The sequence below is a fragment of the Muntiacus reevesi genome, chromosome 4, assembly GCF_963930625.1.
Source record: "Muntiacus reevesi chromosome 4, mMunRee1.1, whole genome shotgun sequence".
In the NCBI taxonomy this organism is placed as follows: domain Eukaryota; kingdom Metazoa; phylum Chordata; class Mammalia; order Artiodactyla; family Cervidae; genus Muntiacus; species Muntiacus reevesi.
This window is the reverse complement of record NC_089252.1, coordinates 41,881,218-41,953,306: the sequence shown is the minus strand read 5'-3', so window position 1 is coordinate 41,953,306 and position 72,089 is coordinate 41,881,218. Positions and strand designations below refer to the sequence as shown.

The 72,089-nt window shown below is 37.6% G+C and overlaps 1 non-coding gene across 1 annotated transcript; it reads left to right on the top strand.

Annotated features, from left to right (window-relative positions):
- Positions 1-46,862: 46,862 nt before the first annotated feature.
- LOC136168020 (U6 spliceosomal RNA) lies at positions 46,863-46,968 on the top strand. Its single transcript, XR_010663186.1, has one exon. It is a non-coding gene; the product is annotated as a U6 spliceosomal RNA (small nuclear RNA).
- The last annotated feature ends 25,121 nt before the right edge of the window (positions 46,969-72,089 follow it).

The following is a 72,089-nucleotide window of genomic DNA, read 5'->3' as shown; positions in this document are numbered from 1 at the left end:
AAAAATCCTTTCATTTTTAACTGACTTGATAAGTTCTATCTTTTCCATGAAGCCTGAGTTTGTCATTCCAACTCACAGAGATGTTTTTCTTTTCTAAATTCTTTCTCACTTGTCATTTTTCTTATTCTGCCTTGAACTTCAGTTTGAATGGTATACATTAAGCTTCTGAGTGGAGGAACACATTGTTGTTGATGTTCAGTCACTCAGTCATTTCCAGCTCTTTGTGACCCTATGGATTGCAGCACGCCCAAACTCACGTCCATTGAGTTTGCCCAAACTCACATCCATTGAGTCGACCATCCAACCATCTCATCTTCTGTCATCCTCTTCTCCTCCTGCCCCCAATCTTTTCCAGCATCAAGGTCTTTTCCAATGAGTCAGCTCTTTGTATTAGTGGCTAAAGTATTGGAGCTTCAGCTTCAGCATCAGTCCTTCCAATGAATATGCAGGGTTGATTTCCTTTAGAATTGATTGGTTTGATCTCCTTGTTGTTCAAGGGACTCTGAAGAGTTTTCTCCAACACCACAGTTCAAAGAACATGGAAGGATGTCTAAGATTGAGTGTGTGTGTGTGTGCGCTCAGTCACTTCAATTGTGTCTGACTCTTTGGACCCCATGAACTGTAGCCCAGTAGGCTCTTCTGTCCATGAGATCTCCAAGCAAGAATAGTGGAGTGGGTTGCCATGCTCTCCTCCAGGAGATCTTTCCTACCCAGGGGTTGAACCCTTTTTCCTGCATTGCAGGAGATTCTTTATTACTGAGCCACCAGAGAAGCCTGTCCAAGATGAGAGAGAAGTTCAAAGTCATGAGCCATTAATGAAGCAATTGGGGTTTGAGATTTTTGTGAAGACAAAACTAAGAGGGAATGTAATCATTTATTCAAAGCATTGGTAGGTTTTCATTTAGAAGTTTTCTCAGAGCACTAGAAACTAGGACTAATAAAGAAAAAATACTAGGAAAAGATTTCTGTTTGACAGAAGAAGGGAAAAAAATTACTGGCTAGAAGATTCCAGAATAGAACAGGGTAGTGGCCTTCTCCTTTGTGGTACTCAGGGCAAACTATGTTATCCCCTATTAGGGATATTTTGTTCAGGGGATTCTTAAACTGCTCTGTTGCATGGACAAGATTAGACTATATTAATGATTCCTTCTAAATATAAGGCTCATAATGTTAAACATATAGTGTATATAAATATAAAAAACATAAAAGTAATCCATATTTATGCTAAAATTAAAATACTGATAAAAATTAAGAAAACAAAATTATCATTTGTATGAATTATTAAGACTTAAATCCACTTGTACTCTGTATAAATCATTCCAGAATTTCATTTATAAATAAATTAAATTATTTTCATTCATTTTCAAAGAGTAGATTCATATTACATATACTATTCTCCAGTCTGCTCTTGCATCTCATCAGTATCATGAGCATTTTCCTATTTCAAAAGATTATATATGCAACTTTCATAGTTTTATTGTATATTAATCAATTTCTTTTAATTAAACATTAAGGTTAACTCCTGCTTTTCACTAGGTAAATAATGGCACAATGAACGTTCTTACACATATGTGTTTTAAAATTTGTCTAATTATTTCTTTAGAATATGTTTAAGATATTAGAAAAACTTTAAGTGCACTCTTTTTTTTCATTTATTTTTATTAGTTGGAAGCTAATTACTTTACAATATTGTAGTGGTTTTTGTCATACATTGACATGAATCAGCCATGGATTTACATGTATTCCCCATCCCGATCCCCCCTCCTACCTCCCTCTCTACCCGATCCCTCTGGGTCTTCCCAGTGCACCAGGCCCGAGCACTTGTCTCATGCATATGTGCACTCTTAATATATAAGATAAAAAAGTTTAAAAAGTTATTGTCCTTCAAAGAAGTGACACAAATTCTAACATTCCATGGCTGTATATGAGAGTCCACTTATCAAAAACCTTGCAAAAAGTAAATATTATCCTTATTTCTGAACTCTGCCAATTTGACAGGTGAAAAATTATATCTTGTTTTATTTTCTAATTATTACTTTAAAAATTAGCATTTTTTCATGTACTTACAAGTTGCTTATAATTACTCCTCTACGAATCATCTATTTATACCCTTTACTCATTTCTTCTGGGGCATTCATACTGATTTATGACAACTGTATATTAATAATATTACTCATTTTTATTTTTGTTCTAACATTATTTTTAATTTGTTTTTTGCCTTTTAAATATATTTTTTCCTAGATAAATATTTCATTTTTTTCCATTTATTTTTATTAGTTGGAGGCTAATTACTTTACAATATTGTAGTGGGTTTTGCCATACATTGACATGAATCAGCCATGGATTTACATGTATTCCCCATCCCGATCCCCCTCCCGCCTCCCTCTCCACCCAATCCCTCCGGGTCTTCCCAGTGCACCAGGCCTGAGCACTTGTCTCATGCATCCAAACTGGGTTGGTGATCTGTTTCACCCTTGATAATATACATGTTTCAATGCTGTCTTTTATTGAATAATTTCTGGTTTCACACCATGTTTGGAGAGTTCTTTTCACCTAAGTTCTGTTCAGTTCAGTCACTCAGTCATGTCCAACTCTTTGTGACTCCATGGACTGCAGCACACCAGGCCTCCCTGTCCATCACCAACTCTCGGAGTTAACTCAAACTCGTTTCTGTTGAGTCGGTGATGGCCATCCAACCGTCTCATCCTCTGTCATCCCCTTCTCCTCCCATCTTCAATCTTTCCCAGCATCAGAGTCTTTACAAATGAGTAAGTTCTTCACACCAGGTGGCCAAAGTATTGGAGTTTCAGCCTCAACATCAGTCCTTCCAATGAACACCCAGGACTCCTTTAGGATAGACTGATTGGATTTCCTTGCAATCCAAGAGACTCTCAAGAGTCTTCTCCAATACCACAGTTCAAAAGCATCAATTCTTCAGTGCTCAGCTTTCTTTATAGTCCAACTCTTATATCCATACATGACTACTGGAAAAAACCATAGCTTAGACTAGATGGACCACCCCACTCCAGTACTCTTGCCTGGAAAATCCCAAGGACAGAGGATCCTGGTGGGCCCCAGTCCTTGGGGTCGCTTGGAGTCAGACACGACTGGGCAACTTCACTTTCATTTTCATGCATTGGAGAAGAAAATGGCAACCCACTCCAGTGTTCTTGCCTGGAGAATTCCAGGGATGGGGGAGTCTGATGGGCTGCTGTCTATGGGGTCGCACAGAGTCGGACATGACTGAAGTGACTTAGCAGTAGCAGCAGGAAACTAAATGGACATTTATTGACAAAGTAAGGTCTCTGCTTTTTAATATGCTGTCTAGGTTGGTCATAACTTTTCTGCCAAGGAGCAAGTGTCTTTTAATTTCATGGCTGAAATCACCATCTGCAGTGATCTTGGAGCCCCCCAAAATAAAATCTGTCACTGTATCAATTGTTTCCCCATGTATTTGCCATGAAGGGATGGGACCAAATGCCAGGATCTTAGTTTTCTGAATGTTGAGTTTTAAGCCAACTTTTTCACTCTCCTTTTTCATTTTCATCAAGAGGCTCTTTAGTTCTTCTTTGCTTTCTACCATAAGGATGGTGTTATCTGGATATCTGAGGTTATTGATATTTCTTCCAGCAATCTTGATTCCAGCTTGTGCTTCATCCAGCCCAGCATTTTGCATGATGTACTCTGCATATAAGTTAAATAAGCAGGGTGACAATATACAGCCTTGACATACTCCTTTTTCTATTTAGAACCAGTCTGTTGTTCCATGTCCAGTTCTATCTGTTGCTTCTAGGCCTGCATACAAATTTCTCAGGAGGCAGGTCAGGTTGTCTGATATTCCCATCTCTTTAAGAATTTCCCACAGTTTGTTTTGATCCACAGAGTCAAAGGCTTTGGCCTAGTCTATAAAGAAGAGTAGATGTTTTTCTGCAACTCTCTTGCTTTTCTGATGATCCAACAGATGTTGGTGATTTGATCTCTGGTTCCTCTGCCTTTTCTAAATCCAGCTTGAACATCTGGAAGTTCATGGTTCACATACTGCTGAAACCTGGCTTGGAGAATTTTGACCATTATTTTGTTAGCATGTAAGATGGGTGCAATTGTGTGGTAGTTTGAGCATTCTTTAGCATTGCCTTTCTTGGGGATTGGAATGAAAAGTGACCTTATCCAGTCCTGTGGCCACTGCTGAGTTTTCCAAAATTGCTGACATATTGAGTGTAGCACTTTCACATCATCATCTTTTAAGATTTGAAATAGCTCAACTGGAATTCCATCACCTCCACTAGCTTTGTCTATAGTGATGCTTCCTAACGCCCACTTGACTTCGAATTCCAGGATGTCTGACTCTAGGTGAGTGGTCATACCAGTGTGATTATCTGAGTCATGAAGATCTTTTTTGTATAGCTCTTCTGTGTATTCTTGCCATCTCTTCTTAATGTTTCTTTATCCCATTTATGTTCTCTATTGAGCCTATCTTTGCATGAAATGTTCCCTTGGTATCTCTAACTTTCTTGAAGAGATCTCTAGTCTTTCCCATTCTATTGTTTTCCTCTATTTCTTTGCTTTGATCACTGAAGAATTCTTTCTTATCTTTCCTTACTATTCTTTGGAACTCTGCATTCAAATGGGTATATCTCTCCCTTTCTCCTTTGCCTTTCATTTCTCTTCTTTTCACAGCTATTTGTAAGACCTCTTCAGACAACCATTTTGCCTTTCTGTATTTCTTTTTGTTGAGGATGGTCTTGATTCCTGCCTCCTGTACAGTGTCATGAACCTCTGTCCATAGTTCTTCAAGTACTCAATCAGATCTAATCCCTTGAATCTATTTGTCACTTCCACTGTATAATCATAAGGGATTTGATTTAGGTCATACCTGAATGGACTAATGGTTTTCCCTACTTTCTTCTATTTAAATCGGAATTGAGCAATAAAGAGTTCATGATCTGAGCCACAGACAGCTCCCAGTCTTGTTTTTGCTGACTATATAGAGCTTCTTCATCTCTGGCTGCAAAGAATATAATCAGTCTGATTTCAATATTGACCATCTAGAGATGTCCATGTGTAGAGTCTTCTCTTGTGTTGTTAGAAGAGTGTGTTTGCTTTGACCAGTGCATTCTCTTGGCAAACCTCTATTAGCCTTTGCCCTGTTTCATTCTGTACTCCTGTACTCCAAGGCCAAATTTGCCTGTTACTCCAGGTGTTTCTTGAATTCCTGCTTTTGCATTCCAGTCCCATATAATGAAAAGGACATTTTTGGGGGGTGTTAGTTCTAAAAGGTCTTGTAGGTCTTCATAAAACCGTTCAAATTCAGCTTCTTCAGCATTACTGGTTAGGACATAGACTTGGATTACTGTCATAATGAATGGTTTGCCTTGGAAACAAACAGAGATCATTCTGTCATTTTTGAGATTGCATTCCAGTACTGCACTTTGGACTCTTTTGTTGACTATGATGGCTACACCATTTCTTCTGGGGGATTCTTGCCCACAGTGGTAGATATGATGGTCATCTGAGTTGCATTCTCCCATTCTAGTCCATTTTAGTTTGCTGATTCCTAAAATGTCAATATTCAGTCTTACCATCTCCTGTTTGACCACTTCCAATTTGCCTTGATTCATGGACCTAACATTCCAGGTTTCTATGCAATATTGCTCTTTACAGCATCAGACTTTACTTCCATCACCAATCATATCCACAACTGGGTGTTGTTTTTGCTTTGGCTCCTTGTCTTCATTCTTTCTGGAGTTAGTTCTCCACTGATCTCCAGTAGCATACTGAGCACCTACCAACCTGGGGAGCTCATCTTTCAGTGCCCTATCTTGTTGCCTTTTCATACAGTCATGGGGTTCTCAAGGCAAGAATACTGAAGTGGTTTGCCTTTCCCTTCTCCAATGGACCATGCTTTGTCAACTCTCCGCCATGACCCATCCATTTTTGGTGGCCCTACATAGCATGGCTCATAGTTTCATTGAGTTAGACAAGGCTGTGGTCCATATGATCAGATTGGTTAGTTTTCTTTGATTGTGACTTTCAGTCTGTCTGCCTTCTGATGGAGAAGGAAAAGAGGCTTATGGAAGCTTTCTGATGGGAAAGATTGACTAAGGGAGGAAACTGGGTCTTGTTCTGATGGGCAGGGCCATGCTCAGTAAATCTTTAATTCAATTTTCTATTAAGGGCAGGGCTGTGTTCCCTCTCTGTTATTAGACCTGAGGCCAAACTATGGTAGAGGCAATGAAGATAATGGCGACCTCCTTCAAAACGTCCCATGCACACACTGCTATATTCAATGCCCCCAACCCTGCTGCAGGCCACTGCTGACCCATGCCTCTGCCAGAGACTCCTGGACACTCAAAGGCAAGTCTGGGTCAGTCTCTAGTGGGGTCCCTGCTGCTTTCTTCTGTGTCCTGGTGCACACAAGGTTCTGTTTGTGCCCTCCAAGAGTCTGTTTCCCCAGTTCTGTGTACATTCTGGCAGCTCTATGGTGGGGTTAATGGTGACTTCCTCCAAGAAGGCTTATGCTATACCCAGATCTACTGCGCCTAGAGCCCCTGCTCCTGCAGCAGTCCACTGCTGACCTGTACCTTCTCAGGAGATACCCAAACACAGCTTTCTCAGTCTCTGTGGCGTCTCTGGGTCCTGGTGAATACAAGGTATGTTTGAGCCCTCTGAGCATCTCTGGTGAGTATGGGGTTTGATTCTAAACACAACCTCACCCCTCCTACCATCTTGCTGGGTCTTCTCCTTTGCCCTTGGATGTGGTGTATCAAAGTCACTCCAGCGCCACACAACCGCTACTCCACCACCATGAATACTAATTTCTAAAGACAAGATCTGTGTGATTTACTTGTTTGTATGCCTTGAAGTGCTGCATGCAGTTCTAAACTATATTAATTGATTGAGGAGAAGATTATTGATCAAACATACATATAGGCACATAAATAGATCTTTCCCATTTGTACTTTCTAATCAGAGCAGATTTTATTATATACACATATATTATATTTGGGCTTCCCAAGTAGCTCAAGTAGTAAAGAATCCACCTGCCAATCCTGACGATGTAGGCAGGAGACGTAGATTCAACTTTTGGGTTAGGAAAATTCCCCAGAGGAGGAAACGGCAACCCACTTCAGTATTCTTGCCTGGAAATCCCAAGGACAGAGGAGCCTGTTAGGCTACAGTGCATGAGGCCACAAAGAGCTGGACGTGACTGAACATACACATACCCGTCTTTTATATTTACCTTCTAAGGTAGAGGTTTAGGTAGGTTTATGAAATAAATTTCCCTAAGAAATTTTGCATCGTTTGAAGAAAAGGGTTTTGTCCAGACTGTGCTTAGTTGTTCAGTTGAGTATGACTCTTTGATACCCCATGGACTATTGTCTGCCAGGCTTTTCTGTCCATGGGATTCTCCAGGCAAGAATACTGGAGAGGGTTGCCATTCTCTCCTCCAGGGGATCTTCCCAACCCAAGAATCCATTGAAGGTGGATTATTTACTATCTGAGTCACCAGGAAAATCCTTGTCCAGACTAGTTTTATTATTATAGGATGAATTGTTCATATTTGTGTGTGTGTATTGGTATTCCTACATAAGCATATGCACATAGATACAGCTATACAACTTAAACTTATAATTATTTCTCAATGGTACCTCTAAGATCTTTGAACGCCTATGAACATTGCAAGTTCATTTGTGGTAATCACTTTCATTGATTCCCCTGTAATATGTAGGCTTTATTAGTATATATAGATAGTCACTTGCATTATTTAATAACTATCATTGAAACTGTTAATAACAAAGTAATTTATTAAGTACCTTTTCCCTATAAGTTACTATGTAGGCCATCATGAAGACAAAAAGAGAAAAATATAACTTTCTGGAAGCAGAGATGAAATATATTGAAGAGGGAATGGCTAAAGGGTATGAAGACACTGGAGTGCTCAGGATAGGAGTGATGACAATCGGAATCCTACCACTTCCATGGACATGGGAAAAGGGAGAGGAAACACTCCTGAGCTGTGCTGCCAAAAGAGTAGTGTCACACCAGATAATAAGGGTCTTGAAAGGTATAATGAAATGTTCAATTTAATTTTTAATATATTTAATTGAATGAGAAAAATGCTCATTTCTTCTCATTATATTGAATATATTAAAACTAAGATTATGGCATCCGGTCCCATCACTTCACAACAAATAAATGGGTAAACAATGAAAACAGTGATAGATTCTATTTTCTTGGGCTCCAAAATCACTGCAGATGGTGACTGCAGCCAAGAAATGAAAAGACGCTAGCTCCTTGAAAGAAGTGATGACAAACCAGACAGCATATTGGGCTTCCCAGGTGGTGCTAGTGGTAAAGAGCCTGTCTGCCAATTCAGGAGACCTAAGAGATGTGGATTCCATCCCTGGGTCAAGAAGATTCCCTGGAGAAGGAAATGGCAACCTGCTCCAGAATTCTTGCCTGGGAAATCCCATGGACAGAGGAGTCTGGCAGGCTTCAGTCTATGGGGTCTCACAGAGTCAGACATGACTGAAGCAATTTAGCATGGAGACAGTGTATTAAAAAGCAGAGACAAAAAAAAAAAAAAAAAAAAGCAGAGACATTATTTTGCCAACAAAGGCCCATAAAGTCAAAGCTATGGCTTTTCCAGTAGTCATATATGGATGTGAGAACTGGACCATAAAGAAGGCTGAGTGCTGAAGAATTGTGTGTTGGACTACAAGATCAAACCAGTCCATCATAAAGGAAATCAACCCTGAATATTCATTGGAAGGACTGATGCTGAAGCTGAAACTCCAATACTTTGGCCACCTGATACAAAGAGCCAACTCATTAGAAAAGACCCTGATGCTGGGAAAGATTGAAGGCAGGAGGAGAAAGGAACAACAGAGGATGAGATGGTTGGATGGCATCACCAACTCAATGGACATGAGTTCATTTATTTTTGAACTTAAACTTTCATATATTATTTTTAATTTTTTAAAAAATAATATGCATACATGTATATAGCTTTTTTAATTATAAACTGCTAATGTGAGTATATAATAGCTATGATTCTTTATGTATTCTTTATGTATGTATTTATGTATGTATTGAGATATAGTTGATTTATAATATTATATTAGTTTTAAGCATACAACATACTGATTCAGTATTTTTATAGATTATATTCCATTTAAATCATTACAAAAATTGTAGCATATATCCTTGGTACTTATCTGGTTGCCATTAGTTTGTTCTTTGTATCGGTGATTCTGTTTCTATTTTGTTATATTCATTCATTTGCTTTACTTTTTAGATTCCACATATAAGTGATAACATATTATCTTTTTCTGTCTGATTAATTTCACTAAACAAATACTTCCTAGGTCCATCCATATTGTTGCAAACAGCAGAATTTCATTCTTTTTTTGGCTGAGTCATATTCAATTACATGTGTCACATCATCTTGTCAATGAATTATAGTTGTTGTGGTTTATTCAGGCAATATTCAACTTCATTCTGGCTCCCCAGCAAGGAAGACACAGAAGTAGTGGCTAGATTTACCTTTCTCCATACCAGCTCAATGATTCTTTTTACCTTCTCTGCTTTGGCTAGCCTCTGTGCCCCTTCCCCTGGTATAAGATCTAGGCTGGTATTCTTTAAAATTCCCTGAGATCTGTGGGAAATCGGTATTGGGATATACAACCCTCCCTGTCTCCTCCATTCCCATCCATATTGAGTCAGGAGGTAGACATTCCCCAGACTGAGCACCTGGAGTCCATCCTCTCTGGACAGATACTCTAAGGTAAAGATAATAGCAGTAGCAAGGAGGAGGTGGGAATTGACCAGATAAAAGATAAAGAGGCCACATATTTTTCATTCTTGAGGTCAAGAAGACCTTCATGACTACATGTGCTCCATGGAGGTCAAAAGAAAGGAAGCATCACCCCATAGTAGGTGATGTCAATCTACCCATAAGTCTCTTTGCTAGAAGCCATCTTGGCTAAGAGATGAGCATGCATACAGGGGAGGACCTTGAGTTAAACCAAACATGGACTCAGAACCAGGCAAAGTAAGATGATTGGCCAGAGGAAACCTGGAAGAAATGCTCTATATAAGCGATTCAAACTACCACAAAGGGGCAACTCTTTCTCTGAGCCCACCAATGTATGTCTATTCATGTGTACTTTTTTCCTCCCAATGAGTGCTTTACTTATTTCACCACTATCTATCTCTTTGTAGAAACTCATTTCTACAAAGCTGATGGGTCAGGGCCTTGTCACTGGCCACTGGCCTTCATGGTTCAGTACCTAGGATTCGGTGCTCTCACTCCAATGTTCTGACTTCAGTCTCTGGGAACTGAGATCCCGCTTCAAGCTCCTGCAGATTGAGGCCACCCAAGATCAATTGTAGCAACTACAACATGTTTCCTTTATGCTCTACTGACACAAGATGCCTCCATGAACTTCATACTTAAGGAACCTCCAGAGGAAAGAAAATGATAGTTCTTGTGCTTGCTAACACATTCTGACTTCAATGAATATGCTCATTATAGTGACCCACATATCTTGTGCTTTGTCCTTGGATGTGGCTAAAGGGTGCTGGGGAATAAGGAAGAGGGGCACTGGTTAATATTTTAAATTGTTACATGAATTTCTAAGTATCCATAATACAGAGAACAGAATATTTATCTTTAGATATCGCTCTATCTTGACCAGAATGCCTGGCCAACATTTGGAATATAATAATTGTTTGTGGAATAAAGGAATGTACTGAACCCCTGTAAGTGATTTCCTAAGAGTATATATACATACATACATACATATATATATACATATATATATATATCCAGACTTTAAGTGATCTCAGTTAGTGTTAGAAAATTTGCCATCAGTGATTGAAGTCAGCTGCTGCTGCTGCTAAGTCGCTTCAGTCATGTTCGACTCTGTGTGACCCCATAGACGGCAGCCCACCAGGCTCCCCCGTCCCTGGGATTCTCCAGGCAAGAACACTGGAGTAGGCTGCCATTTCCTTCTCCAATGCATGAAAGTGAAAATTGAAAGTGAAGTCCCTCAGTCGTGTCTGACTCTTAGCGACCCCATGGACTGAAGCCCATCAGGCTCCTCCGTCCATAGGATTTTCCAGACGAGAGTACTGGAGTGGGGTGCCATTGCCTTCTCCGATTGAAGTCAGAGATTCATGTAAAAGAACAGATCTCAAACTTGGTAGTTTTGAAACAATAATGCCAGACTAGAAGTTGGAAGTCTGTGGCTGCTGATTAATTAGGGAATCTATGAAAAAGATTTCCAGCATTTCTTGTTCTCAGTTTCTTTGTTTTAATGAATGATGATGTAGGATAATTCTAAGTATCTTTTCAATTTTAACTATGAGTATATGGCACCTTGTTTATAAGTTCTTTTGGCTTTAATGAGTTACTAGTGACTCACAATCTCAGGTACTCAATAAAATAATAAACGAGTTGAAGCATGTCTTTACATATCCATCCTTCAATTCATTTATTCCACAACAATATTTTATGTGCCCAGTAGAACGTTGCTTTATAATCTTGACCAAAAGGGAAAAAAGTCTTTGTAGGTGTGTCCAACTGGGACTTCTAACGAAGGCAACGCATCCTACTCCTCACTTGTTCCAGAGACTTAGTGACAAGTGGGATTGTTTCAGAAGTAGAACTTTTATAAGATGAAAGACTAGGCATAGACTCTAGATTCTATGTCGCAATTCAAAGTTGCTCCACTTTCTTTTCGCAGACCCTTGTGCTTATTGTCATCCCAGAAGTAATATCATTAGCAAGTTAGAGAGGGGCTCTCAGCAATATAGACTTTAGCTCAAGGTTTTCTTAATATAGGTCCCCTAAGTTAACAAGTTTCTCCTACGACAGGCACTGAGGGTCTATGAGAGCTATCTTTCTTGAACTTGTCATGGAGAAGTAAAGACACTCTCCTTCATATACCACCTTTCTCACAGGACTTTGTTATCAGCTCTTTCTGAGTCAGGTTCATTGTGACCTGCCTTGACCAAATATTTTTTGAGCCTTATTATGTACCAGGTATGGTATACTATAGTGACAATGGTAGAAGTAAGATTTTTAAAGTCCTAATTTTACTTCTTCAAGAAGCCCACAGTCAGAAATAGAGAAAAATATAAACAAACAACTATATTAAAATAGAAGAAATGATGTAGTAGAGGTCTTATCAGAGGGTTATAATGATGCAGAGGGCAAGCTTGACTGAAAAAGTGCTAACTTAGCACTAGGTTTTGTATAGTAGGAGCTTTCTAGGAAGATTTTTAAGGCCCATTCTGAAACTGGTGTAAATGTGGGGGCTGAGCTCTTATACCAGGTGACCCCAGCACAAGGTGGTCAATGTTAGGACCTGAACCCAAGTCTGCAGAACCCAGTCCATTAGTCTTGTAAGTAATAATGCTGCTGCTGCTGCTGCTGCTGCTGCTGCTAAGTCGCTTCAGTTGTGTCCGACTCTGTGCGACCCCATAGGCGGCAGCCCACCAGGCTCCCCTGTCCCTGGGATTCTCCAGCAAGAACACTGGAGTGGGTTGCCATTTCCTTCTCCAATGCATGAAAATGAAAAGTGAAAGTGAAGTCGCTCAGTCGTGTCTGACTCTTAGCGACCCCCATGGAGTGGGGTGCCATTACCATCTCCGAGTAATAATGATGACACATTAATTTTCCTAGTGAGTTAGCTATAGTTCTACCTGCATCATTTTAATAGCATCTGTTGATAATTGGGATAGATAACAATAGCCATATTTTATTTTTGTATATAATAAGACATGGAAAAATATTTCAAATTCCAAGTAATAAAAATGTTACTGCTAAAAGGGGCTTCTTAAAGACTGTCTTCACTAACTCCTTGGTTTTATTGGTAAGAGCCCTATATAAGCCAAGAAACTTTTTTTTTTTTTTAATCCAAGAAACTTTTAAGAAACAGGAATCATGTAAAATGCTCAAGGTCACACGTTTGACCTAGTGTGCAGGATTCAGGTCATATGATTCTAAGGTCTGAGATATTTCCACTAAACAATCTGCTTCTCTAGGCAGAGGGCTAAACTGCTTCTATTCTAAAGAAGACATTCTTCAAGGACATATGATAGCAGGAGAACAAATTAAGTGCTGCAAAATGCCTCAGCATTGGTTCTGATTTGGAGAAAGACAAGTGCAGAGCTCAGGGGAGAAGTGAGTACCCAGGAAGCCAGCTCAGGCAGCACCTCAGTGGAGCAATGATGGCTGATATCCCAGTTTTCAAAATCAGCTCTCCTTATCTCCCATCCTGGCCAATAGAGTAGCCAGACAGTAAAGCACTTAATTTAAATTATGTTCTCATCTCAAGGAATAAGGGACACAATTCTCTTATATTTTCTGATAAGGTTGATGATGAAGCGATCAGTCTGTAGGATTCCCGAGTGGCAGTGAACCTGCATTTGCATAATGATATTATAGCATCTGTCAAATCTGCTAGTGATGATCCATCCATATTGGAGAAATATAGAATAGCAAAGATGCAGCAGCAATGAGAGAGGCAGGGTTATTCACTTATTAGAGTAAGAAAAGTCTTCTCTATCCTTTAGCACAGCATGGCAGAAATAAATGGAATGGAATAATAGATCAGAGGGTTCTATTGGCTATTGAACAAACTGATGCATCAGTTCTTTCTCATGGATTAAATTCAATTCAAACTCTACTTAAGCTTTTTGTTTCCATCGGTATCCCTTCTATACTTCTCTAGCTCTGAAAAGGTAGTGTGCTATAATAGTATTATGAGAGATTAGTATTCTTAAAGGCCCACATTTGATGGAGGAGAGGATGGAAGATAAGGAAATTAGTTATGTTTCTCTCTTGTGTTCCTTGATCTCTAAGACCTGTGATATCTCCATCCCACACATGTCATTCAGTTTTGGACTTCTTATTATTCTATGTATTGTCTTTATTGTCATTTTAGCACCTCATTTATTTACCATACTCTCCCTGTGCTTTTCTTTGCACTGTGTCTCTAAATCTTGTGTGTAAGATAATAAATCTTCCTTCTCTTATTAGAATTGTACATTCACCAGTGGCAAATATCTTGCCTCATCTTTTCCCCTGGAAAGCATTTTCACAGCACCTACTAAGGCTGCACATATGGAAGGCCTTCTAAGAGTCCATTGAATTGAAGTGACATTATGATCTCATCATAGAATTAACTACAAGGAGGCAAAGGGATCTTCAGAAATCACTTAGAGAATCTTAGACTCAGGCAGTAGTGCAATGACAGCATTTGGGGGAAATGATAAGATACTTTATCCTTAAAATTCTAATATGATACGCACATTATTTCAACTAAAAGTAACTCTTCTAACAGTTATTTTAACCCATCTTAGCATTTCAAAATGTGTGCTCCGTCAGTAACAAACTATATAAATGATCTCTGAAAGTATAGTCTTTGTGCTCCATTAGTTATGTCAAGAAATTGTGATTATCCTCTAATGACTTAATGGTTATCAACAAATGGAAATTTATTTTTATCACTGTGTGAATATAGATGAAGTGAGAGAAAGGATAGTGTGTATAAGAAAAGATATATCAAATCAAAACCACAATGAGGTACCATTACACGCCAGTCAGGATGGCTGCTATCCAAAAGTCTACAAGCAATAAATGCTGGAGAGGGTGTGGAGAAAAGGGAAACCTCTTACACTGTTGGTGGGAATGCAAACTAGTACAGCCACTATGGAGAACAGTGTGAAGATTTCTTAAAAAACTGGAAATAGAACTGCCATATGACCCAGCAATACCACTTCTGGGCATACACACTGAGGAAACCAGATCTGAAAGAGACACATGTACCCCAATGTTCATCCAGCACTGTTTATAATAGCCAGGACATGGAAGCAACCTAGATGCCCATCAGCAGATGAATGGATAAGGAAGCTGTGGTACATATACACCATGGAATATTACTCAGCCGTTAAAAAGAATTCATTTGAATCAGTTCTAATGAGATGGATGAAACTAGAGCCCATTATACAGAGTGAAGTAAGCCAGAAACATAAAGAACATTACAGCATACTAACACATATATATGGAATTTAGAAAGATGGCAATGATAACCCTATATGCAAAACAAAAAAAGAGACACAGAAGTACAGAACAGACTTTTGAACTCTGTGGGAGAAGGTGAGGGTGGGATGTTTCGAAAGAACAGCATGCATATTATTTATAGTGAAACAGATCACCAGCCCAGGTGGGATGCATGAGACAAGTGCTCGGGCCTGGTGCACTGGGGAGACCTAGAGGAATCGGGTGGAGAGGGAGGTGGGAGGGGGGATCGGGAGGGGAATATGTGTAACTCTATGGCTGATTCATATCAATGTATGACAAAACCCACTGAAATGTTGTGAAGTAATTAGCCTCCAACTAATTTAAAAAAATAATAATAATAATTTAAAAGATATATCTATTGGCATATTCTCTATGTGACTATTGTATTAAATTGACATCCTAAATTACTCTGATGGAAAATACACATGCAATATATACATGTAGTATACATCCACATGCACTTACATACATACTTATACAGTGCTCTCAAGTCACTTCAATTGCGAGGGCAATATTTTATAGAATAACTGGAACGGAAAACTTCTTGCTGAGAGTAACTCTGAGGTGATGATTTTGTGGACAATGATTTGGGGTATAGTGATGAGCACAAGGTTGATTTCCAAGGTAAAAATGCTAACCTAAAAAATAAAAAGCAAAGCCCAAACAACTCTAATTTTTGGCTCAAACTAGCAGGGCTGTTTAGCTTCAGTTAGCTTGAGGCAAAGGAAAGAACTTGAGGTTTGACCAGTTCCCAGGAACTCTGCAAGCTGGATTACCCCAAATGAAAGAGTTGAACTAGAATAGAATATAAAAGTTTATTTCTCTTTTGGTTTGGATCTCAGTCTTTGTTCTTGATCTCTGATCTTTGGGCTGCCTTCCATCATCTCCAGGCTCTATAGCTCTTGCCAGTCTGGATGTTGGCCACAGACTGGAGTCAGTAAAGAAAATGTCTGAACATGTCTGAACCTGGGAACATCCAAAGCCAAAATGTAATAAATCACTGCCACTGAGGAAGAAAGAAATTATATTTTCCAGTTCTTAACTATGACTGAAAACTTTATGTTGTCTGCCTATCACTCTAAACTATGAGATCATACTTTGGAATTAGACATGTTGGCCTATCCTGTAGCCATTGTTTCCAAGGGGGTGGTCAAAGTATTTCAGCTGCTTTTAGTTCAATTTGCTGACCCAGGGTCTGGGGCCTATATCTGATGATAGTGAGCATTTTGTGTGGAATTTGGACAATACCATTATAAATGTGATGTTTTTGTTTGGAATCAAAAACATGCCACCCCTTCCTCTCTTTCCTACCATTTTTTCAAGAGAACAATATACATCCGATCATCATGCATACTACAACTGTGTGAAACTGTAATGACTATTTCCTTAGTCTGATTGCCCTGTTATAGAGCAAATGGAGGGAAAAAAATGAAAGTCGAATGCTAGTGAAACCATCTGTTTATTGATTGTTTAAAACACTTAAGTACTTGCCTCAGAATTTTAGATAGAAAAGAAACTTGGAACTTTCTTGTTATTATCTATTGTGTGTCAGAATTTTTGTAGTGACTGAAATGTCATGATTTTTCTTGGAACAAAATTCTTCTGGCATCATTTGGTTTCTTCATTTTAACTTATGATTTTCATTTCTCATTTTGTATCCAACTACCTCTGATAATGTATCTTATCTAGCAGATAAGACCTTCGTGGGAAATTATTTAGTTTATGGGTCTTTTTCTTATATGATATATTTGGTTTATTTTGAAGTAGAGGGATGTGAGAGAAGAGGATGGGAGTTTGGCTTATTTTCACCATCATTGCCTTGGTATTTTGTAAGATTGCTGGCTTCCTTTCTTCAAAGGCATTGGTGGCCTATTTTCACAAAGGCAGTCAAATCTGACTCAAGACTTGAAGAAATCTCAGCAACCGCGTGACTCATTCCACTTCTTGATCATTTTGCTGTTATGTTGATATGAATATCACAAAAAAAATAGGACAAGAATTTTATTACTGTTGTTATAAGCTTAACCCATGCTAACTTCATAGTTTATTCCCTCATGATGCAATATTGCTCCACTTCAGATATTTTCATTCTCATCTTCATTTTGATTTGGTATTAGGTAAAAAATTTAAAACATTTTTCAAAATCAACTTCTAGAACAGAAAACATACATTTTATATTTGATCCTAAAACATATTCTTGCTTTATGTAATTTTGTTTGGATTTTTTTAAAGTGGGTGGGTTGAGAGGAACTTTTTGTTTTGCATTGTTTTATATTTTTAATTATTTTTAATTGGAGGATAATTTCTTTACAATATTTTTTAGCTTCTGCCAAATATCAACATGAATAAGCCATAGATATACATGTCTCTGCTCCCTATTCAACTTCGTGGGCTTGAATACAACTAGTTATATTACTTATTACAGCATTCAATAGAGTAGTTTATTGCATTGTATTGTTCAATAGCTAACTCATGTCCGACTATTTGTGACCCATGAACTACAGCCCGCCAGGATTCCATGGTCTTCATTATCTCCCACAGCTTGCTCAAACTCTTGTCCATTGAGTCGGTGATGCCATCCAAACATCTCATTCTCTGTTGTCCCCTTGCCCTCTTGCCCTTAGTCTTTCCCAGCATCAAGGTCTTTTCCAATGAGTTGGCACTTCACATCAGGTGGCCAAAATACTGGAGCTTCAGCTTCAGCATTGGTCCTTACAATGAATATTCAGGTTGATCTGTTTAGGATTTATTTCTTTGATCTCCTTGCTGTCCAAGGGACATTGAAGAGTCTCCTAGAGCACCACAATTTGAAGCATCAATTCTTCAGTGCTCAACTTTCTTTATGGTTCAACTCTTACATCCATACATGACTAATGGAAAAACCATGGCTTTGATTATATAGACCTTTGTAGGCAAAGCAATGTCTCTGCTTTTTAATACACTGTCTAGGTTTGTCATAGCTTTACTTCCAAGAAGCAAGCATTGTTTAATTTAATGGCTGCAGTCATCATCTGAGGTGACTTTGGAGCCCCAGAAAATAAAGTCTATCACTGTTTCCATTGTTGCCCCATCTATTTGCCATGAAGTGATGGGATTGGATGCCATGATCTTATCTTTCTAAACGTTGAGTTTTAAGCCAGATTTTTCACTCTCCTCTTTCACTTTCATCAAGAGGCTCTTTAGGTGACCCTTTAAGTGCCTGATGTGGAGATATACAGAATAGGACTCCAGCCAGGGGGGGCCTCTCTATGTGCCTGATGCCCCAAACAACAGAGGAGGAACCTAGGCAAGGGAGCCCTCTAACTGCCTGAAGGAGCAGAGCTACGTAGAAACACTGGCCAAACAGGTCTTCTGATAGCCAGCTATAAGAGGCTCAAAAGAAGACTGTAATAGGGCCATAACTCTTGTGGCGGAGGCCATCCATGTCCCTGCACACTTGGTGCCACAAGGGTCCCCCCATGCCAAGCAACTGTGCCACTGCTACGCTCAACTCTCACTGGGGCAGAGCTGTCACAGGCAAAAAAAAGTCTTATGTGTATGCCCACAGGGTCACTTCAGCAGTGTCTGACTCTTTGTGACCCTGCAGACTGTGACTGGCCAGGCTTCTCTGTCAGGGAGCAGGTTTCTTCAGGCAAGAACCGGAACGTGTTGACCAATACGTGTTACCATGCCCTTCTAGAGCACTATATTTCCTGCTGCCCTAGCTGCCAACTCCCCTGAGTACCTGGTGCTGCCAGAACTCCTGTGACCCAAGCAGCTGCCCCACCTCCTGGCCCTCACAGGGGCAAACCCAAGTCCTCCAGGGCAGCCTCAGAAGCAAACCCCAGTAGACGACCCACATGCAGAGGTGAAAATAAAACCACAATTGATGCCCAGGGGCAGTGTGGCTAAGAAAGAAGACCCAAAACCTTCCCACCAGCTGTACAAGCTGCAGATTAAATCCGCAGGATCAACTAGGCAGACTCTGTGTCTATGGAATATATTAAAGGACATTGAGAGCTCCCACAAAAGAAAACACACTAGTTCTGATAGCTGTGGACATTGAATGCAAGAACACATAGGACTAGGACAATATTAGAAGCTGAGCTGCCCCCACAGCAGGTCCAGAAATCAGCATAATGTTGGAGGGCATCTTAGGTAGGTGAGGTGAACTGTGACTCCCAGGGAGGGAAAGGACTCTGATAGTAGTGACATTATTCTTATGTTTTGACTTGCTCTGTAGATTCTCCTGGATTTCCCCCTTTTTTTCCCCTCTGTTTTCCCCCCTCTGTTGTAGTTGTCAATATTATTGGCACTATGAAATCTAGTTAAACTTTTGAACTTATTTTTTTCAGTCACATTTTTTATTGTTTTTATCAACCTTTCCATTGGGATTTTGCAGTTCTGTAAAGTTTTCCTTTTTCTTTTCTCCCCCTTTTTCTTTCTTCCTCCATTTAAAAAAATTTTTTTCTTTTCTTTTTTATAATTTTAATTTTTTAAAACCTATTTTTTTCTACATGTATTCCTTTGTCTTTCCTACTCTTCTTTTCTCCTTGCTATTATTCTTTAATGTATATAAATATTCTTCATCTACCTCTATTTTACTTTGCATACCTATTGTTTCTTTATTTTCTTTCTCTCCTTTCCTCTCAACATATTTGTTAGTTTTGTTTTTATTGCTTTATTCCCCAATTGGCACCTTGCTTTAGTTCTGTTAGTTTTGTTCTTAATTGGTAAATACAATTTTTTATTTACTTTGTTCATCAGGTCAATCAACTGTACTTTATGTTTGTTGGATTGTTTTCACTTTGCTAATGGCTATATATGTTTACGTGTATATTCCATTATTTTAATTATCATTTGCTTGATTTTTAACTGCCATTTGTCTGGGGTTCATCTTTCATTTCTCATTTTTGCATATTTGTTTTAATCTCATTTAATGTCATAACAAACTACTTGTGGAATCTTCCTTCCTGAGCAGAGATCAAGCCCTGAGCCTTTGGAGTGGGAGCACTGACTCAAAGACTGTAGACTACCAGGGAACTAACCCCAGGGAGTATCAAATAGTGAGAAGTCACACAAAAAAAATGATTTGAATTCAATACCCCAAATCACCGAACCACCAGTAGCACTCTGGGCAGGTGCTACTGCACAACAAACAGACAAAACAAAAATACAAACCCAATCACCAGCAGATTACCACCTCACTCAGCCTTGCCCATCAGAGGAAAAACAAACAACCAAACAAAACCTCGGCACAAATACCACCCTATACTAAACTTGCACAAACCACGGGACCAACCTTAGGAGGGCAGAAACCAAACAAACAACAAAAAAAGAATTAAACCTTGAAGCCTGGGAAAAGGAGACCTCAACACAATATGTTAAAAATAATAATAATAATGAAAAGGCAGAGAAATACTACACTAACGAAGGAACAAACTAGAAACAAAGAAGTCCAAATAAATGAAGAGGAAATAGGCAAACTACTTGAAAAAGAATTCAGAATAATGATAAAGATGACCCAAAACTTTGAAAACAGAATGGAGAAAATGCAAGAATTAATTAACAAAGACCTAGAAGAATTAAAGAACAAACATACAAACAACACATATACTGAAATTGAAAATACTCTAGAAGGAATCAATAGCAGAATCTCTGAAGTAAAAGAACGAATCAGTGAGCTGGAAGATAAAATGGTGGAAATAACTTCTGAAGAGCAGAATAAAGTAAAAAGAATGAAAAGAACTGAGGATAGTCTCAGAGACCACTGGGACAATGTCAAACACACCAACATTCAAATTAAAGAGGTCCCATAAGAAAAGGAGAAAAAGAAAAGGTATGAGAAAATGTTTTTAGACATTATAGTTGAAAATTTCGCCAATATGGAAAAGGCAATAGTCAATCAAGTCCAAGAGGTGCAAAGAGTCCCATATAGGATAAACCCATAGAGAAACATGCCAAGACACATACTAATCAAACTAACAAAGACTAAACACAAAGAAAGAATGTTAAAGGCAGCAAGGGAGAAACAACAAGTAATATACAAGGGAAACCTCATACGTTTAACAGCTGATCTTTCAGAAGAAACTCTGCAGGTCAGAAGGGAATGGCAGGATATATTTAAACTGCTGAAAGGGAAAAATCTACAATCAACATGAGAATACCTAGCAAGGATCTCATGCAAAATTGATGGAGAAATAAAATGCTATTCAGACAAGTAAAAGTTAAGAGAATTCAATACCACCAAGTCAGCTTTACAACAAATGTTAAATGAACTTATAAAGTCAAGAAATAAAAAGAAGAAAAAAGATCTACAAAATCAACCCCAAACAAATAAGAAAATGGCAATAGGAACATATATACCAATAATTAATTTAAATGCAAATGGATTAAATGCTCCAACAGAAAGATAGAGAGTGACTGAATGGATAAAAATCAAGACCCATATACATGCTGTCTACAGGAAATCCACTTCAGACCTAAAGACACATATAGACTGAAAGTGAGAGGATGGAAAAAATGTATTCCATGCAAATGGGAAGCAAAAGAAAGCTGAAGTAGCAATCCTCATATCAGACAAAATAGACCATAAAATAAAGATTACAAGAGATAAGGAAGGACACTACCTAATGATCAAGGGATCAATCCAAGAGGAAGACATAACCATTGTAAATATCTATGCATCCAACATAGGAGCACCTCAATACATAAGACAAACACTAACAGACATAAAAGGAGAAATTGATAATAACTCAATAATAGTAGGAGACTTTAACACCCCACTCACACCAATAGACAGTCATCAAACAGAAAATTAATAAGGAAACACAAGTCTTAAATGATACATTACATGATATGGGTCTCATTTGTATCTCTAGGACAATCCATCCAAATGCAGAAGAATACTCCTTCTTCTCAAGTACACAAGGAACATTCTCCAGGATAAACCGCCTCTTGGGTCAGAAATCAAACCACAGTAAATTTAAGAAAATTGAATTTGTATCAGGAATCTTCTCTGACCTCAATGTTATGAGACTAGATATCAACTACAAGAATAAAACTGTAAGAAACACAAACACATGGAGATTAAGGAATATATTTCTAAATAACCAACAGATTACTGAAGAAATCAAAATGAAATCAAAAAATTTCTAGAAACAAATGACAATGAAAACAGGATGACTCAAAACCTATGGGATGCAGCAAAAGCAGTTCTAAGAAGGAAGTTTATAGCAATGCAATTCTACTTCAAGAAACATGAAAAACATCAAATAGACAACCTAACTTTATACCTAAAACAACTGGAAAAAGAAGAAGAAGAACAACAACAACAACAACAAAAATAGGTAAAAGGAAAGAAATCATGAAGATCCAAGTAGAAATAAATGAAAAAGAAATAAAAGAAGCAATAGCAAAGATGAATAAAACTAAAAGTTGATTCTTTGAGAAGATAAAGAAAATTGTTAAGCCTTTAGCCAGACACATCAAGAAAAAAAAGAGAGAAGTCAAATCAACAAAATTAGAAATGAAAAATGAGAGGTTACAACAGACAATGCAGAAATTAAAAGGATTATAAGAGACTATTTTGAAAAACTATATGACAATAAAATGGATATTTTGGAAGAAATGGACTGAGCCTCAGAAAAATTCAATCTACCAAGACTGAACCAGGAAGAAATAGAAATTATGAACAACCCAATTACAAGCACTGAAATGGAAGCTGAGATGAAAATCTCCCAAAAAACAAAAGCCCAGGACCAGATGACTTCACAGGAGAATTCTAGCAAACATTTAGAGAAGAGCTAATGCCTATCCTTCTAAAATTCTCAGAAGATTTCAGAGGAAGGAACCCTTCCAATCTCATTCTACAAAGCCACCATCACCCTGATACCAAAGCCAGACAAAGACAACACAAAAAAAGAAAACTACAGGCCAATAACACTGATGAACATCGATGCAAAAATCCTCAACAAAATTTTAGCAAACAGAATTCAACAACATGTCAAAAAACTCATACACCATAATCAAGTTGGGTTTATTCCAGGGATGCAAAGATTCTTCAATACATGCAAATCAATCAATGTGATACACCATATTAACAAACTGAAAGATAAAAACCATATGATCATCTCAGTAGAAGCAGAAAAGCTTTTGACAAAATTCAGCACCCATTTATGATTAAAACTCTTCAAAAAATGGGCATAGAAGGAAACTACCTCAACATAGTAAAGGCCATATAAAATAAAACCTACAACAAACATTATTTTCAATGGTGAAAAACTGAAAGTGTTCTCCCTAAGATCAGGAACAAGACAAGGGTATCCACTGTCACCACTATTATTCAACATAGTTCTGGAAGTCCTAGCTACAGCCATCAGAGAAGAAAAAGAAATGAAAGGAATCCAGACTGGAAAGTAAGAAGCAAAGCTCTCACTGTTCACAGATGACATGATACTGTACATAGAAAACCCTCATGATAGTATCAGATGATTACTAGAACTAATCAGTGAATTTAGCAAAGTTGGAGCATATAAAATCAATACACAGAAATCACTTGCATTTCTATATACTAACAATGAAAACTCAGAAAGAGCAATTAAGGAATCAATCCCATTCACCATTGCAATGAAAGCAATTAAGTATCTAGGATTAAACTTACGAGATGAAAGAACTGTACACAGAAAATTATAAGACACTAATGAAAGAAATCAAAGATGCTATAAGCAGATGGAGAGACACTCCACGTTCCTGGGTAGGAAGAATCAATACTGTGAAAATGACTATACTATCAAATACAATCTACAGATTCAATGCAATCCTTATCAAATGACTAATGGCATTTTTCACAGAACTAGAACAACATATTTCACAATTCAAATGGAAACAAAAAAGACCCCAAATAGCCAGTGTAGTCTTGAGAAAGAAAAATGGAGCTGGAGGAATCAACCTTCCTGACTTCAGATTATACTACAAAGCAACAGTCATCAAGACAGTATGGTACTGGCACAAAAATAGAAATATAAACCAATTGGGGGGGGGGGGATATAAACCAATGGGACAAGATAGAAAGCCCAGAAATAAACCCATGCACCGGTGGGTATCTTATTTTTGACAAAGGAGGCAAGAATATACAATGGAGCAAAGACAGCCTCTTCAATAAATGGTGCTGGGAAAACTAGATAGCTACATGTAAAAGAATGAAATCAGAACACTTCCTAACACCATACACAAAGATAAACTCATAATGGAATAAAGACCTATATGTAAGACCAGAAACTATAAAGCTATTAGAGGAAAACATAGGCAGAATACTTGATGACACAAGTCAAAGCAAGATCCTCTATGACCCACCTCCTAGAGTAACGGAAACAAAAACAAAAGTAGACAAATGGAACCTGATTAAACTTAAAAGCTTTTGCACAGCAAAGGAAACTCTAAGCAAAGTGAAAACACAACCCTCAGAATGGGAGAAAATAATAGCAAATGAAACAACTGACAAAGGATTAATTTCCAAAATATACAAGCAGCTCATAGAACTCAATACCAGAAGAACAAACAACCCAATCAAAAAGTGAAAAAAAGACACAGATGGACATTTCTCCAAAGACATACAAATGGCTAACAAAAACAGGAAAAAATGCTCAAGATCGCTCATTATTGGAGAGACAGAAATCAAAATTACAAGATATCACCTCACACCGATCAGGATGGCCATCAAAAAGTCTAAAAGCAGTGAATGCTGGAGAAGATGTGGAGAGAGGGGAATGCTCTTGAACTCTTGGTGGGAATGTGGGTTGATATCAGCTGCTATGGAGGATGGTATGGAGATTTCTTGGAAGACTGGGAATGGAGCCACCATATGACCCAGTAGTCCCATTTCTAGGCATATACCCTGATGAAATAAAAATTGAAAAAGACTCATGTATGCCATTGTTCATTGCAGCACTATTTACAATAGCTAGAAAATAGAAGCAACCTAAAGGTCCATTGACAGATGAATAGATAAAGAAGTCGTGGTACATATACACAATGGACTATTACTCAGACATAAAAAGGAATGTATTTGGGTCAGTTCTGATGAGGTGATGAACCTAGAACCTATTATACAGAATGAAGTGAGTCAGAAAGAGAAAGATAAATATTGTATTCTAATGCATATATACAGAATCTAGAAAAGTGGTACTGAAAATTTTTTTACAGAACAGTGATGGAGAAACAGATATAAAGAATAGACTTATGGACATGGGGAGAAGGGAGGAGAAGGGGAGATGTATGGAAACAGTAACATTGAAGCCTACATTACCATATGTAAAATAGATAGCCAACTGGAATTTTTTTTATGTCTCAGGAAACACAAATAGGGGCTCTGTATCCACCTAGAGAGGTGGGATGGGGAGGAGATGGGAGGGAGTTTCAAAAAGAAGAGGACATATGTATACCTCTGGCTGCTGATTCATGTTGAATTTTGACAGAAAACAAGAAAATTCTATAAAGTAATTATCCTTCAACAAAAAAATTAATTAGGAAAAAAAAGGCACTTTATTTCCTCTTCACTTCCTACCATAAGGGTGGTATCATCTGCAAATCTGAGGTTATTGGTATTTCTCCCTGAAATCTTGATTCCAGTTTGTGCTTTATCCAGCCCAGTATTCCACATGATGTACTCTGCATATAAGTTAAATAAGCAAGGTGACAAGATATGGCCTTGATGTACTCCATTCCCAATTTATATCAAAAACAAAGTTGGTGAAGTTTACCAATCACCTGAAAACTATCCCCTTGTGCTACTGAGAAAACAATTTAACATCTGTTTCAGAGTAATCTGAGGATAAAGGCAATAGAGCTAAGTTCAGGACAGGACAATCTCAGCAATGGAAATAGGCACCAGCTCCTCACTGCAAAATTCAGGCTTAAATAGAAGAAATAGGGAAAACCACTAGGCCATTCAGGCCATTCATGAACCTAAATCAAATTCCTTATGATTATACAGTGGAGGTGACAAATAGAGTCAAGGGATTAGATCTTGCAGACAGACTGCTTGAAGAACTAAGGACGGAGGTTCATAACATTGTATAGGAGGCAATGAACAAAACCCTTATCAAGAAAAAGTAATGCAAGAAGGCAAAGTGATTGTCTGAAGAGGGCTTACAAATATCTGAGAAAAAAAAAGAGAGAAGCAAAAGGCAAAGGAGAAAGGAAAAGATTTACCCAACTGAATGCAGAATTCAGAGAATAGCAAGGAGAGATAAGAAAGCCTTCTTAAGATAACAATGCTGAGGAGCCAAGATGGCGGAGGAATAGGATGGAGAGACCACTTACTTTCTCTCCTATAAATTCATCAAAAGAATAACTGAACGCAGGGCAAACTTCACAAAACAACTTCTGATCACTAGCTGAGGTCATCAGGCGCCCAGAAAAGCAACCCATTGTCTTTGCAAGGAGGTAGGACAAAATATAAAAGATAAGAAGAGAGACAAAAGAGCTAAGGATGGAGATCGTCCTGGGAAGGGAATCTAGTTTCCAAACACCAGGAAACCCTCGCACTGGCGGGTCTGGGGGAAGTTTTTGAATCTCCAAGGGCAACCTGACTGGGAGGAAAAATAAATAAAACTCACAAATTACGGGCTTAAAAGCAACTCCCAGCAGAAAAGTACCCCAGACGCCTGCATCCGCCACCAGCAAGTGGGGGCAGAACGGAGAGGAGCAGGCGGCATTGCTTAGGATAAGGACCGGGCCTGAGTGCCCTAAGGACAATCGGAGGGAGCTTTTGTGAGTTACCAACTTAAACTGTGGGTCAGCAAAAGAGAGAGAGAAAATTAACCGTCCTGAACACACTGCCAGCCGTTCGCAGAACAAAGGGACCAAGCAAGTCCAGAGAAGAGCTCGCAGGCTTCGGAAAGGCCCAGCCCCGCCGGAGGCAGGAGGCAAGAGGGAGGGGAAGGGGCAGGCTCAGCCCCAAGGACCGCATCCCCTACCGCACTGCAAACAGGCCTCCAGTTTCTAACCCAAGACTTCCTGAGATTCTGGATGGTCAACATCTGCCGGGAGGGTTGAGGCGAGACACAGGGCGCAGGCACCCGACCGGTGCGGGCGGGGACTGGGGCTGGGGCCGCAGAGAGCAGAAGGCGCACGCACCTGACTGGCACGGGCGGAAACTGAGACTGGGATGGCGGAGGGGAGAAGGCGTGCCGCACCCGGGTAGAGTGCGCCTGTCAAGCCCCTGGCTGCCTGAGCTGCTTGGAAGGGGTAGGTGCATAAAGTAGGCGCAGCTTTTTGTTCCGTGCTTTGGTGGAACACCCGAGGACTGGAACCGCGCGCAGCGCAGGGCACGCTCAATATAGAGCAGCCGGGAGACTAAGCAGTGTAGACCCGGAAAGCAGCACCAGCCCCTCCCCCCAGCGCGACAGAACTAGCAACCTGAGTAAGAGGCCACCTCCGCCCGCCTGTGTCAGGGCGGAACTTAGACACTGAAGAGACCGGCAAACAGAAGCCAAATAAACAAAGGGAACCGCTTCAGAAGGGACTGGTACAACAGATTAAAATCCCTGTAGGTAACACCGACTACACCGGAAGGGGCCTGTAGATATCGAGAAGTGTAAGCTGGAACGAGGAGCTATCTGAAACTGAGCCGAACCCACACTGACTGCAACAGCTCCAGACAAATTCCTAGATATATTTTTACTTTTTTTTTTTAACTAATTAAAAAAATTTTTTTTTCTTTTTTATTTTTTCTCTTTTATTTTCCTTTAAAATCCCCTATTACTCCACCATTACTCCTTAACTTCATTTTCATAGATTATTATGATTTTTTTTAATTAGGGAAAAAAATTTTTTTTCCTTGTGTTTTTTTCTTCTCTATTTTTTCCTTTTTCTCTTCTATTTTCTATATTTCTTTTTCTCTTATTTCCTTTTAAAGTCCTCTATTACTCCTCTACTACTCCTTAATTTTGATTTTCATTACTATATAACCTTACAAATAAAAGAGAGAGAAGCCCTATTTTTAAACTGAAATTCATATTTATTTCTAAAAATTTGTGTGTGTGTGTTTTGGTTTTTGTTTTTAATATAGTATTTTTAAGAGTCTAACCTATCCTCTAGATTTTTAATCTTTGTTTTTCAGTATATGATATAAATTGTGGACATTTAAGAATCCAATATTCAGTTTCCATTTTTATTCAGGAGTGTGTCAATTACTCTCTCCCAATCTTGACTCTCCATTTTCTACCTCAGAACACCTCTATTTCCTTCTTTCCCCTTCTCTGCCCAATCCAATTCTGTGAATCTTTGTGGGTATCTGGCTATGGAGAACACTCTGGGAACAGACAACTGTATAGATCTGTCTCTCTCCTCTTGAGTCCCCCTTTTTCTCCTCCTGCTCATCTCTATCTCCCTCCTCCCTCTTCTCTTCTTCATGTAACTCTGTGAACCTCTCCGGGTGTCCCTCACGGGGGAGAATCTTTTCCCATTAACCTAGAAGTTTTATTATCAGTGCTGTATAGTAGGAGAAGTCTTGAGACTACTGGAAGAAAAAAAACTGAAATCCAGAGGCAGGAGATTTAAGGCCAAAACCTGAGAACACCAGAAAACTCCTAACTACATGGGATATTAAGTAATAAGAGACTGTCCAATAGCCTCCATACCTACACTGAAACCAACCACCACCCAAGAGCCAATAAGTTTTAGAGCAAGACATACCATGCAAATTCTCCAGCAACACAGGAACATAGCCCTGAACACCAACATATAGGCTGCCCAAGGTCACACCTAACACACAGACAGATCTCAAAACTCATTACTGGGCACTCCATTGCACTCCAGAGAGAAGAAATCAAGTTCCATGCACCAAAACACCGACACAACCTTCCCTAACAGGAAACCTTGACAAGCCAATCGTCCAACCCCACCCACTGGGTAAAACCTCCACAATAAAAAGGAACCACAGACCTCCAGAATACAGAGAGCCCACTGCAGACACAGCAATCTAAACAAGATGAAAAGGCAGAGACATACACAACAGGTAAAGGAAAATGAAAAATGCACACCAAGTCAAACAAAAGAGGAGGAGATAGGGAATCTACCTGAAAAAGAATTTAGAATAATGATAATAAAAATGATTCAAAATCTTGAAAACAAAATGGAGTTACAGATAAATAGCCTGGAGACAAAGATTGAAAAGATGCAAGAAATGTTTAATAAAGACATAGAAGAAATAAAAAACAGTCAATTAAAAATGAATAATGCAAAAAATGAGATCAAAAACACTCTGGAGGGAACCAAGAGTAGAATAATGGAGACAGAAGATAGGATAAGTGAGGTAGAAGATAAAATGGTGGAAATAAATGAAGAAGAGAGGAAAAAAGAAAAAAGAATCAAAAGAAATGAGGACAACCTCAGGGACCTCTGGAACAATGTGAAACGCCCCAACATTCGAATCATAGGAGTTCCAGAAGAAGAAGACAAAAAGAAAGGCCATGAGAAAATACTCAGGGAGATAATAGCTGAAAACTTCCCTAAAATGGGGAAGGAAATATCCACCCAAGTCCAAGAAACCCAGAGAGTCAGAAACAGGATAAACCCAAGGCGAAACACCCCAAGACACATATTAATCAAATTAACAAAGATCAAACAAAAAGAACAAATATTAGAAGCAGCAAGAGAGAAACAACAAATAACACACAAAGGGATTCCCATAAAGATAACAGCTGATCTATCAATAGAAACCCTCCAGGCCGGAAGGGAATGGCAGGACATACTAAAGATAATTAAAGAGAATAACCTACAACCTAGATTACTGTACCCAGCAAGGATCTCATTCAGATAGGAAGAAGAATTCAAAAGCTTTACAGACAAGCAAAAGCTGAGAGGATTCAGCACCACCAAGCCAGCTCTTCAACAAATGCTAAAGGATCTTCGCTAGACAGGAAATGTATAAACGTGAATCCAAAACAACAAAGTAAATGGCAACGGGACCACACCTATCAATAATGACCTTAAATGTAAATGGGTTGAATGCCCCAACCAAAAGACAAAGATTGGCTAAATGGATACAAAAACAAGACTCCTGTATATGCTATCTACAAGAGACCCACCTCAAAACAAGAGACATATACAGACTAAAAGAAAACGGCCAGAAAAAAATAGTTCACGCAAACGGAGAACAAAAGAAAGCAGGAGTCGCAATACTCATATCAGATAAAATAGACTTTCAAATAAAGGATGTGAACAGAGACAAAGAAGGACACTACATAATGATCAAAGGATCAATCCAAGAAGAGGATATAACAATTATAAACATATATGCACCCAACATAGGACCACTGCAATATGTCCGTCAAACGCTAACAAGTATGAAAGAGGAAATTAATAGTAACACAATAATAGTGGGAGACTTTAATACCCCACTCACAGCTACGGATAGATCAACTAAACAGAAAATTAACAAGGAAACACAAACCTTAATTAACACAATGGACCAGCTAGACCTAATTGATATCTATAGGACATTTCACCCCAAAAAAATCAACTTCACCTTTTTCTCAAGTGCACACGGAACCTTCTCCAGAATAGATCACATCCTGGGCCATAAATCTGGTTTTGGAAAATTCAAAAAAATTGAAATCATTCCAGTCATCTTTTCTGACCACAGTGCAGTAAGATTAGATCTCAATTACAGGAAAAATATTGTCAAAAATTCAAACATATGGAAGTTAAATAACACGCTTCTGAATAACCAACAAGTCACAGAAGAAATCAAAAAATGCATAGAAATAAATGAAAATTAAAACACAACAACCCAAAACCTATGGGACACTGTAAAAGCAGTCCTAAGGGGAAGGTTCATAGCAATACAGGCTTACATCAAGAAACAAGAAAAAAGTCAAATAAATAGCCTAACTCTACACCTAAAGCAATTAGAGAAGGAAGAAATGAAGAACCCCAGGGAGAGTAGAAGGAAACAAATCTTAAAAATTAGGACAGAAATAAATGCAAAAGAAACTAAAGAGACCATAGCAAAAATCAACAAAGCTAAAAGCTGGTTTTTTGAAAAAACTAAACAAAATTGACAAACCATTAGCAAGACTCATTAAAAAACAAAGAGACAAGAACCAAATTAACAAAATTAGAAATGAAAAGGGTGAGATCACAACAGACAACACTGAAAAACAAAGGATCATAAGAGACGACTACCAGCAGCTCTATGCCAATAAAATGGACAACTTGGATGAAATGGACAAATTCTTAGAAAAGTATAACTTTCCAAAACTGAACCAGGAAGAAATAGAAGATCTTAACAGACCCATCACAAGCAAGGAAATTGAAACTGTAATCAGAAAATTTCGAGCAAACAAAAGCCCAGGACCTGATGGCTTCACAGCTGAATTCTACCAAAAATTTAGAGAAGAACTAACACCTATCTTACTCAAATTCTTCCAGAAAATTTCAGAAGAAGGTAAACTTCCAAACTCATTCTATGAGGCCACCATAACCCTAATTCCAAAACCAGACAAAGATGCCACAAAAAAGAAAACTACAGGCCAATATCACTGATGAACATAGATGCAAAAATCCTTAACAAAATTCTAGCAAACAGAATCCAACAACATATTAAAAAGATCATACACCATGACCAAGTGGGCTTTATCCCGGGAATGCAAGGATTCTTTAATATCCGCAAATCAGTCAATGTAATATGCCACATTAACAAATTGAAAGATAAAAACCATATGATTATCTCAATAGATGCAGAGAAAGCCTTTGACAAAATTCAACACCCATTTATGATTAAAACTCTCCAGAAAGCAGGAATAGAAGGAACATACCTCAACATAATAAAAGCTATATATGACAAACCCACAGCAAGCATCACCCTCAATGGTGAAAAATTGAAAGCATTTCCCCTGAAATCAGGAACAAGACAAGGGTGCCCACTCTCACCACTACTATTCAACATAGTGTTGGAAGTGTTGGCCACAGCAATCAGAGCAGAAAAAGAAGTAAAAGGAATCCAGATAGTAAAGGAAAGAAATGAAACTCACTGTTTGCAGATGACATGATCCTCTACATAGAAAACCCTAAAGACTCTACCAGAAAATTACTAGAGCTAATCAATGAATATAGTAAAGTTGCAGGATATAAAATTAACACACAGAAATCCTTTGCATTCCTATACACTAACAATGAGAAAACAGAAAGAGAAATTAAGGAAACAATACCATTCACCATTGCAACAAAAAGAATAAAATACTTAGGAGTACATCTACCTAAAGAAACAAAAGACCTATACATAGAAAACTATGAAACACTGATGAAAGAAATCAAAGAGGACACAAACAGATGGAGAAACATACCGTGTTCATGGATTGGAAGAATCAATATTGTCAAAATGGCTATTCTACCCAAAGCAATCTATAGATTCAATGCAATCCCTATCAAGCTACCAACAGTATTCTTCACAGAACTAGAACAAATAATTTCACAATTTATATGGAAATACAAAAAACCTCGAATAGCCAAAGTAATCTTGAGAAAGAAGACTGAAACTGGAAGAATCAACCTGCCTGACTTCAGACTCTACTACAAAGCCACAGTCATCAAGACAGTATGGTACTGGCACAAAGACAGAAATATAGATCAATGGAACAGAATAGAAAGCCCAGAGATAAATCCATGAACCTATGGACACCTTATCTTTGACAAAGGAGGCAAGGATATACAATGGAAAAAAGACAACCTCTTTAACAAGTGGTGCTGGGAAAACTGGTCAACCACTTGTAAAAGAATGAAACTACAACACTTTCTAACACTGTACACAAAAATAAACTCAAAACGGATTAAAGATCTAAATGTAAGACCAGAAACTATAAAACTCCTAGAGGAGAACATATGCAAAAAACTCTCTGACATGAATCACAGCAGAATCCTCTATGACCAACCTCCCAGAATACTGGAAATAAAAGCATAAATAAACAAATGGAACCTAATGAAACTTAAAAGCTTTTGCACAACAAAAGAAACTATAGGTAAGGTGAAAAGACAGCCCTCAGATTGGGAGAAAATAATAGCAAACGAAGCAACAGATAAAGGATTAATCTCAAAAATATACAAGCAACTCCTGAAGCTCAATTCCAGAAAAATAAATGACCCAATCAAAAAATGGGCCAAAGAACTAAACAGACATTTCTCCAAAGAAGACATACAGATGGCTAACAAACACATGAAAAGATGCTCAACATCACTCATTATCAGAGAAATGCAAATTAAAACCACAATGAGGTACCATTACACGCCAGTCAGGATGGTTGCTATCCAAAAATCTACAAGCAATAAATGCTGGAGAGGGTGTGGAGAAAAGGGAACCCTCTTACACTGTTGGTGGGAATGCAAACTAGTACAGCCACTATGGAGAATAGTGTGGAGATTTCTTAAAAAACTGGAAATAGAACTGCCATATGACCCAGCAATACCACTTCTGGGCATACACACCGAGGAAACCAGATCTGAAAGAGACATGTGCACCCCAATGTTCATCACAGCACAGTTTATAATAGCCAGGACATGGAAGCAACCTAGATGCCCATCAGCAGATGAATGGATAAGGAAGCTGTGGTACATATACACCATGGAATATTACTCAGCCATTAAAAAGAATTCATTTGAATCCGTTCTAATGAGATGGATGAAACTGGAGCCCATTATACAGAGTGAAGTAAGCCAGAAAGATAAAGAACATTACAGCATACTAACACATATATATGGAATTTAGAAAGATGGTAACGATAACCCTATATGCAAAACAGAAAAAGAGACACAGATGTACAGAACAGACTTTTAGACTCTGTGGGAGAAGGCGAGGGTGGGATGATTCGAGAGAACAGCATGTATATTATTTATAGTGAAACAGATCACCAGCCCAGGTGGGATGCATGAGACAAGTGCTTGGGCCTGGTGCACTGGGAAGACCCAGAGGAAGCGGTTGGAGAAGGAGGTGGGAGGGGAGATTGGGATGGGGGATACATGTAACTCCATGGCTGATTCATGTCAATGTATGACAAAACCCACTGCAATGTTGTGAATTAATTAGCCTCCAACAAATAAAAATAAAAAATAAATTTTTTAAAAGATAACAATGCAAAGAAATAGAGGAACACAATAGGATGGGAAAGACTGGAGATCTCTTCAAGAAAACTGGAGATACTTTTAGCTCAGTTAGAAAATCTGCATGGGATGCAGGAGAGCTCCACTCCGGTATTATTGCCTGGGAAATCCCATGGACAGAGGAGCCTGATGGACTAAAGTCCATGTGGTTGCACAATTTGGACAAGACTTAGTAACTAAACCAGCAAGGGAACATTTCATGCAAAGATGGGCACAATAAAGGACAGAAACAGCAAAGACCTAAAAAGCAGAAGATATTAAGAAAAGGTGGCAAGAATACAGAGGAGAACTGTACAGCAAATGCCTTAATGACCCAGAAAAGCACGATGGTGTGATCACTCACTTAGAGCCAGACATCCTGGAGTTAGAAGTCAGGTAGGCCTTAGAAGCATCACTGTAAACAAAGCTAATGGAGGTGATGGAATTCCAACTGAGCTATTTCAAATATTAAAAGATGATGCTGTGAAAGTGCTGCACTCAATATGCCATCAAATTTGGAAATCTCAGCAGTGGTCACAAGACTGGAAAAAGTCACTTTTCATTCCAATCTCAAAGAAAGGCAATGCCAAAGAATGTTCAAACTACCACACAGTTACACTCATTTCACACACTAGTAAAGTAATGCTCAAAATTCTCCAAGCTAGGCTTCAACAGTATGTGAGCCAAGAACTTCCAGATGTTCAAGCTGGATTTAGAAAAGGCAGAGGAACTAGAGATCAAATTGCCAGCATCCGATGAATCATAGAAAAAGGAAGAGAATTCCAGAAAACCATCTGCTTCTGCTTCATTGACTATGCTAAAGCCTTTGACTGTGTGAATCACAAGAAAGTGTGGAAAATTTTTTAAAGAAATGGGAATACCAGGGCACCTTATCTGCCTCCTGAGAAACCTGTATGCAGGTAAAGAAGCAACAGTTAGAACCGGACATGGAACAACAAACTGGTTCAAAATTGGGAAAGGACTACGTCAAGGCTGTATATTGTCACTTTGCTTATTTAACTTATATGCAGAGTACCTCATGTGAAATGCTGGGCTGGATGAAACACAAACTGGAATCAAGTTACAGGGAGAAATATCAATAACCACAGATGTGCAGATGACACCACCCTTATGGCAGAAAGTGAAGAGGAACTAAAGAGCATCCTGATGAACATGAAAGAGGAGAGTGAAAAGGCTTGCTTAAAACTCAACATTTGAAAAATAAGATCATGGCATCTGGTCCCATCACTTCATGGCAAATAGATGGGCAGCAATGGAAACAGTGACAGACTTTACTTTCTTGGACTCCAAAATCACTGCAAATGGTGACTGCAGCCATGAAATTAAAAGATGCTTCCTACTTGGAAGAAAAGCTATGAAAAACCTAGACAGTATATTAGAAAGTAGGGACATTACTTTGCTAAAAAGGTTCATATAGTCAAAGCTCTGGTTTTTCCAGTAGTCATGTATGGATGTTAGAGTTGAACTATAAAGGAGGCTGAGCGCTGAAGAATTGATGCTTTTGAACTGTGGTGCTGGAGAAGACTCTTGAGAATCCTTTGGACTGCAAGGAGACCAAACCAGTTGATACTAAAGGGGAAAAAAACTGAATATTCATTGGATGGACTGATTCTGAAGCTGATCCAACACTTTGGCCACCTAAGTGAAGAGCCGACTCATAAGAAAAGACCCTGACGCTGGCAAAGATTGAAGACAGGAGGAGAAGGGGATGACAGGGGATGAGATGATTGGATGGCATCACCAACTCAATGGGCATGAATTTGAGCAAGCTCCAGGAGATGGTGGAAGGCAGGGAAGCTTAATGTGCTACAGTCCATGCAGCCTCAAAGAGTTGGACACAACTGAGCATCAACAGAAGTTATTCTACAGGAAGTCATTACTTAATTTGAAGCTGAATGTCAGATAACCCAAAAGCCCAGAAAAATAAAATGGGATGGACCTAACTCTATTAGTGGCAGAGTATCAGGAAGAATAACTTTTCAGCTGAGACAAAATGCAAAAGTAGATTTGGAAGACCTGCTATGATACAGCTTTGATCATGGAATAATGGCAGCAGTTAAAATTGAATCTCTAGGTTAGGGCTCCTGGATTTGCTCTCATAAGAAATAAAAGGGGAGTGGGGAAAATGGAGGAAGACCAGGTGACAGGCCAATAAATAAGGCTGCATTACCAGCTCACTGTGTAGTGTAAGAGGGAGTGGGTTAAGAGTCTTCCGTCAAATGTGGACTAGAAAAAAAAATGTGGACTAGAAGACAGATTCTAGTACTCTGTAAAGTAAGGAATGTGCCTCTATTATTGAATTTATTATATTATTCATGGAATAATTTATCATGATTATGATTATTTTTTATGTATGGCTAGATTCAATTTCTTAATATTTTATTTGCATCTACATTCAACAAAGATAATGGCCTGTAATTTCTTTTTTGCAGTGTCTTTGTCTCATTTATATATCAGGGTAATGGTACCCTAGTAGAATGACTTGGGAGTGTTCCATACACTTCAATGTTTAGGAATAATTAGAGAAGGCTCTGGAGAAGGAAATGGCTGCCCACTCCACTATTCTTGCCTGGGAAATCCCATAGACAGAGGAGCCTAGTGGTCTACAGTCCACAGGGTGGCAAAGAGTCGGACATGACTAAGTGACTAAGCACAGCACAGGACAGAGAAGTATAGTGTGGGGAGAGAGCAAATCAGCCAAGATGGCATGTTCAGGCTCTCTCCCCTCATGTTTTGTAAATAATGACGATATAGCAGCTGAAATCATCTATAGCACTTTTCCCCTATCTATTTGCCAGGAAGTGATGGGACCAGATGCCACTATATGAGTGTTTTTGAATGCTGAGTTTTAAGCCAGCTTTTCCACTCTTCTCTTTCATTCTCATCAAGAGGTTCTAGAGTTCCTCTTCACTTTCTGTCATTAAACTGGCATCATCTGCATATCTGTGGTTGTTGTTATTTCTCCCAGTAATCTTGATTCCAGCTTCTGAGTCATCCAAACTGGCAATACGCAGGATGTATTTGGCATATAAGTTAAATAACAAGGGTAATAATACACAGACTTGATGTACTTCCTTCCCAATTTTGAACCTGTCAGTTGTTCAAAAAATTGATCACAAAAATTAAAAAAATATATATGGAATTTGCTTTTTAAATATAGGGTCTTTTTTAAAAAGTAGGCTTTTTTATAGTAGGCTATAAAAATGCAAGTTAAAGGAGTAATAAAGAACTAAAATTTAAAAAAATTAAAAGGTTATAATAGTAAAAGTATTTACTATTACTTACCACACTTATGGTAGAAAGTAAAGAACTAAAGAGCCTCTTGATGAAAGTGAAAGAGGAGAGTGAAAAAGTTGGCTTAAAGCTCAACATTCAGAAAACTAAGATCATGGCATCCAGTCCCATCACTTCATGGCAAATAGATGGGGAAACTGTGGAAACAATGGCTGACTTTATTTTTCTGGGCTCCAAAATCACTGCAGATAATGACTGCAGCCATGAAATTAAAAAACACTTACTCCTTGGAAGGAAAATTATGACCAACCTAGACAGCATATTAAAAAGCAGAGATATTACTTTACCAACAAAGGTCCATCTGGTCAAGGCTATGGTTTTTCCAATAATCATATATGGATGTGAGAGTTGGACTATAAAGAAAGCTGAGCACTGAAGAATTGATGCTTTTGAACTGTGGTGTTGGAGAAGACTCTTCATAATCCCTTGGACTGCAAAGAGATCCAACCAGTCCATCCTAAAGGAGATCAGTCCTGAGTGTTCACTGGAAGGACTAATGTTGAAGCTGAAGTTCCAATACTTTGGCCATCTGATGCAAAGAGCTGACTCATTTGAAAAGACTCTGATGTTGGGAAAGATTGAAGGCAGGAGGAGAAGGGGATGACAGAGGATGAGATGGTTGGCATCACCGACTCAATGGAGATGAGGTTGAGTAAACTCTGGGAGCTGGTGATGGACAGGGAGACCTGGCGTGCTGTGGTCCATGGGGTCGCAAAGAGTCAGACAGGACTGAGAGACTGAACTGAATTGAACTGAACTGTGGCGGGGAGGGGGAGTAAGGATTGGGGGAACACGTATACCTGTGGCTGATTCATGTTGATGTATTGCAAAAATGATCACAATATTGTAATTATTTTTCAATTAAAATAAATTAATTAACTTAAAAAAAGAGGTGTAAAAACCCCGTAGGCTCCTATTACTATGTTGCTATAATCATTCTAACGGTCTAAAATGCTGCAACTAATTTACCCAAGGTCTTCATACCAGAAATGCTGAAATTTTCTTACAGTTTTATTCTACACCAAGCCACTACGTGAAGTAGGATGTATTACTTCTCATTTCTTTACAGGTGTCGGTGCAGATCCAATTGTTGAACAAAAGCCGAACTTAAAAACCTTTAGATTACAGCAATTATTACTGATTTTACATGAGATAAAAATGTAATTGCTCCATTTCTTTCATTCTTTCTTTTTTTCTCTCCCTCACTGCATATTTTAGACCTTCCTGCTTGACTGCCAGGTCAGACCCAGCACAAAAAGACACTGGTCATAAGACAGTGGAACTGGAGTGTTCCTTTTCATAAGAAATGAAATGCTTGAAATTTCCCTCTCAAATTGATCACAAACTCTCCATTATCATTTCTGTTTTTAAACTCTATTATGTCTATGATAACTCATGCATTGCCTATAAAGGAATACCTCTAGCCATTTGGATAGTTACAGAGAATGCACTGAGGCAGCTACTCTCCACAAGCAAAATGGTACACATATTTTTTTAATTCTCTTTCTTTCCCCTCTCCTATATTTATTCACTCTTTTAAATTCTTTGAATCTCTTCTAATTTTTCTCACTCGTTTGTTCTTTTCTACTTACCTCTATAAATTTGTCCCTCACTTACTCCCTCTCTTCCTTCTCTCTAGAATTAGATATTTGGGTATCTGTCCATCATTCTCTTTCACATAGACTCTGTCTCCTGTAAGTTTTAAGATGTTTCCATTTTAAAATTAACTCTATGCTTTATAAGATAAATTTATATGCTGCTTGGATGGGCTTCCCTGGTAGCCCAGCTGGTAAAGAATCTGGCTACAATGCAGGAGACCCCAGTTCAATTCCTGGGTTGGGAAGATCCCCTGGAGAAGGGAAAGACTACACACTACAGTATTCTGGCCTGGAGAATTCCATGGACTATACAGTCCATGGGTTCCCAAACAGTTGGACACAACTGAGCGACTTTCACTTTCATTTTTTGTATGGGAAGGACTACTGCCTAAGCTAACAAAGATATCCATTTGGAAATGTTTGTTTTTCACTCTTCCACATTCTTACAGAAACAGTGCTATACCCCTAGGATGTGGCAGACCAGGTTTTAAATTATTTTGCCCTTTACTAAGTCTATGACTTTGAACTAGATTTTAAGCTCTTTTTCATTAGTTTCTGATTTATAAAGTGGGGGGAATATTAGTTCTTAATTCTTAGGATTATTGTTAAATAATAGATGCAAAATATTTTGTACAGGGTTTGGTCACATGGTGAACACAATATATGTTATTTAATATTATGTTTCCCTATTTCTAGGTAATAATGTACAGCAGAAATTAATTTCCATTTTCCATTAACGTCTATTTTCCACTGTGTTTACCTACGTACATTTTCTAGCTTAATTTGCAAATATGTGGCCATATAACTAGGAAGATCTCCTGGAGTAGGAAATAGCACCCACTCCAGCATTCTTGCCTGGAAAATTCCGTGGACAGAGGAGCCTGTAGTCCTATATCCCACAGCATCACAGAGAGTCAGACATGATTGAGCACACACACATACAACTTCATTTATATAATATAGACATTTTATGTAGTTTCTGGGATGCTCCCTTAAATAGAGGAGGAAGACTATTCTTTCCTCCCTTCTCCATCTTGCTTACATAAATGCTTATATGTCATTTTTGACCACTAAAATAAGGGTCTTCTCCTAGGTGAGATGGAACAAAAATAACTCCATGGATTTCCATAGTTGTCTTGAATTGCTAATATTTGGACTATAAAAAAAATGTGAAAGTTTTTTTTACTTTTAAAAATTATTGCATTCGTTTATTCTATGCAGTTGAATAACTGATAAATTTAGCTTTTCCTAACCCCTGATCCCCTACCTTCTTATTTTAGTTTCTCACATTACTTATTTTGTTGTTCTATTTCTGCATGTCCCTATTTCTTAGGGTACTTATTTTGGCTTTTTCCAACAGGGGAAGTTTCAGTGTTCAGATATTACTCTTCCTTTCTGTTGGTCCTTTTTTTTTTCTTACTCAATTAGCCTGACCTCTAGCCTATCATCATTTCTGCTTATCTGCCTGGCTTTGCTCCACCTCCTTTTATGCCTGTAAGGTACGTCACTAAGTAACACACATACCATTGACCGTTGGATCCTATTTGTCTGTTTGGAATATTACTTTAACATTTCTCGTATGCAAATCTGAGATCTTAGTATCTATTTTTTTAAGCTTAGTGTTGCCTCTTTCCCATTTATCTTTTCCTTTTAAAAAAAATCTCACTTCCCTCTCTCTATTAGTAGTTTTTCTGGGTGCCCTATGTACAATATTAGCAATCTACTACTTGTTAAATATAAAAATACTGAAAAATTTTATTAACATATATTATACAGTGTATTTTCCATCTAACAGTTTCACCTTCCTCAGTAATTTTGGTGAATGCCCTTTAGAATTAGAAAGATAAAATTCCTACCTAATTATAGTCATTTACATATGCAAATGTTATCAGATTTAATAATCACATTTCCCTAGAAATGAAGAATAAAGCCACGTATATTTTAACTGACTCCTGTGTAATTAAGTTACTATCCTGTGTCATTTACTGTAAAGAAAATCATTTGAGTTTGAAACTGTAGCTTTGTCTTTTGCTTAAGCAGACATTTCTGTGTTTAAATGTGGGCATGGCTAACCAAGTAGAATCATTTCAGGGAAATTTGGGAGAAAATAATCTCTAATCACATATTCTTTTAATTCTTGGAAACTTTTACTTTGGTCCAAATTTCATACTTTAAAACTATGTGCTCATTGACACTGAAAATGATCTTTAATAGAGTTTAAGAAAGATAAAGACCAATACAGTATACTAACGCATGTATATGGAATTTAGAAAGATGGTAATGATAACCCTATATGCAAAACAGAAAAAGAGACACAGATGTACAGAAACAGACTTTTGGACTCTGTGGGAGAAGGCGAGGGTGGGATGTTTCGAGAGAACAGCATCGAAGCATGTATATTATCAAGGGTGAAACAGATCACCAGCCCAGGTTGGATGCATGAGACAAGTGCTCAGGTCTGGTGCACTGGGAAGACCCAGAGGGATCGAGTGGAGAAGGAGGTGGGAGGGGGTATCGGGATGGGGGATACATGTAGGTCTATGGCTGATTCATGTCGATGTATGGCAAAAACCAGTACAATACTGTAAAGTAATTAACCTCCAACTAATAAAAGTAAATGAAAAAAAAAAGAATGAGGAGAGCTTAATACCTTCTATAGTGTGTACTATGCATATATATAGTACATATACATATATATATATAAAATATGTAATATAATATGTGAATGAGAGAGTGAAAGTCACTCAGTTGTGTCCAATTCTTTGCGACCCCATGGACTATATAGTCCATGGAATTCTCCAGGCCAGAATACTGAAGTGGGTAGCTGTTCCCTTCTCCAGGGGATCTTCTCAACCCAGGGATCAAACCCAGGTCTCCTGCATTGCAGGCGGATTCTTTACCAGCTGAGTCACCAGGGAAGCCCATCATAATATGCACACATTCAGGTTTAGAGGAATAAACAAAATAAATGAGAAACGACCTCAATTCCTCACTTGGCTTGATGAAGCTGTCCATGTTCTCTACAGGAAAAGAAAGCCAGCTACAATAAACAGAAAAGTCGAAGCATTAGTCTCTCAATTGTGTCTGACTCTTTGTGACCCCATAGACCGTAGCCCACTAGTATCCTTCCTTTATATATTATATAAAGGAAGGAAATCCATTCTATATTCACTCTGAAAGTCAATTCATTTTGCATTTATTCTGTATTTACAATAAAAACAATATGATCATCTCAATTGATGCAGAAAAAGCCTTTGACAAAATTCAGCATTCATTTATGATTAAAACTCTTCAAAAAATGGGCATAGAAGGAACCTACCCCAACATAGTAAAGGCCATATATGGTAAGCCTACAACAAACATTATTCTCAACGGTGAAAACCTGAAAGCATTCCCACTAAGTACAGGAACAAGACAAGGGTGTCCACTTTCACCACTATTATTCAACATAGTTCTGGAAGTCCTAGCCATCAGAGAAGAAAAAGAAGTAAAAAGAATCCAGATTGGAAAAGAAGTAAAGCTCTCACTGTTTGCAGATGACACGATACTGTACATAGAAAACCCTAAAGATAGTATCAGAAAATTACTAGAGCTAATCAGTGAATTTAGCAAAGTTGCAGGATACAAAATCAATACACAGAAATCACTTGTATTTCTGTATACTAACAATGAAAAATCAGAGAAATTAAGGAATCAATCCCATTCACAATTGCAACAAAAAGAATTAAATATCTAGGAATAAACTTACCTAAGGAGACAAAAGAACTGTACATAGAAAATTATAAGACAATGATGAAAGAAATCAAAGTTGACATAAACTGATGGAGCGATATCCATGCTTTGGGGTAGGAAGAATCAATATTGTGAAAATGACTATATTGCCAAATGCAATCTCTCAATGCGATCCCTATCAAATTACCAATGGCATTTTTCACAGAACCAGAAGAAAAAATTTCACAATTCATATGGAAACACAAAAGACCCTGAATATCCAATGTAGTCTTGAGAAAGAGGAATGGAGCTGGAGGAATCAACTTTCCTGGCTTCAGATTATACTACAAACCTACAGTCATCAAGATAGTATGGTACTGGGACAAAAACAGAACCATAGACCAATGCACCAAGATACAAAGCCCAGAAATTAGCCCATGAACCTATTGGTACCTTATTTTCTACAAAAGAGGCAAGAATATACAATTGAGCAAAGACCACATCTTTAATAAACGGTGTTGGGAAAACTGGACAGCTACATGTAAAAAAATGAAATTAGAACACTCCCTAACATCATACACAAACTCAAAATGGATTAAAGACCTAAATGTAAGACCAGAAACTATAAAACTATTAGAAGAAAGCATAGGCAAAACACTCAATGACACAAGTCAAAACAAGATCCTCTATGACTCACCTCCTAGAGTAATGGAAATAAAAACAAAAGTAAAAAAGTGGGACCTCATTGAACTTAAAAGCTTTTGCACAGCAAAGGAAGCTATAAGCAAGGTGAAAAGACAACCCTCAGAATGGGAGAAAATAACAGCAAATGAAACAACTGACAAAGGATTAATTTCCAAAATATGCAAGCAGCACATGCAACTCAATACTAGAAAAACAAACAGCCCAATCAAAAAGTGGGGAAAAGACCTAAACAGATATTTCTCCAAAGAAGACATACAGATGGCTAGCAAACACATGAAAAGATGCTCAACATCGCTCATTATTAAAGAAATGCAAATCAAAACTACAATGAGATATCACCTCACACCAGTAAGAATGGCCATCATCAAAATGTCTACAAACAATAAATGCTGTAGAGGGTATGGAGAAAAGGGAGTTTTTGCCCTGTTGGTGGGAGTGTAAGTTGATACAGCCACTATGGAAGACGGTATGGGGATTCCTTAAAAAACTAGGAATAAAACCACTGTATAACCCAGTAATCTCACTCCTAGGCATGTACCCTGAGGAAACCAAAATTGAAACAGACCCATCTATCCCACTCTTCATTGCAGCACTCTTTACAACAGCTAGAACATGGTAGCAAACTAGATGCCTGTCAACAGATGAATGGATAAAGAAGTTGTGGTTCAGATACACAATGAAATATTACTCAGCCATAGTAAGGAACACATTTGAGTCAGATACGCAGATGACACCATGGTTATGGCAGAAAGTGAAGAACTAAAGAACCTCTTGATGAAAGTGAAAGAGGACAGTGAAAAGTTGGCTTAAAGCTCAACATTCAGAAAACTAAGATCATGGCATCTTGTTCCATCACTTCATGGCAAATAGATGGAGAAACAGTGGAAACAGTGGCTGACTTTATTTTTCTGGGCTCCAAAATCACTGCAGATGGTGATTGCAGCCATGAATTAAAAGACGCTTACTCACTGGAAGGAAAGTTATGACCAAACTAGTTAGCATATTAAAAAGCAGAGACATTACTTTGCCAACAAATGTCCATCTGGTCAAGGCTATGGTTTTTCCAGTGGTCATGTATGGATGTAAGAGTTGGACTGTGAAGAAAGCTGAGTGCCGAAAAATTGATGCTTTTGAACTATGGTGTTGGAGAAGACTCTTGAGAGTCCCTTGGACTGCAAGGAGATCCAACCAGTCCATCCTAAAGGAGATCAGTCCTGGGTGTTCATTGGAAGGACTGATGCTGAAGCTGAAGCTCCAATCTTTTTTGGCCACCTCATGCGAAGAGTTGACTCCTTGGAAAAGACCCTGATGCTGGAACGGATTGGGGGCAGGAGGAGAAGGGGAAAACAGGATGAGATGCTTGGATGGCATCACCGACTCGATGGACATGGGTTTGAGTAAACTCCGGGAGTTGGTGATGGACAGGGAGGCCTGGTGTGCTGTGATTCATGGGGTCGCACAGAGTCAGACACGACTGAGTGACTGAACTGAACTGCACTGAACTGAACCATTGCTTTAACAAACTAGGGATGATGAATTGTTCTCACAATTTTGCCTAAACTTAAGTTCCCCACTATTTTGCTGTTCTTAATAATAATTATGAATTTACTACTATTTATGAAATATAGTCATGATTCTTTACTTTCACTTTTTAGCTCCTACTCTGTGCAGCCACAGTATTTGATTGAGGATCAGGTGGTAAAGAATCTGACTGTAATGCAGGAGACCCAGGTTCAATCCCTGGGACAGGAAGATCCCTTCTAAGGAAATGGCTACCCACTCCAGCATTCTTGCCTGAATGGCTACCTACTCCAGTATTTTTGCCTCGAGGATTCCATGGACAGAGGAGCTTGGCAGGCCAGTCTGCCAGACAGGATTGAGTGACTAACTTTCACTTTCACTGGGTGAAATACTTATTAGAAGTTTCACTATTTTATAAACCTTTATCTGTCTACTGACCCCTAACTCTCAATGCAGACTAAGAGGTTCTTGAAGGGGAAGAACCTTCAGCTTTTTCATTCCTCAACCACCTAGAAAACTTTTGTTGTGTGTGCCATGCAGTGGTAGGAATGTTTGCTGCAGACTCGACCATAGCTGAAATCTTCACCAAGAATTACCCTTGGTGGAAGGGATCTTCCAAGATTACTGCCTCATCCTGGAAAATCTAGATCCAATAACAGGTTAATTTGAGGGTAAAAGGGTCCAGTTTTCATGCCTAAGACATTTTTTAAGGAATAGCTTAGAATTAGGGCAGTAATGTGGTTGACTAAAGCCTCCATTGTGCCCACACCCTGGCTCAGCTACTCACTCTGCCCAGTCACGATACTCTGAATAGCACACGCCAGTAATCCTTCTGTACTTTCATCTCAGAGACTTAGAATCTGATTCCAGGACAACCAGCTTAAAATAGACTTGGTTAGAGGGAGCATTGAATTAAATATTTATCTTATATTGAATAAATTTGACTGATACAGGACTATAATAAGGGCTTCAGAAGAAATAAAAGTGAAAGTCGCTCCGTCGTGTCTGACTCTTTGTGACTCCATGGGCTATACAGTCCATGGAATTCTCCAGGCCAGAATACTGGAGTATCCCTTCTCCAGGGAATCTAGGTCAATAATCTATAAATCCAGACATTCCTTTTCTTTGAGAAGACTCTCTAAAGTGACTTCCTCCACTATAACATTGAATTGCTTGCAATATGTTCCAAGTGTTGGATACTTATAATTACTACCAAGAAAGTTACCATTAATTGTCAATGCATACTGTTTATCTCACTTATTCTTCATAACAACCTTTAAGATTGCATGCATTTAAATCTGGAGAACAGAGCATCAGCCATACCTGAGGAATAGAACAAATAGATGTATATTCCTGATGTTCTTTATTGAGAAGTAAACATGAACTACTGTGGTATCTTTGATGTTTATATTCTTATAACTTAAAATTCTATGTAAATTTTAAATTTCTTTTTAAATTCTAACGTTCTAAATGGAGATAAGTTTCCTTTTGCTATCATATCCCATCCTTGTGACTTATGTGATACTTTGAATTAAGATAATGTACAATAACCTTATTTTGAGTTGTTGATAGACTATTCTATAAAACTCCTAATCAAAAAAGTAAAAAAATATAATGTGTTTGTGTTATGATGTCAGACTCACGTATATATTTGGAGAACTCAGCTTTGGAGATATGCTGTACTACTTATCAAACAAATATGAATTATATACTATAAGAATAATTACAAAATAGTGTAAATCCATTATTTTGGTCTAAGAAATGTGACTTAAATTCAAGAATATAGATAAAGAAAAAAGTTAGTGCTCACTTCGGCAGCACATATACTAAAATTGAACGATGCAAAGAAGATTAGCATGGCCCCTGCGCAAGGATGACACGCAAATTCATGAAGCATTCCATATTTTTTAGTACAACCGCTATGGAGAACAGGGTGGAGATTTCTTAAAAAACTGGAAATAGAACTGCCATATGACCCAGCAATACCACTTCTGGGCATACACATTGAGGAAACCAGATCTGAAAGAGACACGTGCACCCCAATGTTCATTGCAGCACTGTTTATAATAGCCAGGACATGGAAGCAACCTAGATGCCCATCAGCAGATGAATGGATAAGGAAGCTGTGGTACATATACACCATGGAATATTACTCAGGCATTAAAAAGAATTCATTTGAATCAGCTCTAATGAGATGGATGAAACTGGAGCCCATTATATAGAGGGAAGTAAGCCAGAAAGATAAAGACCATTACAGTATGCTAACACAAACATATGGAATTTAGAAAGATGGCAATGATAACCCTAAATGCAAAACAGAAAAAGAGACACAGATGTACAGAACAGACTTTTGGACTCTGTGGGAGAAGGCGAGGGTGGGATGTTTCGAGAGAACAGCATCGAAATTTGTATATTATTTAGGGTGAAACAGATCATCAGCCCAGGTTGGATGCATGAGACAAATGCTTGGGCCTGGTGCACTGGGAAGACCCAGAGGGATCGGGTAGAGAGGGAGGTGGAAGGGGGGATTGGGATGGGGAATACATGTAAATCCATGGCTAATTCATGTCAATGTATGACAAAAAACCACTACAATAATGTAAAGTAATTAGCCTCCAAGTGATAAAAAATAAATGAAAAAAAAAAAAGAAAAAAGTTAATGTGGCTGCAGAAGAGCTCCAACTTGAGTCATTCTAGTAAATTTTCTGTTCTATCAGTGCCCTCTGGTAAGGAAGTCCATGGTGTCTTTATTCATCTCTTGGACTAAGCATTTTGGAGGACTCAAGGAAGCATCAAACACAGATCAATATTTTTGGAACAAAGGAACCAACTGAACAACTAGCAGATATGTTTGAAAAACTGTTCTTGCTCAAGTCAAAGTGATGGTTCAGTGTATCCCTCCTAGACAGTATTCCAGAAAAAGGAAAGTTCACAGAAGGGAGGTGATTAGAAAGACTTTATGGAATTTCCTTTTAACATGTAATACATTTTATATTTTAGGAAGTTTTAGGTTTCTAGAAAAGTGACAAAAATATTACAGAGAATTTCCATATACTCCATAAACAGTTTAATAGTTAATATTTTCAAAAAATGTTTGAAGATGAAGTAATTTTGCATAGGTATATGGGAAGAATATATTTATGACATTCACAGTACTAACAGAAGTACTTGGCATAAATTAGACCCTCAATAAATATTTCTGATGTGAACAAATAAAATGCAGATTGTGCTTAAATATTAAAAGGCCTCTGATACTGAGGTGAAGAATTTGTTTTTAACAAATTCTGTAGGTAATGGGAAGTTATCTTTTCAAGGATAACTTTATACCCCCAAAAATGTAGAATTTAAAAGTTCTTAAAGAACTTGGTTATTTATCTTAGGAAAACAACAAAACAAGTTGAAAATTGAATTCATGTCCTGAGACTCAAAAGACCAGAAGTTCTATTTCTCTGTTTCATGAATCAATGTCATAGTGTCTGTAATCACAGATGCAGAATGCCCTCATTCTCAAGTAGGGACAGAATATGATTTGAACTTATTTTCTAATGGTTGGTATAGTTTGGGTGAGAATTATATAATATTTCTTCCAGTTTGTTTTCAGCTCACTAATGAAGCTGATTAATGAGAACATTTGGAATTTGTGTTGGTCTTCCCAAAGGAGAAAAATAGCATTCTACATAGTAGTTTCAGGGTCATTCAAAGGTCCTCCCAGCCACCAGATTTCCTCTTATTGTATGAAGTATTATGTTGTCGTAGAGATAAGAAACTTATCCTCTGATATTGAGCTGCATGAGCTGCTTGTACTTGGAGATTAATCCTTTGTCAATTGCTTCATTTGCAATTAGTTTCTACCATTCTGAGGGCTTTCTTTTCATCTTTATTGTTTCCTTTGCTATGCAAAAGCTTTTAAGTTTGATTAGGTCCCATTTATTTATTTTTGTTTTTATTTCCATTACACTAAGAGGTGAGTCAAAGAGGATCTTGCTGTGATTCATGTCAAAGAGGGTATGCCTATGTTTCCCTCTAAGATTTTTATAGTTTCTGGCCTTAAATTTAGGTCTTTAAGCCATTTTGAGTTTATTCTTGTACATGGTATTAGGGAATGTTCTAATTTCATTCATTTACATGTAACTGTTCAGTTTTCTCAGCACCATTTATTGAAGAGGCTGTCTTTTCTCCATTGTATTTTTTGCCTCCTTTGTCAAAGGTAAGGTGTCCATAAGTGCTTGGGTTTATCTCTCAGCTTTCTATCTTGCTCCATGGGTCTATGTTTCAGTTTTTGTGCCAATACCATACTGTCTTGATGACTGTAGCTTAGTAATATAGTCTGAAATCATGAAGGTTAACTCCTCCAGGTTCATTTTTCTTTCTCAAGATTATTTTGGCTCTTAGGAGTCTTTTGTGTTTCCATACAAAAAAATTGTGAAATGTTTTGTTCTAATTCTGTGAGAAATGCCATTGGTAATTTGATAGGGATTGCATCAAATTTATAGATTGCTTTGGGTCATTTTCACACATTAATCCTTCTGATCCATAAACATGGTATATCTATCTCTGCATCTGTTTGTGGCATCTTTGATTTATCTCATCAGTGTCTTACAGTTTTCTGCACACAGGTCTTTTTTCTCCTTATGTAAGTTTATTTCAAGGTATTTTATTCTTTTCATTGCAATGGTGAATGGAATTGTTTCTTTAATTTCTCTTTCTGGTTTTTTATTGTTAGTATATAGGAAAAAATCTATAAACAATAAATGCTGGAGAGGATGTGGAGGAAAGGGAAACGTCTTGCACTGTTGGTAGGAATATAAACTGAAACAGCCATTAATGAGAAGAGTATGGAGAGTCCTTTAAAAACTAGGAATAAATCTACCGTATGACCCAGCAATCCCACTATTGGGCATATATCCTAAGAATACCAGAATGCAAAAAACACATGTGCCCAAGTATTCATTGCAGCACTATTTACAATTGTCAAGATATGGAAGCAACCTAGATGTTTATCAACAGATGAATCCTTATGGCTGATTCATATTGTTTTATGGCAGAAACAAACACAACATTGTGAAGCAATTTTCCTCCAATTAAAAATAAATTTTAAAAGGAGAAATGTGTTCTCTCATTATCTGTCCATTTTTAGGTACTGAACTATGTGGAGTGTGGAAAACAGTTTATGATGTCTTGCTAATTAGGGACTGATTATGTCCTGCATCAAGTCAGGTTAAACACATAGTAACAGGTAGCAGGAACTCTGCATCTAAGAGCTGAATTATATTAGGTTCCCCTCTGCTGGAGAAAAAAATGAGAAAGGCTAGCCATCAGATCTATTTTCCTTCATGGTTCCCAAGAAAGATGTGTACAGAGAAGAAAAGACCAGGCAAATCCTATCCCATCTGTTACTATAAGGCTTTCCCTCCAACTAACATAGACTCCTAATAAGTGGTACCTGGCCATGTAAAACTTGCAAGAATCCTTTTAATGAGATGAAGGGTTTTCTTTCCCAAGGGGGTTGGCCTGGTTTCTGATGGCCGTGGCTCTCTAACACTTCCAAGAAGTTAAACGACATTAATGTCAAAGTTGGTCAAGTAGTCTCTGTGGCTGCAGATCTATGTACTCAAACAACTCTATAGAATAAGAGCAAAAAGGGAAACCCTGAAAGAGCCAAAAAGGGAAATCTTTCACCAAACTCTAATCCCTACCACCGTATCCAGAATGTGATCCATCAGTACTCTTCTATTCACACAGGCTTCCAGTAAGCTCCTCCTACTTTCCCTCTTCTTTTAATGGCATGCTAATTAGTACTTTATATTATAAAGGCCCTTTTGCCTTTCATATTCAATCAGGTACAAGTTCTCCAACATTTCTGAATCTAACAGTTGCTTTCTATTTCCACAGCAATCATGATAGTCTGAAATTCTGTACAATGGCTTCCTAACCCAACAATTTCCGTTATCCCTCTAACCTAGAAAAGTGCCTTACATAAAGTATGTTCCCAATTAATAGCTATTATATTATTGTGTAAATGGATATTCCTCTTCCCATCCTAATCAAGGTTCTTTTTCCATCTGCATAATATACTAAAAATAGAGATTTGATTCTCCAAGTTCAGGGACATCTTATTTCTTATTCTAGTTCCATTCCTTTAATCACATTTTTTTGTAAATTATTTAATTGGAGGCTAATTACTTTACAATATTGTAGTGGTTTTTGCCATATATTCACATGAATCAGCCATGGATGTACACGTGTCCCCCACCCTGAACCCCCCCTCCTACCTCCCTCCCCATCCCACCCCTCAGCATTGTCCCAGTGCACCGGCCCTGAGAGCCCTGTCTCATGCATTGAACCTGGACTGGCTATCTATTTCACATATGGTAATATACACGTTTCAATGCTATTCTCTCACATCATCCCACCCTCGCCTTCTCCCAGAGTCCAAATATCTGTTCTTAACATCTCTGTCTCTTTTGCTGTCTCACATATAGGGTTATCACTCCTTTAATCACATTTTTAACACTAAATCTCACTACATTTTCCCAAGGATTATATCTAATTATACTACACTGACAAGCCCTAAATTTTTCTGCTTTTTCCCCTAGTTTGTGAAGTTCCTTTCTTTGATCTTCCTCTACACTGAGCTCTTCCTATGAAAATTCTTTTCATACATTTATAACATGCATTCGTATTCAGGATAATTCAAGAATTTTGCTTTATTCTCATTTGTATTCTTATTAACATATAGCAAGGTGCCTTACACAATTATTAGTCACATAGTAAATATCTATTAATTTAATCAACATGAATTTCAGAGACCTTACTAGAAATCTTTGTGCACACACAGGGCAAAATCAAGACATATTTTGAGTGATTTACAAGGGTTGACAGAAAGGAGCAACATCAATATGGACCAATGTCACAAAACAAGTTTCCTGGAAGAGGTGGTTCTTGATGCAATCCTTGAAGGTAGCACTCTCTTCTTACTAAGTAATAAGCCAATTAATATGGTAAGACCACAGTTCTACTTCATCAATTATTATGTTTGTACATCATAAGAAGATTCAGAACACAGCATATTCATAAGCATTTTGGAAAACATAGGAAGAAAATGGAGAAGAGGAGAAGTCAGTACTATAGAAATTTGCAGGTAGGGAGAAGTATTCCAAGTATCCACAGCAAGGGAATCCTGGACATTAATCTGAGGCTGTGCCACCTCCATCAAATTACACTTTCATCTGAGCTTTACTAGTCACCCCTGTGCAACAAATCCATTTAACTATGTTGTCTCCAAGTCTTTCGGCTGTAAGATGTGGGGATTGCTGATGCCAACACTGGTTAATAGCTTAAGAGAAAATTATCCCAAGTTTTTTTCTAAAGGGCTAATTAAAGGCAAAACCTTAGAGTCATGGAAAGGCATTCACCCCTCTTGAAGTACTCTGAATATTTCCACACGCTTGAGACTTCTGATTTATACAGTATGGGATTGGAGGTTTAAACCATTATTTGCAGTTAACACATACTGCCTAAGAAATAAAACGATCCCTAACTATGATTTCTGTGTATAAACTCCCTGTAGCTATTATTGGACTCACAATAGGTTCCCCGAAGTTCTATTAAAATATCAATAGTATTTTTCAGAGCTTAAATTGAGCGGTGATTTTATTTCAGGCTGATAGTATAAACCACTTTTCTTCAAAGATTCTCTTGTTGCTAAAAATGAAAGTCATTCAAACGAGCAGTGATTGAAACAGTGGAAAGAAGGGGGGGGGGAAAATCAATATCACATTTTCCAGGGCACTATCTCTACTTTTGAAAAGACACCATTAATAACGTGCTTACAAGAGAAGCAGCCAGTTGCTCAAAGTGCATTCAGAGGTGAGCTAAATGGATGGATTTCGGAGAAGTCTCTCTCTCTCTCTATTGCTAAGAAGTCAAAACTCACTGACAGAATCTGAAACAAGCTGACTCAAGACACTCTTGGATTTTACATTAGGATTCACTTTTTGTATAAACCTGAAACTTCTCTAAAAAATAATAAAGTCTATTAATTAAAAAGGTACTCTCAGGACCTGAAGCTAGATGGACTGCTCTCCAGCCTTGGAAGTATTTCTCTCTCATATACTTTTCGCTTTAAGACAAGAATGACATGGGGGTGAAGAGAGAAGAATAACCATCAATTCCTAGTGATTCATAGGCTTATTGTGTTTCCAAATCAGGTTCATTAAACCAAGACCAAACTCATCAGCAGAGAATCTAACTCTTTAGTGATGACATGATGACCCTGCCTACACTTAACTTCCATTTCTTGACAATATTCCATCTCTGCTCCAGGATATTTCCTAGGCACAAGAAAGAGAAAGTTTTGGAAAAGAAAAAATTTGTGGTTACACTTGAAACATGACAGGTTTAGGATTAAAACATTTTATAACTGCCAAGTGATATCTCCCTTCTAGGAAGGAATTTGAGAAAAGCTATTTGGGAAAAAAAAAAAAAAGGCTGCCTTATTATAAAGCAAGAAGGATTCCAAAACATGAAAGAAGATGCCAAATAAGAATGCTGGAAAGAGGAAGATTCTGAGGAAGTAGAGGGTGATTAAAGCCAAGATCAAGAAGGATAAAAACTCACCATTGGAAGAATGAGTAGTACAAATTCATAGTCACAGGATCTATAATACAAGTGAAGTGAAAGTGTTAGTCACTCAGTCCTGTCCAATTCTTTGCAATCCCATGGACTGTAACTCTCTAAGCTCCTCTGTCCATGGAATTCTCCACACAAGAATACTGGAGTGGGTAGCCATTCCCTTCTCCAGGAGATCTTTTCAACCTGGGGAGCAAACCTGCGTCTCCCACGTTGTAGGCAAATTCTTTACTGTCTGAGCTACCATGGGACCAAAGAGTGCAATATTCTGGTGACTCAGATGGTAAAGAATCCACCTGCAGTGCAGGAGACTTGGGTTCAATCCCTGGGCCAGGAATATCCCCTGGAGAACAGAATGACTACCCACTCCTGTATTCTTGCCTGGGAAATCCCATGAACAGAGGAACCTGCTCCATGGGACTGCAAAGAGTTGGACATGACTGAGCGACTAACACTTTCATTTTTACTTTCACTTCCATGCTGTAAAGAATGATGGGATTTAAAGATACCAGAGAATGCCAGAGCCATTGTTACTGACCAACAAGAAAGAGATGTGCACTATTCATGGCCTATATATTTAGACTGTTTTGATTTCAAGACACCAGACACAACTTCTAGTTCAGCAGTAATAAATAGTAATTATTACTATGGGAATGTAATTTTGTCAGTTCTTAACCTGGGCCTGAGAAGTAAAGTGTCCCTGAGTTCAAATCCCCGATCAGCACTTGTTTAATTAATTAGGTGACCTAATATCAATTTCTTGACCTCTTTAGGTCTTCCTTTGTTCAAATTCAAAATGGGCATAATGTTAGCACCCAGGTTGTTGAATTGTTAATGAAGATAGATGATATAATGTAGGCTAATATGTCCAGCCACCAATTAACACATTTGAAAATGGTGTTCCAGATATTTTCTATTCCTGCCCCAGGGAAATCAGCTTCTCTTGTAGTCTTGGTCATAAAAGTTAACGGCCTCCAGTTTTTGAGGGAAGAGCACACAACAGCGACAGTAACAATGACTCACCGTAACAAAACAAAAATAGCATATAAGCTCTACCTTTAAAATATTGATATATCTAATAATAGATTTCAACCACTGCTGTAGTTTGGTCCAAGCCATTATCATTCCTCCCTAGCATTTGTATAAATCTCCTTATTTCCATGCTTCTGCTCTTGCCTACACATTATCTGACCTCAACACAACAGCCAAAAGGATTCTGTTAAAATATGTCAAATCATGTCACATTGTTCAATAACCTCAAGTGGCTTGCCATTTTTAATTCAAGAAGGATGAGGTCCTATTACCTCTCCAACTTTGTTTGCAGGTGTTCTCTCCTCTGTCTTTTCTTCTCCAGTCACACTGGCCTTCTTTTCTGTTCATTGACTAAGTTGGGCTCATTCTTGCCTCAAGGCCTGTAATGAATAAGTCATCTTGCCAGAATTTTCTTTCCCCATAAATCTGCAAGGCTAATTCCACCAATGACTCTAGGTGTTTACTCAGTAGTTCATGATTAGGTGAGTTTTTCTCTGTCTACCTAGCTGCCCTACTAATCATTAAATACTATAAATTCTCCTCTTGTGAAATTTTTCCTCCTTATTATTTATTACTAATTTACTGTATTTTCTAACTTATTGTCTCTTTTCCATACTACAATGATAGAATAAAATTTAATTTGTTTCCACTATTCTCAGTGACAAGAAGAGTGCTGGCAAATATTAAGTACTCAATACATATTTGTTGGCTGTAAGTTCAGTTCAGTCTCTCAGTCATGTCTGACTCTTTGCGACCCCACAGACTACAGGATGCCAGGCTTCCCTGTCCATCACCAATTATTGGAACTTGCTCAAACTCATGTCCATCGAGTTGGTGATGCCATTCAACCATCTCATCCTCAGTCATCCTCTTCTCCTCCTGCTTTCAATCTTTCCCAGCACCAGAGTATTTTCAAATGAGTCAGTTCTTTGCATCAGGTGTCCAAAGAATTGGAGCTTCAGTTTCAGCATCAGTCCTTCTAACGAATATTCAGGACTATTTTCCTTTAGAATTAACTTGTTTGATCTTATTGCAGTCCAAGTGACTCTCAAGAGTCTTCTCCAACACCACAGTTCAAAAGCATCAATTCTTTGGTGCTCAGGTTTCTTTATAGTCCAACTCTCACATCTATACATGACTACTGAAAAAACCATTACTTTGTCTACATAGACCTTTGTCAATAAAGTACTGTCTCTGCTTTTTAATATGCTGTCTAGGTTAGTCATAGCTTTTCTTCCAAGGAGCAAGCATCTTTTAATTTCATGGCTGCAGTTACCATCTGCCGTGATTTTGGAGCCCAAGAAAATAAAGTCTGTCACTGTTTCCATTGTTTTCCCCATCTATTTGTCATGAAGTGATGGAAACAGATGCCATGATCTTAGTTTTTTGAATGTTGAGTTTTAAGCCAGCTTTTTTGCTCTCCTCTTTCAATTTCATCAAGAGGCTCTTTATTTCCTCTTTGCTTTCTACTGTAAGGGTGGTATCAGCTGCATATCTGAAGTTATTGATATTTCTCCTGACAATCTTGATTCCAGCTTGTGCTTCATTCAACCTGGCATTTCACAGGATGTACCCTGCATATAAGTTAAATAAGCAGGGTGACAATATACAGCTTTGATGTACTCCTTTCCCAATTTGGAACCAGTCTATTGTTCCATGTCCAGTTCTAACTGTTGCTTCTTGACCTGCATACAGTTTTCTCATGAGACAGGTAAGGCGGTCTGGCATTCCCATCTCTTTAAGAATTTTCCACAGTTTCTTGTGATCTGCACAGTCAAAGGCTTTGGTGTAGTCAATGAAGGAGAAGTAGATTGTTTTCTGGAATTCTTTGCTTTTTCTATGATCCCGCAGATATTGGAAATTTGATCTCTGGTTCCTCTATCTTTTTTAAATCCAGCTTGAATATCTGGATCTTCTCAATTCACATACTGTTGAAGCCTAATTTGGAGAATTTTGAGCATTACTTTGCTAATGTGTGAGATGAGTGCAATTGTGTAGTAATTTGAACATTCTTTGGCATTGCCTTTCTTTGGGATTGGAATGAAAACTGACCTTTTCCAGTACTGTGACCACTTCAGAGTTTTCCAAATCTGTTGACTATATATCTTTTCATTAGGATGATTTGCAACATATAGTAAGCAGTCATTAAATTTTATCTATTATTATAATGAATAAAACATTTCTCCTTTGCATCTTACTAAGTATTCTATGATGAAGAGATTTCCAGTTTGGAAATGCTGGGTTAAACAAAAACATTTTTAAAAATATAATTGACATACAATATTTTGTTGGTTTTAGGTGGTTCATTATTTTTGTATTGACTGAAAGATAATTGCACTTTTGTTTTGGGCATACAAGTCTGTTTAGCTTTTCTCAGGTTTCTGTAACTATAGAAAACTTTTTGACTGAAGCATCTCATGAGATTTGTGATACACTGATTGTACTTTGAAGTGCTATTCTATAACTTCAGAGTTATACATAAGAAATTAGAGTGTGGGTAAATATTTTGCCTTTCATTTGAAGGCCACTGTTTAAAAGTGAAGGAACTTGGAGTAAACAAGCAATTGGTACATAGAAGGATTTTTGTAGCATCATTTAAGAAATCGTGGTGGGGGGAAGAGGTGTAGGGAGGGGTAGAGAGCAATTTACAAAGACTAAAAGAATGTTTGGCAGAAAGTCAACTTTAAAAAATCAGCAAGAATTTAAAACTTGAAGGAAAAACAAACAAAAGACTGTTTGAAATTTAACTGTAAAATGGGAATAACATAGGGGAGGAGGAATAATCAAGTAAAAACAAATATTGGTATGACCAGTAGTTCCAGTGGGGAAAAAGAGAGAGAGATCATTTTGACTCAACTGTGTCCACAGATGTGAGTGTGAGTTATAAAGTAACTGGAAATAAAAATTCATACTTCTAAACTTCTTAGCAAAAGGAAGAAAATTCAGCCTCCTGAGTTTAAATTAAGTGGTACTTATTGGTAGTCCTAGAATATTGAAAAGAAACAAATTCAACAGAAATAGATTAATTAAGCATATAAAAGTGTAAATAAAAATTCAAATTCAACAACATGAGATTTTTCTTAGAGGAGAGGATTTGGGTAGTATGAAAGGAGAGAACATGAAAAGCCACACTGTTGGAAGTATATTCTAGGCCACTAACACAGTAAGTTATCAGCTATGAAAGATGTTTTCATGGTAGGGGACAGATATATCTTATGCTGAGACTACAGTAGAACGTGGCAGTTGGAGACTTATCCAGATTACTGTTGGTAGATTCTCTGCTAAAAGAAAAATTTACAAATTCTGAACTTTCTTTTTTTGACATTTTGGCTCTCAGGAAGCTAAAGAGGCCATGTGGAGAAATACTGCAATTAATTCTGACTACTCAAGAAGAACCACCTAGTGAAGCAGAAGTGACAGGCACCCAGGAATAAAATGAGCATGTCATCTCAAAGTTCATAGAAATCTCAGAAGGGAAGGCTGGGGGTAAAGGACTAGATTATAGATATTAGTCAAAGATATTTCAAAGTATTTCAGAATGAATGATCTGTGAAAGAGAAAATAAATAATTACCAATGTAAGAGTTGAAAGGGGAAAAGTAGGTGACAATATTTATACTAAGTTTAAATTAAGTGTATTAACAATTCTTATAAAAGCATACATTATTATATATATTATGTTACATTAGCATATATAGTATACAATGGTTTAGGGTACATGTAAATTTGTTAAATTAAACGATTCTGAAGTATGTATTATTTTTTGCCACTTATAAATAATCTAATTGATCCTCACATAAATTAAGGGATCGAATCAAGGTCAAGGAGTGTCAAAGTTGAGTTTCACAACTATCCTTCTTGCTCTTGAAAAAGCTCTTCCCTTTCTATAAGCAATATTACCTCTCACATACAATTTTATGATCAGCTAGAGATATTTTAGAAATAAAAGCAACATTTACAAAAACACAAAAAGATAACATAAAATGGTAAAAAGTTGTAATAAAGACAAAACTGGAATAAATTTGAGCTTATAAATATGCCAAAGTTAATTTTCAAATATTTAAATTTCAAATAGAATAAGAAGAATATATAAAAGAGAAAAGTCTGTGCTTAAGAATAGATGGTGCCATGTTAATAAATACCAGAATAAGCAATAGTCTTTCAACTTGGCCTACTTTTATACTCTCAATCTCTGAAGAGACTCTTGTAATTGGATAAAGAAGAATAAATAAATGATTAATGGTTTAAAAATCAAGGAAAGAGTAAGAAGTGATTTGGTAGCTTTGGGTGAATTCAAGTTTCCAGAGCAAGTGAGTTAAATCTCAGAGTAATTTTTTATAGTTGTAAGTATTAGAATGTGATTGAAGATTCTCAAGTAATAGCTGAGATTAGAGTTGACATCAGAAAACTGGAGTTGGGACAAAAACATCCATATATCAAAACTGTGGGTATGGCAAGTTGCTGAATTTTATAAAAACAAACAAACAAAACAGGATGAGAAGTTAGGGAAATAATGAAAATCCTGGCACAACTTTGGACTGAATTTCTAAGCACATTCAAAGACTTAGGAAAGAAGTCGTGATTATTATGAGTCTTCCTATGTTATCTAAAAATATGATTATCCTAATTTTAATTATTAGTTAAAAATAGTTTGATAGAAATTTTAGACTGGTAGATCAGGAAATGCTATTATGGTATTACTTCAAATTTCTGAGCATTTGATATGGTGGGGGGAAATACATTACATATACACAGGTAGAAATAGGTATGATAAATAATAAGTTGATCAAATGTTAAAAAAAAAAAAAAGATTTATTTTGAACTCATGAAAATTATGTTCCCAGGCTATCCGATTCAGTGTGTACAATGAATTAACATTCACAGTTAGCACAGATACTTGGAGTTTTTCACAATTATACTCTCAAATTTTATTCAGCAACATTGGGGATCCTGAGGGGTATCTCGTATAAACATGACAACAACTCTATAAAATACATATTTTACATTTACTAAAGTATATAGAAGAAAGTTACCAAAGTGTAAAACTCAATGAATTTTCCATAATTAAGCACATTTCTTTAATCAGAGAAGTCAAATCAAAACTACAATATAGACTCCAGAAGCATTCCTTATGCACCTTCACAATCCCTGCCCCTCTCTAGAGAAGTAGCATTCTGACATTCAACAGGAAAAATCAGAGTTGCTTGTTTTTGAACTTAATATACACACAGTAATATAAATATCTTTGGCCACCTCAAGCGAAGAGTTGACTCATTGGGAAAGACCTTGATGCTGGGGGCGGGGGGGTGGGGGCAAGAGGAGAAGGGGACGACAGAGGATGAGATGGCTGGATGGCATCACCGACTGGATGGGCATGAGTTTGAGTAGGCTCCAGGAGTTGATGATGGACAGGGAGGCCTGGCATGCTGTGATTCATGGGGTCGCAAAGAGTTGGACATGACTGAGCGACTGAACTGAACTGAACTGATACATATATACCCTAACTTTTGAAACTCCCTCCCATCTACCACCACATACCACCCATCTAGATTGATACAGAGCCCCTGTTTGAGTTTCCTGAGCCATACAGCAAACTCCCATTGGTCATCCATTTCACATATGGTAATGTAAGCGTCCATGTTACTCTTTCCATACATTTCACCCTCCTCCCCTCTCCCCATGTCCTTAAGTCTACTCTCTATGTCTGTTTCTCCACTGCTGCCCTGTAAATAAATTCTTCAATACCATTTTTCTAGATTCTATATATATATGCGTTAGAATACAAATATATATCTTTCTCTTTTTGATGCACTTCACTCTGTATAATAGGTTCTAGGTTCATCCACTTCATCAAAACTGATTCAAATGTGTTCCTTTTTATGGCTGAGTAATATTCCATTGTGTATATGTACCATGACTTCTTTATCCATTCATCTGTCTATGGACATCCAGGTTGCTTCCATGTTCTAGCTATTGTAAATAGTGCTGCAATGAACAATGGGATACATGTGTCTTTTTCAATTTTTGTTTCCTCGGGGTATATACCTAGGAGTGGGTGGCTGGGTCATATGGTGGTTTTACTTCTAGTCTTTTAAGGAATCTCCATACCTTCTTCCAAAGTGGCTATATCAATTTACATCCCCACCAACAGAGCAAGAGTGTTCCCTTTATCCACACCCTCTCCAGCATTTATTGTTTGTAGACTTTCTGATGATGGCCATTCTGACTGGTATGACATGATATCTGACTGTACTTTTGATTTGCATTTCTCTAATAATGAGCGATGTTGAGCATCTTTTCATGTGTTTGTTAGTCATCTGTATGTCTTCTTTGGAGAAATGTCTAAGTCTCTCTCACTTTTTGATTGGATTGTTTGTTTTTCTGGCATTGAGTTGTAGGAGCTGCTTGTATATTTTGGAAATTAATCCTTTGTCAGTTGTTTCACTTGCTATTATTTTATCCCAATTCTGAGGGTTGTCTTTTCACCTTGCTTATAGTTTCCTTTGCTGAGCAAAAGTTTTTAAGTTCAATCAGGTCCCTGATTGAACCTGCTTGCTTTTGTTTTTATTTTCCATTACTCTAGAAGGTGAGTCATAGAAATCTTGATTTGATTTATGTCATCGAGTGTTCTGCCTATGTTTTCCTCTAATAATTTTATAGTTTCTGGTCTTATATTTAGGCCTTTAATCCACTATGAGCTTATCTTTCTATGTTATGTCAGGAAGCGTTCTAATTTCATTCTTTTACATGTAGCTGTCCAGCTTTCCCAGCACCATTTATTGAAGAGGCTGTCTTTACCCCGTTGTTTATTCTTGTCTCCTTTGTCAAAAATAAGGTACCCATAGGTGCATGGATTTATTTCTGGGCTTTCTATCTTGTTTCATTGGTCTGTGTTTCTGCTTTTGTGCCAGTACCATACTGTCTTGATGACTGTAGCTTTGTAAGTATAATCTGAAGTCAGGAAGGTTGATTCCTCCAGCTCCATTCTTCTTTCTCAAGACTGCTTTAGCTATTCAGGGTCTTTTGTGTTTCCATATGAACTGTGAAAATTTTTGTTCTAGTTCTATGAAAAATGTCATTGGTAATTTGATAGGGATCACATTGAATCTGTAGATTGCATTTGGTAATGTATTCATTTTAACAATATTGATACTTCCTACCCAGGAACATGGACTATTTCCCCATCTGTTTATGTCATCTTTGATTTCTTTCATTGGTGCTCGCTTCGGCAGCACATATACTAAAGTTGATTTCTTTCATTAGTGTCTTATAATTTTCTGTGTACAGCTCTTTTGCCTCCTTAGGTAAGTTTATTCCTAGATATTAAATTCTTTTATTTTATTTTAATTGGATGCTAATTACTTTACAATATTATGGTAGTTTTTCCATACATTCATATGAATCAGCCAGGGGTGTACATGTGTTCCCTATCCTGAACTTTTTTGTTGCATTGGTGAATGTGATTGATACCTTAATTTCTCTAATTTTTCATTGTTAATATATAGAAAAGCAATTGATTTCTGTGTATTGATTTTATATCCTACAACTTTGCTAAATTCACTGATTAGCTCTAGTAATCGTCTGATACTATCTGTAGGGATTTTATGTACAGTATCATGTCATCTGCGAACAGTGAGAGCTTTACTTCTTCCTTTCCAATCTAGATTCCTTTTATTTCTTTTTCTTCTCTGGTGGCTGTAGCTAGAACTTCCAGAACTACGTTGAATAATAGTGGTGAAAGTGGACACCCTTGTTTTGTTCCTGATCTTAAGGGGAATGCTTTCAAGTTTTCACCATTGAGAATAATGTTTGCTGTAGGTTTATCATATATGGCCTTTACTATGTTGAGGTAGATTCCTTCTATGCCCATTTTTTGAAGAGTTTTAATCATAAACGGGTGATTTTCTGCATCAATTGAGATGATCACATGGTTTTATCTTTCAATTTGTTAATATGGTTTATCAAATTGATTGAAGAGTCCTTGCATTCCTGAATTAACCATCCTTGATCATGGTGTATGAGCTTTCTGCTGTGTTGTTGAATTCTGTTTGCTAAAATTTTGTTGAGGATTTTTACATCTATATTCATCAGTGATATTGGCCTGTAGTTTTCTTTTTTGTGTGTTGTCTTTATCTGGTTTTGGTATCAGGGTGATGGTAGCCTCATAGAATGAGCTTGGAAGGGTTCTTTCCTCTGAAATTTTTTGAAAGAGTTTTAGAAGGATAGGCATTAGCTCTTCCCTAAATGCTTGCTAGAATTCTTCTGTGAAGTCATCTGGTCCTGAGCTTTTGTTTTGGGGGAGATTTTCATCTCAGCTTCCATTTCAGTGCTTGTAATTGGGTTGTTCATAATTTCTATTTCTTTCTGGTTCAGTCTTGGTAGGTTGAACTTTTCTACAAATCTGTTCATTTCTTCCAGGTTATCCATTTTATTGTCATATAGTTGTTCATAATAGTCTCATAATCCTTTGTATTTCTGTATTGTCTGTTGTAACCTTTCCTTTTACATTCCTAATTTCATTGATTTGATTCTTCTCTCTTTTTTTCTTGATGAGTCTGGTTAAAGGCATGTCCATTTTATCTTCTCAAAGAACCAGCTTTTAGTTTTATTAATCTTTACTATTATTTCTTTCATTTCTTTCTCATTTATTTCTGCTCGGATCTTCATGATTTCTTTCCTTCTGCTAGTTTTGGGATTTTTTGTTCTTCTTTTTCCAGTTGTTTTAGGTGTAAAGTTAGGTTGTCTATTCAATGTTTTTCTTGTTGCTTGAGGTAGGATTGTATTGCTATAAACTTCCCTCTTAGAACTGCTTTTGCTGTATCCCATAGGTTTTGAGTTGTCCTGTTTTCATTGTCATTTGTTTCTAGAAATGTTTTTATTTCCTTTTGATTTCTTCAGTAATCTGTTGGTTACTTAGAAATGTGTTGTTTAATCTCTATGTGTTTGTGATTTTTATTTTTTCCTCCCTTGTAATTGATATCTAGTCCCATAGCATTGAGGTCGGAGAAGATTCCTGATATGATTTCTATTTTTTTATTTTCTTAAATTTACTGAGGCTTGATTTGTGATCCAAGATGTGGTTTATCCTGGAGAATGTTCCGTGTGCACTTGAGAAGAAGGTGTGTTCTTCTGCATTTTGATGGAATGTCCTAGAGATACCAATGAGATTCATGTCATTTAATGTATCATTTAAGACTTGTGTTTCCTTATTAATTTTCTGTTTTGGTGGTCTGTCCATTGGTGTGAGTGGAGTGTTAAAGTCTGCTACTATCATTGTGTTACTGTCAATTTCTCCTTTTATGTTTGTTACTGTTTGTCTTATGTATTGAGGAGCTTCTATGTTAGGTGTATAGATATTTACAATTGTTATGTCTTCCTCTTGGATTTATCCCTTGATCATTATGTAGTCTCCATGTTTATCTCTTGTAATCTTTATTTTAAGGTCTATTTTGTGTGATATGAGGATTGCTACTCCAACTTTCTTTTGCTGAAATATATGGAATATATTTTTCCATCCTTTCACTTTCAATCTATATGTGTATTTAGGTCTGAAGTGGGTTTCTTGTAGATAGCATATATATGGGTCTTGTGTTCATATCCATTTAGCCCATCTGTGTCTTTTGGTTGGAGCATTTAATCCATTTACATTTAAATTAATTATTGGTATATATGTTCCTATTGCCATTTTCTTAATTGTTTGAGGTTGATTTTGTAGATCTTTTCTCCTCTCCTATATTTCTTATATTTCTTGACTATATAAGTCCTTTTAACATTTGTTGTAAAGCCAGTTTGGTGATACTGAATTCTTTTAACTTCTGCTTGTCTGAAAAGCTTTTTATTTCTCCATCAATTTTGAATGATATCCTTACTAAGTAGAGTAATCTTGCTTGTAGATTTTTCCCTTTCAAAACTTTAAATATATCCCGCCATTCCCTTCTGGCCTGCAGAGTTTCTGCTGAAAGATCAGCCATTAAACTTATGGGGTTTCCCTTGTATGTTATTTGTTGCTTCTCCCTTGCTGCCTTTAATATTCTTTGTGTTTAGTCTTTAGTTTGATTAGAATGTGCCTTGGCGTGTTTATCCTTGGGTTTATCCTGTACGGGAGTCTTTGCAACTCTTGGACTTGATTGACTATTTCCTTTTCCATGCTGGGAAAATTTTCAACTATAATCTCTAAAAAAAATTTCTCATACTCTTTCTTTTTCTCTTCTTCTTCTGGGACCTCTATAATTTGAATGTTGGCACGTTTGATAGTTGTCCCAGAGGTCTCTGGGGCTATCCTCAGGTTTTTTCTTTTTTTACTTTATTCTGCTCTTCAGAAGTTATTTCTACCATTTTGTCTTCCAGCTCACTGATTCATTCTTCTGCTTCAGAGATTCTGCTACTGATTCCTTCTAGAGTATTTTCAATTTCAGTAATCGTGTTGTTTGTCTCTGTATGTTATCCTTGAATTGTTCTAGGTCTTTGTGAATTGATTCTTGCATTTCCTCCATTCTGTTTTCAAGATTTTTGGTCATCTTTACTATCATTATTCTGAATTCTTTCTCAGGTAGCTTGCCTATTTCCTCTTCATTTATTTGGATTTTTTTGTTTCTAGTTTGTTCCTTCATTTGTGTAGTATTTCTCTGCCTTTTCTTTTCTTTTCTTTTCTTTTTTTTTCACTCTTTGTGTTTGAAGTCTCCTTTTACCAGGCTTCAAGGTTGAATTCTTTCTCCCTTTTGGTTTCTGCCCTCCTAAGTTTGGCACAGCAACCCACTCCAGTACTCTTGCCTAGGAAATCCCATGTAGGGAGGAGCTTGGTGCTGGCTACTACCCATGGGGTCGCAAAGATTCGGGCACGACTGAGCGGCTTCACTTTTCACTTTCTAAGTTTGGTCTAGTGGTTTGTGAAAGTTTAGTATAGGGTGATATTTGTGCTGAGTTTTTGTTTGTCTGTTTTTCCTCTGATGGGCAAGGCTGAGTGAGGTGGTAATCCTGTCTGCTGATGACTGGGTTTGTATTTTTGTTTTGTTTGTTGTTTAGATGAGGCATCCTGCACAGGATGGTTAAGTGGTGCCAAGTCTTATATTCAAGTGGTTTCCTTTTTGTGAGTTCTCACTATTTGATACTCCTTAGGGTTAGATCTCTGGTACTCTCAGGTTTTGGAGTCAGTGCTCCCACTCCAAAGGCTCAGGGTCTGATCTCTGGTCAGGAATGAAGATTCCACAAGTGGTTTATTATGGCATTAAGTAAGATTAAAACAAATATCTGAAAATCAGAAACCAAAGATGAACCCCAGACAAATGGCAGTTACAAAATCAGCAAATAATAATTAAAATAATGGAATATACACATATTCATTTATACCCATGAGCAAAGAGGAAACAGTTCAACAAAAAATAAAGTACAATAGATTGACCCAGTGAACAAAGTAAATCAAAAAAGGCAATTACCAGCTAAGAACAAAACTAACTAAAGCACAAACTGGAAAACAAAACTAAAGCAAGGTTCTGGTTGGGGAACAAAGCAATGAAAACAAAACTAATATGTTGAGAGGAAAGAAAAGAAAGAGTAGATATGCAAAGCTAAATACAGGTAGATGAAAAAGATTTATATACATTAAAGATTAACAGCAAGGGGAAAAGAACAGTAGGAAAGGCAAACATGGGGATAAATGTAGAAAAAATATGTTTTTTTTAAATTAATAGTATAAAAAAGAAAAAAATGGAAGAAGAAAGAAAAAAGGGGGGTAAAGAAAAACTCCACAGAACTGCAAAAGCCCAATGTAGAGGCAGAGGTCTTTAGCAACAACCAAAAGTGTGACTGAATATATACATATATCCATAAGCAAAATCAAAACAGCCCGACAAAAATAAAGTACAATAAATCAACTCACTGAACAAAGGAAACAAAAAATTATATCTACCAGAACAAAACTAACTAAAGTACCAACTGGAAAACAAAACTAAAGCAAGGTGCCAATCGGGTAATAAAACATGAAAACAAAACTAATAAGTATGTTGAGAGGAAAGGAAAGAAAGAAAAGAAGGAAAGAATAGATATGCAAAGTTAAATAGAGGTAGATGAAGAAGATTTACATACATTAAAGATTAACTGCAAGGGGGAAAGAACAGTAGGAAAAGCAAACAAAGGAATAAATGTAGAAAAAATAATAATAGGTTTAAAGAATTAAAAATTATAGAAAAATAAAAAGGGAATAAAACAGAAAGCTCCAAAGAGCTACAAAAGCCCAAAACAGAGGCAGAGGTTTATAGCAATAAAAAATGTGACTGAGAAAAACAAAAGGTTCAAAAACTTAATTAGATTTAATGGTGCCAATAAAATCAACTACAACAAAGGGTGGGAAAAGGGGGGGGGGAGTCCAAAAGAAACTACAGAGCAAGTCAAAACATAAGAATAAATGTCTCTCTTGAGTCACTGCTGTCAGAGTCCTTTCCCTCATTGGGAGACACAGTCCACCTCACCTCCCTAGGATGCCCTCCAACACTGTGCTGATCTCGACCTGCTGTGGTGGGCAGCTCAGATTCTACTCTGGTCCTACTCCTATGTGTTCTTGCCTCCAATGTTCACAGCTATCAGAACTAGTGTGTTTTCTTTTGGGGGAGCTCTCAATGACTTTTTATATATTCCATAGACAGGGAGTCTGCCTAGTTGATCGTGTGGATTTAATTTGCAGCTTGTACAGCTGGTGGGAAGTTTTGAGTTTTTTTCCTTAGCCACACTGCTCCTGAGTTTCAGTTGTGGTTTTATTTCCACCTCTGCATGTGGGTCGTCCTCTGAGGTTTGCTCCTGAGAATGTCCTAGAGGACTTGGGTTTGCCCCAGTGAGGGCCAGGTGTGGAGGTGGTGCAGCTGCTTGGGTCACACAGGTTCTGGCAGCACCAGGTACTCAGGGGAGTTGGCAGCTAGGGCAGCAGGAAATATAGTGCTCTAGAAGGGCATGGCAACCAGGGTTGGCCAATACACTCCAGTATTCTTCCTTGGAGAAACCCCTCCCTGACAGAGAAGCCTGGCCGGCCACAGTCTACAGGGTTGCAAAGAGTCAGACACTGCCGAAATGACCCTGCACGCATAGATGCAAGAGTTTTTTTTTTGCCTGTGGCAGCTCTGCCCCAGTGAGAGTTGAGTGTGAAGGTGGCACAGATGCTTGGCTTGCGGGGACTCTGGTGGCGCCAAGTGTGCTGGGACACGGACTGCCTCTGCCGCAAGAGCTTTGGCCCTATTAGAGTCTTTTTTCGAGTCTCTTATAGCTGGTCATCAGAAGGCCTCTTTGGCCAGTCTTTCTCTGTAGCTCCACCCATTCAGGCATTTAGAGGACTCCCTTGCCTGGGGCCCTTATCTGTTGTTTGGTGCATCAGGCTCACAAAGGGCCCCCCAGGCTGGGGTCCTACTCCTACTGATCTGTAGATCAGCCCGTGAGACACTTAAAGGAGCACTCTGGGTAGGATCCTGCTCTGTAGCTCAGTGCATCAGCCATTTGATGGGCCAGGCTCTCTATAGTTCAGCTGCTGATGCTGGCATGTGGGGAGAGAAAGGCTATTGTGATGGCTCCACCCCCTACATGTGACTCAGCAGTATCGCCTAGGTTCCATGGCTGCCTGGCTTTCTCAACAGGCATTTCCCACCATAATCTGCTCCCTGACATCCCCTCGATTCGTCTCTCCTTAGTCAACAGCAGCCCTCACCCTAGGATTGCTCCACAATCCCTAAACTCCAGCTCCCAGCCACTGCGCCCTCAGGGGACCAGCATCCCTGTCCAGGGTATATATGGCTGTGGCAAGGACTGTCTGATTCTCATTCCATTTAGGCTGCCACAGATCAGCTGTTTCACACACAGCCTTAAATGTTTCTCCTCTGACTCAGACAATTGCTCTGATGTGGGGGTCAGACCCCTGCTTCACTTCTCCCACCCGTCAAAGACAGGCCCAGCCCTGCTAATGCTCCTGTTTTCCCCCCTCATTCCTTCATCCAACTGAGTTTTGAGTGGTTCTATATATTCTTTTCCTCTCATCAGGTACTCCTGTCTGCTCTCAGATGGTGTTCTGCATGCACTTCTATGTCTAAAGATGTATTCCTGATGTATACGTGGAGAGAGATGTACTCCACATCCACCTACTCCTCTGCCATCTTGTTCTCCTGCCCAGTATATCTTGATATCTTCAACTCAATTATATCAATAAAGCAAATCCTCCAACATAAAAAAGTGAAAACTTATCATGACCAGCAAGGATTTTACCTGAGAATATAAGGTTATATCAACATTTTAAAACTAGTGTAATGAACATTGGGGTGTATGTGTCTCTTTCAGATCTGGTTTCCTCAGTGTGTATGCCCAGAAGTGGGATTGCTGGGTCATATGGCAGTTCTAATTCTAGTTTTTTAAGAAATCTCCACACTGTTCTCCAGACCCAGAGGAATCAGGTGGAGAGGGAGGTGAGAGGGGGGATTGGGATGAAGAATACATGTAAATCCATGGCTGATTCATGTCAATGTGTGACAAAAATCACTACAATATTGTAAAGTAATTAGCCTCCAACTAATAAAAATAAATGGAAAAAAAAACTAGTGTAATTCACCATACCAATAAACTAAAGAGAAAATGATCATCTCAATAAATGCAGAAAATACTTTTGATGAAATTCATCATAAAAATTTTCAGAAAACTAGAAATGGAGGGGAAATTTCTGAAATGAACAGAGGACATCTGTCAAAAACTTTCAGTCAGCATCAAACTTTATGATGGACTGATTCCATCCCTACTAAGACCAAATAAAAGGCATTTTACTCTCACTACTCCTATTCCAGAATTACGTTAGAAATCTTAGTCAATATGGTAAAACAAAAGTAAAAGGCATACAGATTAGAATTAATAAAATTATACTTACAAGTGATATTATTTTCTACATTGGAATTCTAAATAATCTATTCAAAATCACACTTGAACTATTAATAATAAGAAACACTGAAAGTGGTGATACAGGGTTAATATGTAAAATGAGTACTGTTTTTAATATGTGAATTATGAGCTACTGGAAATGTAAATTAAACAGAAATGGAATCACATAGTAACACCACAATACTTCAAATACTTAGGTACGATGAAATGTAACAAAATATTTTCAAGGTCTCTATATTGAAAATTACAAAACACTAATAAAACAAAGAAAGTACAAATAAATGAAAATATACACCATGTTTATGTGCTGGAAGACTCAGGGTTGTTAAAATGTCAGTCCCTTCTAGTGCTTCTATGGATTGAATGCAAATCAAAATCTTATCAAGTTTCTTAAGAGTATCAATAATCTGATTCTAAAATTTATTGGAAAGGTACTAGTATAATAGTTAAACAATGAAGAAGCAAATTTTGGAAAATACATGGTGCCAATTTCAAGAGCTACTATAAATATAAATGTATAATAGTCAGCTGATACAAAACTGCTGAAAGTTAGACATATAGAGCAATGGAGTGGAATATAGTCAGGATATGGACCCACAAAAATGCCTTTAAAAAATAAGCAAAGGCAATTCAATGTAGAAATGATTTCTTTTCAATAAATGGTGCAGGAAAATAGGAATATCTGCATGTAAAAAACAAACAAAACAAAGATACTTCATAGAGTATAAAAATATTAACTGAAATTAATAGACCTAAATGTAAAATGTTAAACCATAAGACTTCTAGAAGAAAATTGAGGAAAGTCTGTTTGACAGTGTTTGGCAATGAATCTTTGAATATGACATCAAAAACACAATCAATAGCATAAAAAATTATAGGTTGAAGCTTTCTTGTATAGTCTCTTACAAAGTTAAATGTTCATATAAGACAGTATGACCCAGCAATTTCTACTTTTTCTTACCCAAGCAAATTAAATACTGTGTTCATATAAAAAACTTGTATGTGAATGTTTAAAGCACTTAACTCATAAACTTCCCAAACTAGAAACTGTAAGATATTTTCCAAAGGTGAATGTATTTTAAAAATAAATAAACCTGTGGTACCTATATAACTATAGAAAGCTATTTAGCAAAAATATTTAAAGTGCCCCTAAAGTCAGGAACAAGACAAGGGTGCCCACTCTCACCACTACTATTCAACATAGTTTTGGAAGTTTTGGCCACAGCAATCAGAGCAGAAAAAGAAATAAAAGGAATCCAGATAGGAAAAGAAGAAGTAAAACTCTCACTGTTTGCAGATGACATGATCCTCTACATAGAAAACTCTATCAGAAAATTACTAGACATAATCAATGAATATAGTAAAGTTGCAGGATATAAAATTAACACAGAGAAATCCCTTGCATTCCTATACACTAACAATGAGAAAACAGAAAGAGAAATTAAGGAAATAATACCATTCACCATTGCAACAACAACAACAAAAAATACTTAGGAGTATATCTACCTAAAGAAACAAAAGACCTATACATAGAAAACTATAAAACACTGATGAAAGAAATCAAAGAGGACACAAATAGATGGAGAAATATACTGTGTTCATGGATTGGAAGAATCAATATTGTGAAAATGACTATACTACCAAAAGCAATCTATAGATTCAATGCAATCCCTATCAAGCTACCAAAACAGTATTCTTCACAGAACTAGAACAAATAATTTCACAATTTGTATGGAAATACAAAAAACCTCAAATAGTCAAAGCAATCTTGAGAAAGAAGAATGGAACTGGAGGAATCAACATGTCTGACTTCAGACTATACTACAAAGCCACAGTCATCAAGACAGTATGGTACTGGCACAAAGACAGAAATATAGATCAATGGAACAGAATAGAAAGTCCAGAGATAAATCCACATACCTATGGACACCTTATCTTCGACAAAGGAGGCAAGGATATACAATGGATAAAAGACCTCTTTAGCAAGTGGTGCTGGGAAAACTGGTCAACCACTTGTAAAAGAATGAAACTAGAACACTTTCTAACACCATACACAAAAATAAACTCAAAATGGATTAAAGATCTAAATGTAAGACCAGAAACTATAAAACTCCTAGAGGAGAACATAGGCAAAACACTCTCCGACATAAATCACAGCAAGATCCTCTATGACCCACCTCCCAGAATATTGGAAATAAAAGCAAAAATAAACAAATGGGACTTAATGAAACTTAAAAGCTTTTGCACAACAAAGGAAACTATAAGCAAGGTGAAAAGACAGCCCTCAGATTGGGAGAAAATAATAGCAAACGAAGCAACAGACAAAGGATTAATCTCAAAAATATACAAGCAACTCCTGAAGCTCAATTCCAGAAAAATGAATGACCCGATCAAAAAATGGGCCAAAGAACTAAACAGACATTTCTCCAAAGAAGACATACAGATGGCTAACAAACACATGAAAAGATGCTC